The 71,664-nt window shown below is 47.8% G+C and overlaps 1 protein-coding gene across 1 annotated transcript; it reads left to right on the top strand.

Annotated features, from left to right (window-relative positions):
* The first annotated feature begins 12,120 nt into the window (after positions 1-12,120).
* On the top strand, positions 12,121-68,015 carry LOC135891781 (venom factor-like). Its single transcript, XM_065419443.1, has 40 exons — positions 12,121-12,191; positions 14,550-14,742; positions 16,909-17,065; positions 18,856-18,926; positions 20,171-20,265; positions 21,508-21,590; positions 21,753-21,843; positions 22,495-22,597; positions 23,385-23,505; positions 23,723-23,838; positions 24,748-24,894; positions 26,096-26,308; positions 28,008-28,202; positions 28,628-28,789; positions 29,880-30,009; positions 30,823-30,894; positions 32,812-33,012; positions 33,390-33,501; positions 33,798-33,883; positions 34,073-34,212; positions 37,230-37,442; positions 39,486-39,546; positions 42,894-42,980; positions 43,615-43,818; positions 46,420-46,495; positions 47,696-47,855; positions 50,288-50,383; positions 52,055-52,205; positions 53,383-53,546; positions 55,224-55,382; positions 56,425-56,575; positions 59,481-59,532; positions 61,445-61,532; positions 62,267-62,356; positions 62,683-62,788; positions 64,157-64,246; positions 64,533-64,619; positions 66,656-66,739; positions 66,832-66,967; positions 67,874-68,015. The coding sequence occupies exons 1-40, from the start codon at positions 12,121-12,123 to the stop codon at positions 68,013-68,015; spliced, it is 4,956 nt and encodes a 1,651-aa protein (XP_065275515.1).
* The last annotated feature ends 3,649 nt before the right edge of the window (positions 68,016-71,664 follow it).

Raw genomic sequence — 71,664 nt, 5'->3', positions numbered from 1 at the left:
ACATACCCCTAGTAGGGCAATTACAGTTACTACCTGTATCTTCATTAGTAGTAGTGTAAGGATTTTTAGGAAGCCTATCTGACCAAAAGATTTCGGGGAACCTTACACTATACCTCCCGCTGGGTTCCCCCTTAAGCCCATCTATCAGAGCCGGAACAAAAGAAACCACCTCACGGATATGAACTCACAACAACACTTTGTTTACTAAAGGAGAAGGAAGGGGGGGGGTGGATTAAGGACACTGGAGATTTGGAATACAAGCATACACATGCACACACACACACTCAATAAAGCAAAGATGTTTTTCTACCTCCTTCAGGTACTGCCAGTGGTGAGGCTGCAGAATCCGGACTGGTGAGATCAGCGATGGACACCAACGGTGACTCACGGGTGTCAAAGACAGGTAAGTAGCCCTATCTCAAACCCACCCTATCCCTCTTTGCATCATCTATGGGTGAGTATCAGATCTAACTAACCGGATCTAGTCCGAGAGCGCATGTCTGCTTCCCAAAAGAAAATAACGAATAAACCCCAAGATGACAGCTTCGTTCAGTGCGTGGCTACTGCAGGCCAGTAACCCATGTGGAAGGTGTACCACACCACTGAGAGAGAGCTTTTAGACACCTGAGCCACAAAGATTCCAGCGCTCAAGAGCCCCGGCCTCTTCCTTCGTTTGTTTATATAGAAACCGGTTACTTAGCAACAACTGATTCCCGCTCTTTTCACTTTCCCGCCTTTTGCCCAGAATAGGGGAACGAGAAACTGTCACAACATGGAGGTCACCTTGTTCTTATCCAGACCAAGATGGTCACCTAATAAACAATGCCCTAAAATCCAATGTGTGCCTTCCCCAAGAATTTGGCAGGGCTGTAATTAACAGTAGGCTGTGTTTTGACAGGCATTATTACAGTGTCCCCCACAGTGCTAGGTATATAAAGAAGCAAAACAGAAATTTGGAGTAGTGACATTACAAATGAGGCCTTAACGTGTAAATTCTTGTCATTAGTTACTACACAATACTGTCCAACCATGTTATAGGTTACCCTTCCTGCTGGCTGTCCCCATCTGGTAAGCTTTGCTGGACAGGAAACAGGAAGTCGGCTAGCTTCTCTGTTCCACTGGTTGCATTGCTCTGACGTAGATCCAGTTGTTTCTTATGGATGCTGTCTTCCAGAGAACCTACTGAATGGACAGTAACCAATTGATCAAATATTGCCGTGTCAAGTTTTAGTATTGATACCCAGACACTGAACCAGATTGTTCTGAGTAACAGCTGCTCAGTTACGATGCAGTGTCATTGACCTAAATTATGACTGGTAGTAACAGGGAATTTGTTTACCCAAATTATAGTTATTGTGTAACTTAATAATAATTTCTTTGCCAATTTGTTTTTTTTTTCTTGCCTTCATGTTGTTTGCTGCCAGTCTTTTGTTAATTTTTACCTGTGCGTTGGTGAAACGGTTTAGCAATGTTATGAACTTTGTAAATGTTGTACAGCAATAATGCAGTAATACAGCCATAAGGCAGTTGCTTTTACACAGTAGTCAAATTCATCCATATTTTGATGCTAAAGATTTAAAACCAAAGGCACATGAATTCACTTTGCTTAATAGTATACAATTTAAATGACAATTAGACCTGGTCCAGCTAATGGTTTTTAGCTGATTGTCTACTTAATTGTTCATATATGGTAGAATGAGGTGTAGTTGACCACTCTGTTATTTATAAAGCAATTCATTTTTCTTTTCTTTTTTGATGCTTGAGGGTTTCTTGACTGTATACTGATATCTTCTGGTGTCTTTGAGGTGTGATATCATCTGGTGTCTTCGGTCTGTGGGATGCAACCTTAAACAGCTTTAAGTTAGATAACATAATAAGTTTTTTGCTTGTTTGTTTACATTTCTCTTGTTTTCAGTAATCCAAATTTAATACACAGATTAATTTAGTTTGTAATGGGGACTACGTCTTTTATAACACAAACTATACTTTTGCAATTGTTATATAGACATTTATTTTCACTTGAGGTGCATTACTAATATTTTATACTAAATATAATGCTTAACTGCTAAAATAGATGCTCACAATCTTCTCTGAGAAAGTGTTGCTTTCCCCTGCTGAGCACTCTGTTTTAGCAAAAGAGTTAGTAAATGAAATTTTACCCAAGCTTTATATTGTTAATTTGCTTGTGATACCAATTCCGTTTTTGTTAACTGTTTAGAAGCATAAACTTTAACAACCACTATTTCCATTGAACATAACATAAAAGAGAATACAAAATAAACCAAAATGAATTTTAAATACAGGTATGCAAATACTTTGATGTATTAAACCTTCATGATACTTCAATCTGTTTGGGAGACAAAGGTGGAAACCTGTTGAAATTGTTTGGTTAGCGTTAACATTTTGCAACATAACCAGACATAGCATAAACTGTGGGGGGGAGGGTTTAATAATTTTTGCTATAACATTCTTATAACCGTATTTGAAAGTGCAAACAAGTTTATAAAAATCCAAACAAGAAATTGATGTTACATTAATATTACCTTTACCTTAATGTTGTGGTTTTCCCTTACATTTTTTCTTTGAATAAAAAAAAATATTTTTGTTTGCAATTGCATTATTTGTGTAGGCAAAAATATATGTACATATATTTATAATTGATGCCTTTTTGAACTTTGCAAAAAAATTGGTATTAATAATATGATGGTTATACCCCAATCACAATATTAAAATAGTGTGGTACCACTTAAATTAAATAAAAGTATAAAATTGACTTGTGTTGCAACAAAATAAAAACAAACAAATAAAAACTAGTCATGTGATACACACCACATACACGCAGGACAAACTTACAATTAAAAACAAATGGTGCCAGGATTTTATTTATAACTATACATCTGTAAAATGGGTATAATGATTGTGACAGGGTGGACTAGGCCCTGAGGCTCCCTGCTGGAGGCCTTGTGGCCCTGCCACACCCTCCCCCAGAAAATGGCTGTGTGGGAAGCAAGCAATCAGGGCCCAGCAGGCTAGTATAAGAAGAACTGCAGGGCCAGCCTAAGATCAGTTCCTTGGTAGAGCTGAAGGAGAGTGGATGGTGCTCCAGGCTGGCTGCTTGGACTCCACCAAGACAATGCACTGAGGTAAGGGTGAAGACTGTGCAGGAACCATGGGGAAGTGGCCCAGGGAACTGTAGCAACCACACAGTTTATTTAAAGGGACATGGTGGATGGCTGCTATCTATAGGATCCCTGGGCTGGGACCCAGAGTAGAGGGTGGATGTGGGGATGTATCATCCTTACGCCAACCTAATGGAAAGTTCCATGAGGAGGTAAGGGTCACGATGGGACACTTACCAGGCAACGGCTCATAGCCTTACAAGACAAAGGCGCCAGTGTGGCGGTCTGGGGATTGTATAAAATGAGGTAAATAAGGTAATAAATCATGGCCTTATGTAAGGAACGGTTGAACCAATCGGTGTGGGGCTGTACATGAGATAGACACATGATTCTCCTTCTTGTCCAATCCGTAGATGCGTGATTATATCCTAATTGTGTTATGTAATGTTAAGAAAGACTATAAAAGAAAGCTTGTAATAAACAGGATTCGATTCAGCTTACAACCACATTGGTCGTGTGCTTTATCCGCTCCGCATGGGACCCCACAGGTGGACAGGTCTAGGTTCCCCCCACCAGCCACTGGGAAAGAAGCCTGGACTTTGAGGCATCCCAGAAAGGGAACTGAACTGTAGTGGCCCAGTTGAAGAGCTGCGGCCTGAAAGGCCCTGAGAGGGTGAAGACATTGCCTCCAGGGAGGGAGCCCTGGGCCACTGCTCTATAAAGTGGCAGGGACAACTTGAGAGAGGCCCCTGTTGGACTTGTATCCTGGAAGGGGTTTGCTTTGTTTTTATTTCACATACAGACTGTGTGTGACTCGGCTGGAGGGCTGAGTCAGCAAAGGAGAGTGTGTCCAGGCACACGCACTCCGCCAGGGGGCGCTCATGAGAGATGAGAACACCCCCATTACAGTGATATTGACCTTTTATAAAGAGCTTTGAGATCTACTGATGACAAGTACTATCTAAGAGCTAATTATTATTTACTGGACATCTGTCCGTAACTAATCTCCATGGCGTTCTGCTCCTACAGCCACTTGGTTTCCAAGCGGTTCCTCCTGCAATGGTCTGTTTGTGGTGAAGTCGCCACAGAGCATGTGTCTATCTGGTGTTCGTTTCAGCCAGCAGCAGCCATCCTTAGGTGCAACCATAATAGACTCATGGTATCAACTTTAATCACGGAGTCACGACCAGCACCTCAATTATACAGTATTTTGGAGATGTAATATTTTTGGTGAGGATCTGGACTTGATTGGAGACTACATTGGTCTTAAATCCCTATCAACATGTTGAATCCAGTTTTCATAGATGAGGTTGTTGGGTTTTGGGTTTTTTGTTTTTTTTAAAGTCTGGATTATTTGTTCCATACCAGGTACATTTGATGCAGTTTTAAATTAAATTAATGGAGATATCCTATCTCCTAGAACTGGAAAGGACATCGAGTCCAGCCCCCTGCCTTCACTAGCAGGACCAAGTACTGATTTTGTCCCAGATCCCTAAGTGGCCCCCTCAAAAATTGAACTCACAACCCTGGGTTTAGTAGGCCAATGCTCAAACCACTGAGCTATCCCTCCCCCTACCTCTGCCCCTCATTGTACTCTGGGTCCAGCCTCCAGCATAATTTAGATCATCCTCAGAGCGACTCTTATTTACACACAGCAGCTCCCTGTAGAGTGCTAGTAGCCAGAGTACAGAGCCTGCTTCAGTCAAACCCCCATTTCGTCCGAGCATACATGCTATGACACAGACTGCAAGAGGGGAGGGCAAAGAGCCACCTATGCTAGCTTTATGCCATCCAGGGAATCCCCCTACACCGAGAGTCTTCTCCACTGAGCAGATCCACTGTCTTATGATACCTCAGTGCTGCTGGAGGAATTGTGCGTATGGCTGGGTAGTACAAGGCTCCTGACAGCCTTGATTTTTATGGACTCTTTCTCTTACTAAGTCTTGTCAATATCAATATATTACTTAAAATGATGTTCGTCCATCGTTATCGATGAAGACCTCAACAACTCATTCTTTCGATGACCGGGCTCGGTGCATCCGGAGATGACTGATCAGTCCGATTCGGGCGTGGAACGTCCTGTCACACGTCGGGCAGACATATAATGGCACTGTCGATGGTGTACGAGCAGCTCTGGACTTGCGCAGCTCACGCTTTATGCAAAAAGGCTTTGTAGTGATAATTAATCTTTTGTCCTGGTGACTGAAACCAGGAAGAACTCCCAGAGCCCCCATGATCTCCTTCTCATTCAGGTTCCCATCAAAGACAAGAAGAAAGATTCCAAGCAAAACCAGTATGTGTTCATGCAGGCCACGTGCCCCTCAGTTCACCCTGGACCGGAGAAGGTGGTTCTTATCTCCTTCTACAGTAGTTATATCTTTGTCTAGATGGATAAAGCCATCTGCACACCTGGTCTTCAGGTACTGTATTCCGCTTATTCCTTCTAATAGGAAGCGGGGGGAGCTATTGACTTCACATTAGCTCTATAGCAGGTCTGCAGATTCCGAATGCTGGAGTGTATTGTCTTGCTTGGCTTGTGGTAGAAGGCAGCATGGAGTTACAGCAGACACTTTGCCATCCATGAGATGGGTAGTTCTCCTTAATGCTTTGTTCTTGGCTTGTCAACACTGCTATTTGCCATCCTAAGAACTAGTTGTGCAACGCTCTACACACACACACACACACACACACACACACACACACACCAGCGTGCTCTCTCTCTCCAAGCAGTCTAATAACCAGTTGTTGTAGATTCACTTTGAGATGCTTTAAGAACTGGTTAGAATTTGGCTGTTTAAATTGGAATCATTCTGGTGCCATTGTGGAGGGAGATCAACACAAACCGGTTCCACAAGTCCTCTCACTTTTGTCCCTTAATGCACCTGTTAGGATGTAGAATGCACTGCTTCTGGAAGCTATGGCAGGAGCTCTGGGACAGGTCCCTTGAGGGTACTGCAACTGAAATGGTTTCGAACAAGAAGAAAGGATTAGGGTTAGGGTCTGCAACTGCTAGCAGCAAATATCTCCATTGGCCGGTGATGGGACACTAGACGGGGAGCGCTCTGAGTTACTGCAGCAAATCTTTTCCCAGGTGTCCAGCTGCTGGGTCTTGCCCACATTCTCAGGAGCCAACGGATCACCAGGTTTTGGGTCGGGAAGGAATTTCCCCCCCGGTCAGATTGGCAGAGACCCTGGAAGTTTTTTGCCTTCCTCTGTAGCATGGGGCAAAGGTCACTTGCAGGGTTAAATGAGTGCAAATGGTGGGTTCTCTGTAACTTGAAATCTTTAAATCGTGATTGGAGAACTTCAGTAACTTGGCCAGAGGTTCGGGGTCTATTCCAGGAATGGGTGGGCGAGGTTCTGTGGTCTGTGATGTGCAGGAGGACAGAGTAGCTGATGGCGATGGCCCTTTCTAACCTTAAAGTCTGAGTATGAGAACAATATCAGTGTGGATGCAGAGCAAACGTGGGAGAGTTCTTAAACTAAATCACCATGGCTATGGACAAGTTGAACCATTTATGCTTAGGTGGTTCTGTTCCACCAGTTCAGTTACAAGCTATTCAACCCTTTAGTGTATACCTTGCCTTCTTATCTTATGACTTTTGTGAAATAGGGACCGGTGGTCTTAGTCATGGGGGGGGGAAATACCAGATACTAAAGGGCTCCTTAATCTGGCAGAGAAAGGAATAACAAGAACCAGGCTACTTCGAATCACACAAGGTGCACATTTTTTAACGGTGAAGAAGATTGACGTTCGGAACAGACTACAAGGGAAGTGGTGGATTTTCCATTTATTGAGATTTTCAAATAAAGATTGGCTGCCTTTCTGGCAATATACTTTAGTCAAACACAAGCGATTGGGCTCAGTAACTGGGTGAAATTTTATGGCCTGTGAGGGCAGGCACTGGAGTGAACCCACTCGTGAAAATCCAACACCCCAACCCAGTTCCATGTGTCCCTGGGCTCAGAGGAGGCACAAGATGACTAACTGGAGGGACTACACTGTTCTGAGGTGGCGTCAGCCATGCTCAAGCCAGAGCAGGAAAAACAGGTCTTCTTCTGGTATTAGATCTAACCCAGAATAAAAACAAAACCCAACAGTGGTAAGTTTGGGGCAGGAAGGGCTTCACTCAAGGTTAAGCTGAGGGCAGGTTTAGAGCAGAGAGCATTCTGCAAACGATATCATTCACCCAGGAGATTTCTGGACACAACCCAAACCCAACACTCAGCCTTTATCAGAGTCTACAATCCACCCACCAAACTTGATCAGCAGTTTGTGTGGGAGGCTGGTGCAATGCAGGGTCAGGGGCAGTCAGGCCCGTCCTCCTAAAATACTGACCCTCTGCCAGGGAGGCCAACAGACATTGCGCGATTAACCCTTTTACCAAAGACTGTCCTGTCCCATGAAAGTCCGAGAGGGTTGTATGCAGGGGAGTGGGGGGACTGACATTAGTCTTACCATAGACCAACCAAGGTGCCAACCTTAACGATGGAATCATGACTGATGCTGCCAGTCTAATATTTTGCAATTTTCATATTTTGGAGACTGCCCAGACTTGGATCACTTCGAACTAGCTTGTCCAATGCCAGGCAAACAAACCGTTATGATCAGAAACCAGCTAATAACCGACTTTCCCATTAACTCTTTGCTGGCTTGCAGCTGGACCCCTTGGGGGGGGGGTTGCTTTTTGCACTGGCACTTAGAATAAGTTTTAAAAAAAGTTCTTAGAACATTTGTCTATATGATTCCACTCTTGGGGTTCATCTGCCCCATGCATCCGAGATCAGAGTCTTTTGGCTAGCAATGCCCGTGCACCCTCACGGTCCTCGTGCCCTGTGCTGAGGGCATCTAGGCAGAGCTGCCCAGCCTCCACTCAGCTCCTTCTTGCTACCCATGGTTGTGAGCCAGCGCTAGCTGGTGTCTGTTTCAGTCCCATTTAGTTTATTGTATATATTTCAGTTCCCCTGTTGGCGTTAGTGCATCGCTTTAGGTTTTTTGTCCATTGCCACATGCTTTTGATAGGTTTCAATTTTAACTTTGTATATCTTTTTTCCTGGTACTGGGGCTTAGACACGTCAAACCCTAAACCCCCAGGTTTAAGATTGCACTTCTTGCAAGGGTGCAGTACTCACAAACGAGACATATGTCCCCAATAAATACAGGAAGGAACTGAAGAGAAACAGTCAAACAAAAAAGTCCAATTCCATCCTCTGAAGGCAGACAATTAAAAATTGACACATTTTATAAGTATTTGTATAGAAGTGCAAGAAGTCTAGATACTAAGATAAGCATGGTATTAAATGAGGATATTGATATAACAGGCATTACAGAAACTGTAATGATGATCAACGGGGCACAGTAATACCAGGATACAAATTGCGTAGGAATGACAGAGTAGGTTGTACTGGTGGAGGAGTGGCACAATATGTGCTAGCAAGCATAAAGTCAAATATAGTAAAACTCTTAAATGAATCAAATAGTATCATAGAATCTCTGATAGAAATTCCTTGCTTGAACAGTAAGAGTATAGCAGGAGGGAATATACTATTGACCATGATGGTGACGGTGATTGTGAAATGCTCAGGTTGGTTAGAGAGCTACAAAAACAAAAAACCCAATAATAATGGGGGATTTCAACTATCCCCCATATTGCCTGAGAACATGTCACCTTGGAACAGGATGCAGAGATAAAATATAATTAATGACTGCTCCTTGGAGCAGCTAGTCCTGGAACCCAGAAGGGGAGAGACAAGTCTTGATTTAGACTGAAGTGGTGCACATAATCCGGTCTAAGAGGTGAATGTTGCTGAACCACTCGGTAATAGTGACCAGATGGGATAGCCTAATTTTGGCAATTAATTGATCCTTGATTATTAGCAGGTAAATATGCCCAATGGTCTGTGATGGGATGGGATCTGAGTTACTACAGAGAATTCTTTCCTGGGTGCTGACTGGTGCGTCTCGCCCACATGCTCAGGGTTTAACTGATCGCCATATTTGGGGTCGGGAAGGAATTTTCCTCCAGGGCAGATTGGCAAAGGCCCTGGAGGTTTTTCGCCTTCCTCTGCAGCGTGGGGCACGGGTCACTTGCTGGAGGATTCTCTGCATCTTGAGGTCTTTAAACCACGATTTGAGGACTTCAATAACTCAGACATAGGTTAGGGGTTTGTTACAGCAGTGGGTGGGTGAGATTCTGTGGCCTGCATTGTGCAGGAGGTCAGACTAGATGATCATAATGGTCCCTTCTGACCTTAAAGTCTATGAGTCTATAATGTAATTAAATTTAACATCCTTGTAGGGAGGAAAATTCCAAAGAAACCCACCACAGTAGCATTTAATTTCAAAAAGGGGAGCTACATAAAAATGAGGCGGCTAATTAAACAGAAATTAAAAGGAACAGTCACAAAAGTGAAACGCCTGCAAGCTGCATGTAAACTTTAATAAAAACATAATAGCGGCATCGGTCTTCACTCCAAAGGATGTGAGGGAGATTCCCATACCTGAGCCATTCTGTTTAGGTGACAAATCTGAGGAATGGTCTCAGATCGAGATGTCAATAAAGAAGGTTTTGGAACAAATTGATAAGTTAAGCAGTAATAAGTCACCAGGACCAGGTGGTATTCACCCACGCATTCTGAAGGAACTCAAATATAAATTGCAGGATTACTAACTGTGGTATGTCATGGGGGACATACGTATTGCTTGTATCATCCTCTGTTACCAGCTGACTGGTGAATGTTTAATATGATGCCGACTTTTAAAAAAGGCTCCAGAGATGTTCCTGACAAATATAGGCTGGTAAGCCTAACTTTGGTACCAGGCAAATTGATTGAAACGATAGTAAAGAACAGAATTATCAGACACGTAGATGAACACGATTTGTTGGAAGAGTCAACACGGCTTTTGTAAAGGCAAATCATGCCTCATCATATATTAGAATTCTTTGAGGGTGTCAACTAACATGTGGACAAGGGGGATCCAGTTGATATAGTATATTTGGACTTTCAGAAAGCCTTTGACAAGGCCCCTCACCAAAGTCTCTTAAGCAAAGTAAGGGGTCATGGGATGAGACGGAAGGTCTTCTCATGGATCGGTATCCGGTTATAAGATAAGAAACAAAGGGTAGGAATAAACTCAGTTTTCACAGTGGAGACAGGTAAAAATAGCCGGGTCCCCCACTAAGTTGCTTCTAAGCTGCGCGGCAGGCTACCAAGGGCCACACAGGCAGGGAGAGGCACCTCTCCCCCGACCCCAGCCCCAGAGCTGCCGCAGCGAGAGAGGGCTGGGGGGAGTCCTATCTCCTGCCGCAACATGCAGCCCAAACCCTCATCCCTGGCCCCACCCCAGAGCCCGCACCCCCAGACAGAGCCCTCATCCCCTTCCATACCACAACCCTGTGCCCTGTCCCACACTCCAAACCCTTTGGCCCCACCCCCACCACACATCGCCTCCATATTAGTGCACATAACAAAATTCATTCTGCACATGGATGTAAAAAATTAGCGGGAACATTGGTCCCCTAAGGATCTTGAAGCAACCTGTGCTGTTCAACATATTCATAAGTGATCTGAAAAAAAGGGGTAAACAGTGAGGTGACAAAGTTTGCAGACAATACAAATTTACTCAAGAAAGTTAAGTCCAAAGCAGACTATGAAGAGTTACTAAGGGAGCGCACAAAACTGTATGACTGGGCAAGAAAATGGCAGATGAAATTCAATGTTGATAAATGCAAAGTAATGCACATTGCAAAACATAATGCCAATTATACATAGAAAATGATGGGGTTTAAATTAGCTGTTACCATCCAAGAAAGAGACCTTGGAGTCATTGTGGATTGTGCTATTAAAAACATCTGCTCAATGTGCAGCAGCTGTCAAAAAAGCGAACAGAATGTTGGAACCATTAGGAACAGGATGGATAAGACAACAGAAAATATCATAATGCCTCTGTATAAATCTATGGTACGCCCATTCTTTGAATGCTGCTTGCAGTTCTGGTTACCTCATCTCAAAAAAGATATATTAGAATTGGAAAGAAGAGGAACAGAAATGATTAGGACTATGGAACAGCTTCCATATGAGACGAGATTAACAAGACTGGGACTGGTCATTTTAGAAAAGAGATGACTGTGGGGTGCGGGGAATATGATAGAGGCCTATAAAATCATGACTGGTGTGGAGAAAGTGACTAAGGAAGTGTTATTTACCCCTTCACATAACACAGGAACCAGGGGTCACCCAATGAAATTAAGAGGCAACAGGTTTAAAAGAAGGATAAGGAAGTATTTCTTCACACAATGCACAGTCAACCTGTGGAACTCATTACCAGGGGAGGTTGTGAAGGCCAAAAGTATAACTGGGCTCAAAAAAGAATGAGAGAAGTTCATGGAGGATATGTCCATCAATGGCTATTAGCGGCGCTTGGGGTGGGGGCAGCATGCAGAGCGGAGCCCCCTGGCTGCCCTTACACCTAGGAGCCAGAGCAGGGCCATGCCGCTGCTTCTGGGAGCTGCGTGGAGCAGCCCTGACCCTGCTCCCAGGCTGGAGCGCCGGAGTGGGGCAGGCCCTGCTTACCAGCGGGAGCTCGAGGGCTGACTTAAAACAGCTGGCGGGCTGCATCCGGCCTGCGGGCCGTAGTTTGCTCACCCCTGTTCTATGATGAAGCAGTGGCAGAGACAGCAATGGCACTCCGGAGTCCTGACTCCTAATCCTTGTACTTGGTTCCCTGTGGAGATCTGAACAAGATGTGTTTTGATCAATTTCCCCATCCGTAGATTTGAGCCTGGCCATTCTTGGCTGTCACTAGCCTGAATAAATAACAGAACAAATATCAAACTAGCAGTCCAAATATCCCTCCTAGGTCATTCTATTAAGATGCAAAGCTGTCTTGGCTCCTTCCCAAAACTTAATAACTGCTCAGTGATTTGCATAAGGGCTTGGTTTACATTGGACTCTGAATATAAATTACCCACTAGGAGCTACTGCTTCAACCCTCATCGCCATGGAGGGATGTGTTCTCTACCTACTGGCCGTGTTTGGGTTCTGTTTCCCAGCCGTTTCTCACAGCCAACTGTAAGTACCTCCCGTGATTCTGAGCAGGTGAGGATATTAGCCTGGGGTTCATTAGACTGTTCTGAGTGGAGCCTACCCTTAATTTTTCTTCCTTCACTGAAATTCAGTGACAAGTGGGAGCCAGCTTCAGAAATTCTTTTTCCCGTTTGCTCTGATCTTTGTCAACCTCATTCATTTTCAAATTATTTCAGGATTGTAAAATTTGGAAGTGCTTTAACCTGAAAAGCAGAACTCTAGTGCCAAATTTCTATAATCTGAGCATAAGGCAACCTTCCCATTGGGCAGAATTCTGCTCTCACTTACAGCGATGTAAATCAGGAATGACTGCATTGAAGTCAGCAGCGTTGCACTGGTTTGAAACAGCTTTGAGATGAAAATCAGTGATTGAGACTTGGTAACAATTTTGCCTGTGGATTTGTACGTTCCTGTGAATTCAGATCTCATTACTGAGATGTCTGCAGTAGGCATGGTTGGCTGCGTCTCTCCTGGTGAAGGGAGAACTTTGCTTGACCATGCTGTGTAAATCTTAGGGGTGGGCCAAGAGCTAGATTTCAAAAAACGATGTCCCATCCTGGAGTTTTAGTTTGAGATTATTTCCAGTGAATGTGATTATGGCTTGGCATCAACTTATGCAAGCTTATCCAAAGGAGACTTCAAATATGACCCTTTGCCCCTTACTAGTAGCCACATAATATAGTTCCCAAATTCTGGTATTATGAAGCTACAAAAAGGCACCTTTAAACGAGTTACAATTCCAACAGGCAAATAACACCCGAAGCAAAGCCACAAGCTAGGAAACATAGAGTTGTCCCATGGGAACCCTGTCATCCCACAGAAGAAAGAATTAGGTTGTCTAAGTGTCACATTTCTGACCGTGGTAGGCAACTGTTGACTTGCTAGAGGAATGGGGGGGGGGGGTGTCTCAGAGAGACAGTGAGAGAGAGAAGGTGATTTATATGGGCCAATTGCATTTCCTGGGCTTTGTGGTTTAGAGGTGGGCAGGGAGGGTATGACGCTTATTGGTGATGAAGAGGCAGGAGGCATGCTTGGGGAAGTGGGTGTCTCAGATGACGTTTAAAATGTAGTACATAAAAACATAAGAAGGGCCATACTGGGTCAGACCAAAGGTCCATCTAGCCAGTATCCTGTCTTCCAACAGTGGCCAGTGCCAGGTGCCCCAGAGGGAATAAACATCACAGGTAATCATCAAGTGATCCATCCCCTGTCGCTCATTCCCAGCTTCTGGCAAACAGAGGTTAGAGACACCATCCCTGCCCATCCTGGATAATAGTTATTGATGGAACTATCCTCCATGAACTTATCTAGTTCTTTTTTGAACACTGTTATAGTCTCGGCCTTCACAACATCCTCTGGCAAAGAGTTCCACAGGTTGACTGTGTGCTGTGTGAAAAAATACTTCCTTTTTGTTTGTTTTTAACCTGCTGCCTATTAATTTCATTTGGTGACCCCTAGTTCTTGTGTTATGAGAGAATAAATAACATTTCTTATTTACTTTCTCCACACCAGTCATGATTTTATAGACCTCTATCATATCTCCCCTTAGTCATCTCTTTTCCAAGCTGAAAAGGCCCAGTCTTATTAATCTCTCCTCATATGGAAGCCGTTCCATACCCCTAACCGTTTATGTTGCCCTTTTCTGAACCTTTTCCAATTCCTCTGCATCTTTTTTGAGATGGGGCGACTACATCTGCATGCAGTATTCAAAATGTGAGCATACCATGGATTTATATACAGGCAATATGATATTTTCTGTCTTATTATCTATCCCTTTCTTAATTATTCCCAACATTGTTTGCTTTTTTGACTGCCGCTGCACATTGAGTGGATGTTTTCAGAGAACTATCCACAATGACTCCAAAATCTCTCTCTTGAGTGGTAACAGCTAATTTAGACCCCATCATTGTATATATATAGTTGGGATTATGTTTTCCAATGTGCATTACAATATTGAATTTCATCTGCCATTTTGTTTGCCAGTCACCCAGTTTTGTGAGATCCTTCTGTAACTTTTTGCAGTCTGCTTGGGACTTAACTATCTTCAGTAGTTCTGTATCATCTGCAAATTTTGCCACCTCACTGTTTACCCCTTTTTTCCAGATCATTTATGAATATGTTAAATAGGATTGGTCCCAGTACAGACCCTTTGGTGACACCACTATTTACCTCTCTCCATTCTGAAAAATGACCATTTATTCCTACCCTTTGTTTCCTATATTTTAACCAGTTACCAATCCATGAGAGGACCTTCCCTTTTATCCCATGACAGCTTACTTTGCTTAAGAACTTTGGTGAGGGACCTTGTCAAAGATTTTCTGTAAATGAATAAACATTTCATAGATACACTCTGATCACCCCTAACGTTCTGCGGGTGGAGAGCGAAGAGAAAATCGTGGTAGAAGCCCATGGCCTCACCACTCCAACCGAGGTGACAATCACCGTACAAGACTTCCCTCTGAAGAGGCTCATTTTATACCAAGTCAGAACCAACCTGAACTCTGACAATGGGATGATGGGCACAGCCATAATAAAGGTGCGTAAAACCCCAGCCTCGTATCGCTCAGCAAAACAAATGGTTAAATCAAATCACAATATATGTTTCAATGGTGCCAACCCCAGGTATTCAAAAACCGTCAGTCAGGCATCAAAAAGTCACGAGATTGGCTTAAAAATCATGAGGGCTTTTTGCCTCTCTCCCCCTTCCCCCCCCCCCCCGATCATTTTGTTTGTCTTCTGGCTTCTGGGCCATTCGGGTGCACTTGGGTCATGTTTTCAAGCTTTTCTCTGCAACTATGAGAACTTCCTTGTTTAAAAACAGGAAAGCTGAGATTTGCACCTAATCACGTGAATCCAGGAGCTGGAGCTTTGAGGAAAAATATTGACTATCGTGAGACTCTCAATAAAATCATGAGCGTTGGGAACACGGATGTTTTTGGGTAATTTCCACCAAAGAGGGAAAAAATAAATCACTTAGCCAGTTGGTTAAAATCCCCCAGTAGTCATTGTTCCGGTAGTCCTTTCTTTGCCTTTTGCATTGTCTATATCAGGGGCAGGCAAACTTTTTGGCCTGAGGGCCGCATCGGGTTTCGGAAACTGTATGGAGGGCCGGTTAGGGGAGGGGGTCGTGGCCTGCCCCCCCCCCCGGACTCCTGTCCCCTAAATTCATTATCATGGAAAGAGATGAGGGATGAGAACATCAGTTCTTTCACGGCCTCTTTACACCAGGTAAAAGGACCAACGTGGTGGAAAGGTCCCTAAAAGCCCCATATCTGGCCAGGGAGGATACCTTCAGGCCCAGGCACTGAGGGAATAAAGCCGCCTTCTGAGGATCCCTTCATTAGCCGTGGCATAGGAAGCATGCTGGAGTGGAGAGGCATATCTGGGCTGCAGCCCACAGGGCAGACCTAGGAGGTTGCTGTAACTCAGTCAGGTCCCTGGGGCTGTCCAAATAAACTGGATGCCATTGAGCAGCCCAGGATAAGGAGGGTGCAAAGGTGGTTTAAAGCTAAAACCCATTTGTGCCTTTGATCCATGAAAGGGGAGATTTTCCATTTCACTGGCTCCCCCTATCTACTTAGCTGTCAGAATTTCTGTTGTCTGGGTGGGATTTTCCCACAGCACCCAGGGAGAGGTTTTTAAAAAAAAAAAAATAGTAAAACATGATCATAAATCATAAAAATTGGTAGGGGGCGAGGATCCAAGGCAGGGGTAGGAGCTGAAATTACTTTTAACTCATTCTTTTAATATCCACTAGATTACACTTCCTTATTCTAGTGTCCAGAGGCCCTAAGCAAAGCCAAAGATCCAATCTGTTAGGTATTGTACAAAGTCTACGAATCAGTCCCTGTCCTGTAGATCTTACAATTCATATAGACCAGAAGTGGGCAAACTATGGCCCGCGGGCCACATCTGGCCTGTGGGACCCTCCAGCCTGGTCCTTGAGCTCCTGACCTGGGAGGCTAGCCCCCGGGCCCTCCCCTGCTGTTCCCCCTCCCCTGCAGTCTCAGGGGGCAGGGAGCAGGGGGGGTTGGATAGAGGGCAGGGGAGTTCGGGGTGGTGGTCAGGGGTGTGTGGATAGGGGTCGGGGCGGTCAGAGGGCGGGGAACAGGGGGGTTGAATGGGGGCAGGGGTCCTGGGGGGGCAGTCAAGAATGAGAAGAGGGGTTGGATGGCGTGGCGGGGGGCAGTCAGGGGACAGGGAGAAGGGGTGGTTGGATGGGGCAGGGGTTCCGGGGGGGGAGTCAGGAAGGAGGGGGGTTGGATGGGGTGGCGGGGGGCAGTCAGGGGCGGGGGTTCTGGGGGTGGTCAGGGGACAGGGAGCATGGGGGGGTGGATGGGGCTGGGGTCCCGGGGGGGTTGGATGGGGCAGGAGTCCCGGGGGGGGCGGATAGGAGGTTGGGGCCGGGCTACTTAACCGGCCCTCCATATAATTTCCATATAACCCTCCCCTAACCGGCCCTCCATATAATTTCCAAAACCTGATGCGGCCCTCAGGCCAAAAAGTTTGCTTGCCCCTGAGATAGACTGATCAAGGGGAAATTTATGACCTAGTGTTTCTCATGGAGCTTTGTAACTTTTGTAAGAATTGCTAACATGATTTATGATTGAGTTTCACTGTTCCAGCATGGATACCTTATACATTGTGACTACTGACCTGCTGAACCAATAACTCCACACTGAATAATCTTTCGTTCACTCAGGTTCCTACCAAAGACATAAAGAAAGATGGCAAACAGTATGTGGCTATCCAAGCCAGAAGCCCAAAATTCAACTTGGAGAAAGTGGTTCTGGTCACCTTCCACAGTGGCTACATCTTCATCCAGACAGATAAAACCATCTACACACCTGGATCTACAGGTACTGCCTTCTTCTGACCCCTTTTGGGCATTGCGTGCACTGACTTCATTTTAGATCTACAACAGGGCTGCAGGTTGCATATTGTGGAGATTATTGTGTCTCTCATCTTCTGGTTTTAATTCTTCTGTATTTCATTAGTGGCTTCTTAAGTCCCCATCCCCAGGAGTATGTTACCATTCATTGGTACTTGACCATTTGCAGTACACTCCATGCAAAGGCACTGTCATATCTTCACACCTGATCATCTGCTGCCTTGCACCTTGGGTCATCAGTCACACCTGTGCAAATAAGACCTAAATCGCTCCCCAAACAGAACTCTCCACTCATGCCAGAGGTAGCATTTTACTCCACTCTGCCCTGGGGTAAATGATAACGCAAGTAGAGCTGCGTGAAATTTTTCAGACAAATAGTTTATGCTCCAAACAAATCAATTTTGGGTTGACCAAAACTGTTCACAAATTCAGGTTGATTTTGGAGAATAGTTTTGACTGAAAAAAAGATGATTTTTTTAAAGTCAAAATGATTCATTTTGATGTTTTTGAAATACAACATTTTGACGTTTTGTTTGGAAATGATGTTCCATTTAGAAATTCAGCTAAATTTGCTTTTAAGTAAAAACCACCAGAAAACTCAACAAAATAAAACATTTTGTTTGACCTGAAACAAAATGTTTACCAGTCATAATACACTTCATGCAAGGGCATTGTCCTATCATAATAGATAATCATTTTTTGTTTTGGCAAGAAAAATCAAACAAACTTCCATTTCGTGTTGACCCGGAACAAAAATTTGGGGGGATTTTTCAGTTTGGCCACTGAACCAAAAAAAAAAAAAAATCATTCACTCAACTCTGGACACAAGGTACAAAACATTAGTGAATGATGCCTCAAGACTTTTCCATTGAGTCTTCAGAGCTTTCGATATTGATGGGGGAAGAGAAGAAGCATGGTCAAGTGGTTAGGGAACTAGTCTAAGTCTTGGAAGATTGGTGGTCAAGTTCCTGTTCTTCCACAAACTGTGTGTGACCTTGGACAAGTTGCCTAGCCTCTCTGTACCTCAGTCCCCCTATTTGTACAATGGGGATAAAAGCACTGCCCTGCTTTGCAGATGTGTTGTGAAGATAAACACATTAAAGATTGTGAGGCACCCAAATATTACAGAAAGGGGGGCCATATAAGCACCATAGACAGATTGGACCTGGATGGGAATGGGATATGGATCCCATCACTTCAAAATTATTTTTCAGTTCCATTTTAGGTTGGTAGTGACACAGCCATTACATTTCACAGCTGTTCTGTGGCCTATGGGAAATAGAATCTTCTGATCTCAGCCTAACTCCTCATGGCGCAGACGCATGTAGTCACAAAGCCCTCATCAGAATGAACAGAACAGGGCAATTTCGAGTGATCCATCTTCCGTTGTCAATTCCCAGCTCCTGGCAGTGAGGGTCTAGGGACACTTGGAGCAGATCCACCAATGGCTATTAGCCAAGATGGTCAATCTTCCATGAAATTAACTCATTCTTTGTTGAACCCAGTTATACTTTTGGCCTTCACACAACATACCATGGCAATGAGTTCCACAAGTTGACTCTGTATTGTGTGGCAAAGTTTTTCCTTTTGTTTGTTTTAAACACGCTGCCTATTAATTTCATCCTACCTTTTGTTTCCTATATTTTAACCCGTATACTCAGGACATCTCAGATTGCACTCTTCTTAAAGTGAAATAAACCAACTGAAGGGCCTGGCAGAGCAATAAACCATTAATTTGCCTTCTGAATTTTTTTTCAGTCTATTGTCGAATCTTCTCTGTGGGTCATCAACTGGAACCAGTGTCGAAACCAGTTATTGTTGAATTTCATGTAAGACATTTCCTGTCCCTTCGTCACAATGGCTAGGTGTAAGAATTGAGTTTTGTAAACATAACTGTTTTAACTAGCATCGCTGAATGTAAACACTCCAGCAGCAACATGAGACAGACAAGGTGGGTGGGATAATATCTTTTATTAGACCAACTTCTGTTGGTGGAAAGAGACGAGCTTTGAGCTCCACAGAGCTCTTCTTCAGGTCTGTGTGTCTGAAAAGTTTCTCTTCCATCAACAGAATAAAAGATATAACTTCACCCACCTTGTGTCTCATATCCTGGGACCAACACGGCTACAACAACACTGCAAACCTATAAAAACATGGTAAGGATAGGAGATGAGTTAATAGCTGATTGAAGCCTCACTTTGTAAACCTAATGCGTGGAAAATTTCCTTCTGTCATTGACTAGGAAAGTTCTATGGTTCCGGAGGGGCAGCTGTGCTGTTTGGGAGGTTTCATGGTTCAGTTGGAGATGTTGTGTGTAGCATTGGAGCAAGGTTTTGGGAGCACTTTGGGAGGGTGGAAAGGTTATCGATAAGGGAGCTGTACAGCCAGCATGGGTCTGAAGTGGAAGCTACGAATAGATTTGGTCTTTGGTGAAACAGTTTTCCACAAGAAAATGCCATTTTGACAAAGAGCAAAATTTTTCACAACGTTGATATGATTTTGAGGAAATTTCTGCAAAAACAATATTTTCAAAGTGGAAAAAGTTGTTTTGAGAAAGCATCCATGTTTTGTTTCAAATGTGTTTTTGTTTCAAAATATATTTATAATTATATTATAATAATTATTTATATATTATGTTTCTCTTATTTTTACATTATTTCATGACATGTCCATGAAGTGCATATTACGCCCTTCCCCAAACCTCCAGACATCTGTGGCTGGTGGGTGCTGAGCAATCTTGCAATGATTGAGTCTTGATAGGTTGCAAGCTTTCTGTAGATACCATACATGTTATCCCTCATGGATAAACACCCTGCAAGACGTGTGTTTGGTGTAGTAAGTTTGTCAGGTCTGAGGTAAGAGTTATTTGCAAAGAACAGGGGGTCCTTTTCCAAGGGGTCTCTGCATCACATCAACCAAAGTAGTCGAAGCAACTGACTGTTACATGCTGATTTATAAACCTCAGAATCTTTTATTAGGAAACCCACAAATTAAAACCACATGATCGTATTGGGCAGAACAATTCACAATGTTTTCTGACATCTCTAAACTCTGACCTGATTTTACTTGCCAGACACCTGAGGGCATTATTGTGAAGAGGGAATCTGTATCGTCACCCAGCAAAGTTGGGATCTTCCCTATGAATCATCACTTACCTGAAATTATCAGGTAAGTTGCCCTAAATGTCACCATATGCATATGTAATAAATAGGGCCCTACCAAAGTCATAGCTGTGAAAAACGTGCCACGGCCTGTGAAATAAGCCCTCCCCCATGAAATCTAGCTATTGGAGGGGAAGGAGAGGGGCAGGGCAGGGGGCTCCCCGGGCTCCAGCTACTAGTCCCCAGGGCTGGGGAGGAACAGGACTTACTCTTCTCCTGCCCAGCCACTCTCAGGGGGGGGAATCAGACCCACCTCCGGGTACCTCCTGAAGCTGCAGGAAGCTATGAAGGCAGCATGGAAGTGAGGATGGCAATCCCACAATGCCCCCTACAACAGCTTTGCGACCCCTACCCCCCACACAGCTGCCTTTTGGGTCGGGAACCCCATCCTTACAGCACTGTGAAATTTCAGATGTAAACATCTGAAAACGTGAAATTGACTAATTTTCAAATCCTATGGCTGAGAAATTGACCAGAATGGACCATGAATTTGGTAGGGCCCTAGTAATAAAGACCTACAGAGATCAGGCAGTGAAACAGAAGATTTATCTGTATGATTCATTAGCTGTTTCACCTATGGGCCTTTCCTGGAGATAACCTCCTAAGCAGTGTTTAAAGCAGATGTGGACACATGGTTGCTATTTTCCTATTGAGAGCGATCTATCCCCAATAACACAGTGATTGTGACATAGGAATTGCCAGAGTGGATCAGACTCAAGATCCATCTAGTCCAATATTCTGTGGCCAAAAGTGGTACCACCAGATGGTGCAGAGGACAGCGTAAGAGCCTCTGAAGTAGGCAGATGTGGGATAATATCCCTATGACAGTGTCATCCTGATATTTAGAGACTGGCGTAAGCCTGAAGCCTGAGGTTTAAGAACCCTTCCAGAATTGTTGTTAGCATTAACCGTTCTTATTCTTAGGAGCCATATAAATGTCCAAACCCTTTTTGATTGGAGAACCCATCCGAATTTGTCCTCCTATCCAACATGTTTCACCCCTGCCCCAAGGAGGGCAGATTTTGTTGGGCTTCCTATACCCCTCAAAATATGCAACCCTATGTTAGATTGCCAGAAGCTAAGATGGCGAACTGTCATTTTTATTGACCTGAAGTCATCTTGGGATCAATGCATCGCTTAAATTTAGCATTACAGGCCAATAAAATTTCCTGGAGAAAGAAGAGGGCCAGTCAGACATAGCAAAATAAGTGCTAGGAGCATTCATTCGTCTTTTTATTTTCCCCTGTAGTTTGGGAACTTGGACTATTGTGGCTAGGTATGAAGATTCCCCACAGCAGAGCTTCAGTGCGCAGTTTGACATTAAAGAGTATGGTAAGGATCCCCACTATTGTCCTTCATCCATCCCAGACCGCTGTCCTCTCTCTAATCTCCTGACCCCATCGTAGAGGAGACTTTTTATTCAATTTGGCTTTATAGACCAGCTGTACCATCCTATAAACTCAACGTTCTCTCCTTCCCCTCTCGTTTGTCCAGTGTTACCGAGTTTTGAAGTCACGTTGGAGCCATCTGAGAAGTTTTTTTACATAGATGGCAACGAGGACCTCCGAATTCATATCAACGCGAGGTGGGTGTCTCTGTGAGCTGGTAGAGTGGAAGGAGAGGCTGTGCATCATGGGAGTCCCTGGCCATGGTGCATCATGGGAGATGCTGTCTGGCTGGGTGGCCTGGGCCCATAGAGGAGAATGGGCACATGAGACAACAGAACTACAACTCCCATGAGGCATTATGGCAGCATTTCCAAATTTAAATATTTTGGGTTTTCAGGCATTCCATTTTTCAATTAAAAATAGATTTCTTTTTCCCCCTATGAAAAGCAGACAGTTCTTACAGAAAATTTTGTTTGGTAAATAACCCAGTTTGCCATCGAAAAACAGTTTAGAGGGGAAACGTTCAGCAAGCTATTCTCCCAAAGTAAAGTTTCTTCTGGTGAGGAACTGAAACCTGGCTTGACCCATAAGCAAACTCTGTGGCTTCAGCTCAGTTCCTTCATCTACTATTTCTGCCACTACCTCCAGCTACCACATCAGAAAGAAGTTAATTGAAAACAAATGAGTTATTTTAGTTTGATCTGTGACTGGGCCACCTTTAACCAAGGGCACATGGTATCTTTCAAGAGACCACGATGGAAATGTCATTGGTATAACCCACAAGCCAGCACCACAGGTTCTCAGGAGGTTTCCGTGGGGCTTTTCTTACCCATCCCCTCCTCTTTCAGGTTCCTCTATGGGAAAGACTTACACGGCACCGCCTTTGTCCTCTTTGGGGTGAAGATAGGCGATGAGAAGAAAAGCATCCCCCAGTCACTCAAGAGAATTGAGGTAACGCCCGTTCTTGGAGGGGAAATGATGGGGAAGTGATGTGCCCTCACTAAAGAAGTAGTTAAGAGCCTCCCCAAGTGTACATCACCTTAATCAGGTGTTTACCTTCAATGCCAGCAAGGGCTGTAATCAAGGTCAGTGTGGGGTGGGGACATGAGATGGAGCAGAGCCAACTTGTGTGTCCCTACTAGATTCGCCCTATAATCCCGCACAAAGTCCCAACGTGCTCTTACGTATAAAGTGGTAGGTGGCTGCTTAAAAGCTGCCCACTTTCTCTCCCACCAGCTGGCAGTAGGTGCTACTCGCCCGTATAGGGCTGTGGGCTCAGGGAATAGTCCATTGGCTCAAGCTTCTCTGCTGCCATGACCCTCGCTGCCATGCCTGCTTCATGCAGCTCCCTCTGCAGCCACCACAGAAGAGGACAGCATAGGGACTGCACCATTGCTCCCTATGGCGGGGTGGCCAAAGTGTTGCTGGTGAACCATATGTAGCGCTGCGATGTGTCACCCCACCACCCAAATACAGAGGGGCAGCAGCAGAGACTACAGAGCTCAGAGTTGTACGCTGGGACCTGTGGACACCAGGAGCTGCCCCCCCCCGACACTAATAACAAAGTGGGCTACAATCTTGCCTTTCCGGGTGCAATCCTCTGGCTCTGGGTAGAAGACCAACCTGGGGCATTCGGAGAAAGTTGCCCTCTGCTCAAAACCCATGGAAGTTTGGGAGCTGACGGCTGCACACGTACGTGTGTGCATGGGACATTAAGAAACCCTTTCTCTCTTTCTAGATAACTGACGGGAATGGGGAAGCAGAGCTAACCAGAGCAATGCTGCAGAGCCGTTTCGTCGACCTGAGGGAGCTCATCGGCCACTCAATCTATGTTACTGTGACGGTTTTGACGCAGTCTGGTGAGCAATTCAGGGCATAGCTTTTGATCTATAAAGCCCTTTATGGTTTAGGTCCCTTGTACCTTGGAAACACCAGGCCAGATCCTACTGTTAATTACAATGGCATAAATATAGAGTGACCCCGGTAGATTTATTTCTGACTGACAGTGGGGAAGCTGAGATCAGAATCTGTCCTGAAACAGCTTTTCTTAACCCCTCCTGTGGCTTCGCTCTGCAGGCAGCGACATGGTGGAAGCGGAGAGAACCGGAATTAACATTGTGACCTCTCCCTATCAGATCCACTTCACAAAAACAGCCAAGTACTTCAAGCCGGGGATGCCCTTTGAACTCATGGTAATATCTCTTCTGCCTGGATCTGGGCCTTTTTTGGGGTATTAACGGGAGACAAAGGGCCGGGTTCTTATCTCAAGCCTGAGTATCTCCACTGACATCAATTCATGCTGATGTAACTGAGATCAGAATCTGGCTGACAGTCTATCTAGGAAGCGGTGCGGTGGCACTGGATACAAAATATGGCATGAGGTCACTCATACACCTTAGGACAGTGCATGCTACTTCCTGGGCCTTGTACCAGTAACAGGCGCTTTCGGGGTTCTAGACTCCTCCACTCTCATAATGAGGCTGTATGCTGGGCCCAGTGCTCCAGGGCTGTTTGGCTCAGGTTACATGTCTACCCTGCAATCAGAGGTGTGACTGCAGCCCAGGTAGACATACCTGAGCCAGCTTTGCTCTAGCTCTAGCTCCAATAACGATAGCAGTGAAGCCCCGGCAGGCTGTACAACCCTGCCAGGGACCCTGGATGGGAACTCAAGCAACTAGCCTGTGTTATTCCAGAGAGCTAAACCAAAGCTAGCTTGGGTATGTCTACACATGCTGTGGTCACCCCTTTGATTGCAGTGTAGATATACCCTCAGTATGCAGCTAGATGTATATTTGCTCCTGCATTGCAGCCGGAGGTTCAAATGCAGTAAGAAGAAAGGTTTGGGAGAGGCCAGGGTTGAGGGGTGGGGAGAGGTGGGGAATGGGTGAATGGTGGAGGAAGGGGAGAATTGGGAAGCAACAGCCCTGGGGAGTAGAGGGGCGCTAGTGCAGAACTGCAGAAGGCAGTGAAATTGGAGCGTGGGGCAGCTGTGGGATCATTCTCTCCTGTCTGTGTCTCCGTTGCTTAATGCACTCACAGAATCTCTAACCTAGTCCAACACGACGCTAGGCAGTAATCCCTTTGTCTCCCCTTGATCTCAGGTCTACGTTACAAACCCCGATGGCTCGCCAGCGGCCCGCGTTCCCGTTAAGGTGGATGGCTCCCAAGATTCTAGGCTGACTCAGGGAGACGGGACGGCAAAGCTGATTATCAACACGCCTGGGGGGAAATCACAGTTAGACATCACTGTGAGTAACCTTCTGGTATCACGGGAGGCTGGGCACGAGGTGTGCACCCATTGGGCAGCCCCCTCTGGGCGACACCCTGGGCTTTGTACTGAGCCCTAAATCAGTCGTGGGAAACTCATGGATAATAGAGGGTCCTGTGGCACTTTGCGTCTGATGAAGTGGGCATTCACCCGCGAAAGCTTATGCTCCAATACTTCTGTTAGTCTTAAAGGTGCCACAGGACCCTCTGTTGCTTTTTACAGATTCAGACTAACACGGCTACCCTTCTGATACTTGACATCATGGATAATAGCGATGCAGCTTCAATATGACCATTATTTCCATCTCAGGCTGGCATAGCACCTGAACTTCATTCTCCCTACGCTGGGTGAGATCAGGTCATTTCCAGCGGCCTGTGATTTGGATTTCACAAGGGGCAGAGTCTTGTGGGAAATGCACAGATATCTAGCAAAGAGCTAAAGGAATTGACTGTATGGTTAATGAAAATGCAACAACATGGAGGGCTGGCTGGTTGGGGGCTTGGAAAAGGGTGCTAGAGAAGCCAATGATTGACTGGGCCGTAGAGACTAAACTTCCTTCTTAATACCAGAAGGGGCCGGGCTGAGATACAGTGATTGGGGGAGGAGGGGGTCATGTGGGGAAGCTTCCCCTGCCAGAGTCCATGCTGTGGTTGTCCTGTGGCTAGAGAGGCTTCAATCTCCTGGGCCTTTCAAAGCACTAAACTATATAAAGAAACTGAATGGACGCTTCTGAAACACTAAGAATACCTGAAGGGAGGCAATGCAGCTTTGTGCCTTGAGCTCAGGAGGCCTGGGTTCAAATCCTGGCTTTGCCACTGGTTTGCCGTGCGATCTTCAGCATGTCACTTCCCCTCTCTGTGCCTCAGTTTCCACTGTGTAAACTAGGGACCTCCTTTGTAGAGCTCTCTGAGAGCCAGGCATGAAAAGCACTAGGTGCTGCTATTAGAATAAGGACTGGAGGTCGTTAATTTTTCTTGGCTTAATGAACTAGTTTTTATTTATTTAAAGATTTAGGGTCCAGACTCTGCTTTTCATGAAAATGACGTAAATCTGAAGCAACTCTGAACTTACACCAGTGTAACTGAGAACAGAATCTGGCCCAGACGGATGTGTTAAAGACTCTGTTTTCAGGCTCAAATTTAGTTTAACTGACACTGTTTTTTCCCCCCTAAACCTTCCAGGTAAAAACTGACCGTAGGGACCTCCCAGAGAACCGCCAGGCCCGTAAGTCCATGGTGGCTGAAGCCTATCAGACCCAAGGAGGATCTAAAAATTATCTCCATCTGGCAGTCACCTCTACTGAAATCAAACCTGGAGACAACTTACTTGTGAACTTCCACCTGCAAACTAGTAGCCAAAGTATTGTGAACACGAACATGTACTTCACCTACCTGGTAAGTGTTGTGCTCCAAGGTGGTAGGTTCTCCTTTTACATCCAGGCACTGAAGACTCCAAAGTGACACAGAAGCAGGGCTTACATTCTTATAGAGTATTTCCCGGAGTCCCCCAGCATGCTATAAAAACTCAAGGGAGGTTGAAAATATTTACCGGAGAGCTCCGGCTGAATTTAAGCCCTGCATAGAAGCTTTATTACTCATGTCTACATGGCCTGGAGTAGCCACCCAGCACTGACTAAACCCCCAATGTCATCTTCTCAAGGTTGAACATAAACCGAGGATGGATTATCTGGGAACAGGAGTCTGCTTTAGTTGCTCCAAAGTCCCGATTGGGAAATTGGAGGAGACGCCCCAAACATTATTGCATTGCAAAGTCTGAATTTGGGGGTAAGGCAGATGCACATAGAAAGATGCACCCACAGCAGGAGCAGATTTACCATGAAACAAACCGTGCGGTGGCATGGGGCCCTCAACGACAGGGGGGCCCCCAAAATGCAGGACAACACTCTGACAACCTGCCCCTGAGTCCCAGCCGGCGGCGCAGCAGGGTTCAGGCAGGCCGGCTGCCTGCATGCCGGGGCCGGTGACCCCACACTGCTCCAGGAAGCAGCCAGCTGCTGGCACGTCTCTGCGTGCCCCTGGCGGGGGTGGAGGCAGCTCCACACACTCCCTCTGCCCTGGGCAGTGCACGGAGACCCGCTGCCCCCTTCCCCCTAAGGGGTGCGCAGAGACGTGCCAGCAGCAGAGCTGAAGTGGCTTCCTGCCCGCTCTGCCTCCCTCCCTCCATGCCGCTTCACTCCTGGAAGCGGCTGGCATGTCCCTGCGGCCCCTGGTGTGGGGGGAGGGAGGGTGTCTCCGCGCTGATTCCACAGCTCCCATTGGCTGGGAACTGCAGCCAATGGGAGCTGCAGGGGCGGCGCCTGGGGGCAGCGGCACACAGAGCTATCTTGGATAACCCCCCCCTCCCCCGCTTAGGAGCCGCTGCTGGAGGGGTGTGTGTGCCGGTCGCTTTGGGAGCCGTGCTGCCCCCCTACCTGCCCCCCTGTCCCAGCCCAGAGCCTGCACCCCGCACCCAAACTTCCTCCCAGAGCCTGCACCCCTCCTCCTGCACCCCTGGCCCTGCCCAGAGCCCACACCCCTTCCTGCACCCCAACCCCTTGCCACAATCAAGGTACCTCACTTTATTTTCATTTACTTTCCATTACTTTATAACATAGGAGGAGGATGAAGAAAAAAGAATGAAAAACAGGGGAGATAAGAGAATGTTCTTTTTCTTGGCTGGGTCCTGAAGGGGGGGCCCCCCGAAAATTAAGCCGCTCACAGGGCCCCACTAACTCTAAATCCATCACTGACCCACAGTCCTTTGCTCTAACCGCTAGATCGCACTCCCATGCAGAACCAGAAGTAGAATCCAGGGGTCCAGACTCCCAGGCCTTTGCTCCAAGCAGTCCCTCGTCTAACCCATTCCAGTCATGAGGGATGGTCCTAAATGGGATGATGCTTGGATTTGGGAGTCTGAAGAGTATCTGAATACCAGACCCTCCATACCTCAGAGCCAGATCCTGCAGTCCTCAACCAGTTCCATCAACTCTAGATCTTAATGCATATCTGAAACATTCCAAGTCTCTTGGTCTTGTCCAGGTGCATGATGAGGTTCATTGTCCTTCACAACCCATGTCTCATCTTTCCCTGTTAGATCCTGAATAAAGGGAAGATCATCCATGCTGGAAGACAGGCCAAGCAGGCTGCACAAACCCTGGTGACCATGTCCATGCTCATCACTCCAGACCTCATCCCTTCATTCCGCATTGTGGCTTACTACCACATAGGAAATTCAGAGATTGTAGCAGACTCAGTCTGGGTGGATGTCCAGGACACCTGCATGGGAACGGTGGGTTGATTTTCTCTCTGGTCCTCTGGGTCTAGGCCTGTTAATACAAATTGATACTTGTCATAAAGCCATCACTATTATCCACAATTTTCTTCTCACTTCAAGGTTCAGACTTCTTTTTTCCTCCTCCTTTAGCACAACGGAGACCAGGGCACCATTCAATCATGACTGGAGACTCGAAACACACAAAAAGTCATTTTTAGGGATAATGGGACAGATGCAGCGTCTCCTGGGTCAATAGCACAATTAAGAGATTCCTTAGAGATGCAATAGAAAGATAGATAGAAATTAAGGTTTATAAATAGATTCCTTTGGAATCTAGAATCAGCTTCAGATTTACTCTATTTTTTTTTTTCCTAAGAAAGGAAGTAAATGGCTTCCCTCTGCCATAAAATAACCCCCTTGCTTCACCCTTTTCCAAATAGCTGGTGGTGAAAGGGGCCACCGAGGCGGACAATAGAATCCACAAGCCAGGGTCCTCAATGAAAATCAAAGTGGAAGGAGATGCTGGAGCGCGTGTCGGGCTGGTGGCTGTGGACAAGGGAGTCTACGTTCTGAACAAGAAACACAAGATTTCGCAAACAAAGGTGGGCCATGAAAACATCGGGACATTGGCTGTGACTGGTGGTGTTTTACGGGGTGGAAGGTACTGAGCGGAGATTTTGTTTGGTAATAGCAAGAATTTTTTGCTTGCGAGCATACTCCTTGGGGTGGGCTCTTCCTCAGACTCAGTCAAAGCAGGGGTGGGCCAGTTCAGTCCTTGAACGGGAGACTTTAAAGGAAACCCAGGGAGCTGCAAGAAGTAGTTTTGGTGATTCAGAAGGAGGCCTTCCTCCATAGGCATGGGAACTAGGCGTGTGAGGGGTGCTGCAGCACCCCCAGATTTTACATGGGGCGGGGCTCCAGGCCTGGGGACCCAGCTGCCAGCTCTGCGCCCAGCCCCCTGCTCCTGGCCCTGTGCCAAGTGTCCTGGCTGCCAGACCTGCACCCAGGACTCCACATCTATCCCCAGCTGTGGCCCCAGCCTTGGCCCCCTTATCTCGTCCCGTCCCCCTGCTCCCGGAGCCATGGTCCTGCTCCCGGCCCCAGCTCTAAGGGGCGGCAGGGGGCATGGACGGGGAGGAAGGGGCACAGCTCCCCCACTCTAAAAAGTGTTCCAGCACCACTGCCTTACTCCCTCTGAGTCAGTTCTCACTCCAACACAATGCTAGAGGTGGCTATGATCTTACATGGTACGTCTACACAGCATTTTGGAGCAAGCGGGAGCAAGCTTCCCAGCCCTAGTCGACACGTGGATTAATGGGGCTCCTGCTAGCACTCTAAATATATAGACGGCGCCGAGGAAGGGGGGTGGGCTTCAGAGCCTGAGCTCCAGCCTAAACCACCACTTCACGGCACTGTCCATGCGGCTATTTTCCGAGGGCTAGCACACGCCCTGTTAGCTCAAGCCTGTCGACCTGCACCAGACACAAAACACTGTGTAGATAGAGCATTTTTAATCCATAGCATTCAAAGCGCAAAATCTAGTCTTCTGCCGGTAAAGTGCTTTGAGACCCTTCTGGCTGGGAGTCCAAAGGGACCAAGGGGAATTAGACCTCTGTGGAAGTCCAGGCCTATATTGGTACAAAATACCATGATTCATAACGATTTCCTATCATCTGTGCCCACTCGTCACAGATCTGGGACACCGTGGAGAAGAGCGACAGTGGGTGCACACCTGGCAGTGGCAAGGACAATAAGGGTGTGTTTGCAGATGCTGGACTGAGCCTGGAGGCCAGCATTAAGATTTCAACACCCCCGAGATCAGGTATCACTGCATGGATCTGAAACTCCTTGCTTACCTCCCCATTCAGCAACTAGCTTCACAGACTGGCTGACCTCTGGGTGGCTCGAGGTATTGGTAACAGGGTTTCAGAACCGTCCACCTCCAAGTCTTTGTTCGCCTGCCCCAGGACAGTAGCAATTGAAAGCCGGCCTCTTGGTGGTCTGTGCTGTGATGGTTTCAATCTGCCTCCCAGTGGACAAGCGTCCAGAGAAGGCGGCTTGGCCTAGAACGGGGTAGTCAATAGGCGGACCACAGGCCAAATCCGGACTGCCAGATGCTTTTGAATGGACCCCGAAATCTTTTTATTTAGTCTGAGTCTGAACCCTGACTACACCTTGACCCAGAAATTTGGACCTTGACAAAAAATAATTGACGATCCTTGGCCTAGAGTTTAGAGGGGGACAGGGAATCAGGACTCCTGGGTTCTGTTCCCAGCTCTTGGAGATAGTGGGGTAGGTTAGGTGGGTTGCAGTAGGATGCAGGATTCAGGAAGCCTAGCTTCCATTTCTGACTCTGCCATTTGCTTGATTTTTTGGGGACGTCATTTCACCTCTGTTTGTCTCAGCTTTGCCATCTACCTATTGGGGATAATGATATTTGCCTCTGTAAAGTGTTTTGAGGTTCTCGGATGAAAGGGGCATAGACGTGCAGTGTGTGATTGTTACATCACAAAAGCCATCCCCACCCACAATGGCCAGATGAGTCTCAGCAGGGAGGCTAAGGACTGGTTGGGTCACAGAGACTCAGCTCCCCTCTGTCCAGGGCTTCATTTCTGTTTCTCTGCTCTTTCTGCAGATCCAGAGTGTCCCCAGCCAGCAAAGCGCCAGCGTCGCTCTGTTCAGCTCATCGAGTTTAAGGCAAACAAAAGTAGGTACCAGTGAGACTGGGGGAAAGGATTTGTCATCCCTGGTCAAACCATCTGTCCAGCAAGGTGGATATCCTGCTTCCCAAGAGTGACCAACATCCGACGCTTTAGAGGAAGGCAAAATTCCCTCCCATGCCAATGCACCTGACCCCCTAGTGCAGCATTTCTCAAACTGGGGTCTGCGAGGGTACTCCAGGGGGTCCGCGAGCCCCACTGATCAACTCCTCCCCTTCCCTCTCAACTCCTCCCCCTCCCTCTCAGTGCCTCCTGCATGCCGGGGAACAGCTGTTCAGCAGCGTGCAGGAGGCGCTGGGAGGGAGGGGAAGGAGTGAGGACGGGGTGTGCTCAGGGGAGGGGGTGGAAAGAACAGGGGGAAAGGAAGGGCAGGGGTGGGAAGAGGTGGGGTGGGGCCTTGAGGGAAGGGGTGGAGTGGGGACGGGGCCTGGGGCTGAGCAGGGGGTTTGGGGGTCCATGAAAAATTTTAAATCAAAATGGGGGTCCTCAGGTTGCTAAAGTTTGAGAAGCGCTGCCTCTGTACCGGAGACATGAGGATGATGCCTGGGTGACTCAGTGGAGCATGGTGCTCGCCGTAATCGAGACTAGGGAAAGTGGAGTTGGATTAAGGGGGGAGATGAGCAGCTCAGTTTTAGCTGTGTTCAGCTGCAGCTGTCTGGGTGATGCACTGGAACAGCAGGTGTAGGGGGATCTAGGCTGGTCTAATGCCCACTCCAAGGAGCTGGAAGAAGGTTTACGTGAAACTTTCCCATGCGTACTCCAGCACCCTTCTTTTGATGCTTTTCGTCCTGCACGTCTCTCTTCTGTCCCTTCCTGGTGCAGATTACACGGGCTTCGACTCTGGGCCAGATGCTCATTTGCATGAACCATTCAGTCAATGTCATGGAGGGTGGTGAAGCACTGCAATGGGTTCCCTAGGGAGGTGGTGGAATCTCCTTCCTTAGAGGTTTTTAAGGCCCGGCTTGACAAAGCCCTGGCTGGGATGATTTAGTTGGGAATTGGTCCTGCTTTGAGCAGGGGGTTGGACTAGATACCTCCTGAGGTCCCTTCCAATCCTGATATTCTATGATTCTATGTCCATAGTGGACAACTCCCCTGGGGATGGGAATTCCCCATTAAATCAGCAAAGGCACATTTTCTGCCAGCCCCCCTGCTCCATCTCCAGTGTAGGCAGCTGCTCGGGGGTGGGAAGGACAACAAGGCAGGGAGAGACTGAAAGGGGGTATTCTGCTTTGCCAATCCTCTTCTGGGGTAAGGCCCGTAGGAACAATGGACGTAATGCTAGAAGCATAGGTTAGAACAGCGCAAAGGCTGCTGTATGCATCACTGGGAAAGATCCACCTACAGGATAAGGGCAGGGCCGGCTCCAGGCACCAGCTCAGCAAGCAGGTGCTTGGGGCGGCCAAGGGGAAGGGGCAGCATGTCGGGCTCTTCTGCGGCGGGTCCCTCGGTCCCTCTCGGAGGGAAGGACCTGCCGCCAAATTGCCGCCGAAGAAGAAAGCGGCGCGGTGGAGCTGCCACCGAAGTGCCCCCAATCGTGGTGGCGGCTTTTTTTTTTTTTCGCCGCTTCCGGCGGCAAAAACCCTGGAGCCGGCCCTGGATAAGGGCACTGTAACTGAATCGCCGTTCAGATGCAGAGGAAAATCTGGACCCCAGTTTCAGGGGACCTAACTCAGGTGTGATGCGCAAGGGGGGTATGTGAGACGCACTGGTAGGTGAGTATGAGCGTAAGGGTGTCTATATTGGGGTAACATACACTCTGTGCAGGCTGGGAGAAGGGGCAAGTTTCACCAGTTTGACTCTCCTCTGCCTTTCGCCCATCTCTACTAGAGAGTAAAGAGGACTGAGACATTGCGCAACACAACAGGCTCAGTAGGAGAGACCTTGTGGTTTGTACATTTCAGCGGCAGAGTACCAGGACCAGGCAGTGAAGAAATGCTGCGAAGATGGGATGTACGAGAACCCCATGGGGCACAGCTGCGAGAAGCGGGCTGGGTACATCCTGGATACAGCCGAGTGCAAGAAGGCCTTCCTCGACTGCTGCAACTATATCAAAACTATACGGGACGAGCGGCAGCGGGAGCTTCACCTGGAACTGTCACGAAGCAAGTACCGGGGTTTTAATATCACTCAGAGGAGGGACGGTGGAAGAATATTGGGCCACACGAGCCGGTGCTGCTCACGTTCCCTGGGTGAGATCCGTGTCCCAGAGCACGGGCAGCTGGAAGAGGCTCGCCATATGCAGAAGCAGCCAAAGAAGAAGAGCACGTCGCTCTGGGATGTTGTGGGGGAGAGAGGCAACCAAATGTGGGTGGCTGGCACCTTCCCCCATCTAGCCACCCATCTGTGCTCCAACCCCAGAACATGGTGGCATCAAAACATAACAGTTTATGCCACGACATCACTGCCATCTCATTGAGTATCAATGCAGGGCATTGAGGATTTCACAGCTCGGCTAACTACCTCTGATTTAACATCCCAGGTCACATTGATGAAGGGTTCTTACAAGATGAAGATATTACCTCGAGGAGCCACTTTCCAGAGAGTTGGTTATGGCAAGTGGAACAGCTGCCCCAGCTGCCAAACAAAGATGGGTAAGAGCGTGTGGCTCTGTGGTTCTCACGGGACCAGATCCACAACGGGTGTAAATCAGTAAATCTCTACTGACCTGGCCCATTGTTCCGTGCTATATTTTTGCCCCAAAACCAAAGGTATGGCATAAGTGGGTCCAACCACTGCTGAAGTCAGTGTCTATAACTGGTTAGGATCTCAATGTCCGATCTCATTTAAGGATGGGTGGATTTAGGATTTAGACCCTTGGATTGAGAATGCCCATGAGACCAAGTTTCTTCCTTCTGTAAATTAAAACTCGGCCTCTCTCTCCTTGTAGAATTTCTTCCAAGACCATGAATTTTTACCTGAAGGATTCCATCACTACCTGGGAGGTGCTGGCCGTGAGTCTCTCCGAGACCAAAGGTGAGGAACACAGCCAGCTTGCTGAAGTCAGCCAATAGAAAATCAAATGGGGGGGGAAAAGGGGCTCCAGGCAGCAACGGACCTTAAAAACCTCACCGTGAGATGGAACAATCCAGGCGATAACAAACAGGTTTCGATATTAAAGTGTAAACCCCATTGATCCTGACCCGGGGTCCTTTCCCACTGCAGGGATCTGTGTGGCTGACCCCTATGAGATAACAGTGATGAAGGACTTTTTCATCGACCTCCGGCTGCCCTACTCGGTAGTGAGGAATGAGCAGGTGGAGATCCGGGCTATTCTCTACAACTATCACGATGACAAACTCAAGGTAAACTCACATTTAACACCTAGATATTGCATTGCTAGTTACACTTCAGACAGGCCATTAGATCCAGGAGTGGCCAGCGCGAGATCTCCATGCCACACAGAAAACTACAGACCCAAGCTGCATGGGCAGTGGGTATAATAGGCCTGGGGAGGCTAAGCCCAAAACACGATGCGGCCCACCCACGCTCCGCCCTGAGACCCTGCTCCTACGTTCCGCTCTTCCCCCTGGCCTCGCCTACACTGCTCCTCTTCCCCCGAGGCCGCCCTGCCTGCCTCTCGTGCTGCCTTTTAATGGCTACTAGCCAGGATGGGTAAGGAATGGTGTCCCTAGCCTCTGTTTGTCAGAGGGTGGAGATGGACGGCAGGAGAGAGATCACTTGATCATTACCTGTTAGGTTCACTCCCTCTGGGGCACCTGGCATGGGCCACTGTCAGTAGACAGGATACTGGGCTGGATGGACCTTTGGTCTGACCCAGTACGGCCATTCTTATGTTCTTATGTTCCCACACTTCCCCCATGACCTCCCCGCCCACCTCTCACGCCTCTCCGCACCCCCCTAAGGCTCCCCCGCCTGCCTCTCGTGCCTCTTCACCCCCTCCCACACCCGCCACTTGCACCTCTTCTAGAGAGGCGAGGGTGGCAGGTGGCGGGTGGTGGAGGAAGCAGAGAGAGGCGTGAGCAGTGGGGGGGCCCTCGGGGGAGGGGGCTGAGCAGGAGTGGGGCCTGGGGTGGAGTGGCAGTGGAGCATAGGTGGGGCCTCGGGGGGGAGCAGGGGGCGGGACCACGGTCCAGGTGCTGGTGGGCCCCCCCATACACACACACTTCTAGAGAGCTTCCAACACTCAGGCCCCCCCCCACACCCTTCCCCATCATGGGAGTCACGCATCATCTATGCCAAGCTGATTCTGTCCTGAAACAGACACATCAAAGTGATCAGGTCAAACAGAACCCATTCACAGTGTGGATTTACAGAAGGTCGTTCCCAAAATGAGGGCTGCTTGTTGGTTACCATCTGACTAAAATGAGTTCACGGTTTCACTTCCGAATGGGACATATGTTTGTAATGTGGACTTGAATGTCCTCTAGTGGTAGTTCTGAATATACAGCCATGTTGGGTCAGAGCAGTGGTACAGCTAGCCCAGTACCCTGTCTTCCGACAGTGGCCGGTGCCAGGTGATTCAGAGGGAATGAACAGAACAGGGCAATTATCGAGTGATCCCTCCCCTGTCATCCAGTCCCGACTTCTGGCTGTCAGAGTTTTAGGGACACCCAGAGCATTGGTTTGCACCTGACCATGTTGGCTAATTCCATTGATGAACCTGTCCTCCATAAACTTAGCTGATTCTTTTTTTAACCCAATTATACTTTTGGATTTTGCAATATCCCCTGGCAATGAGTTCCACAGGTTGACTGTGCAGTGCGTGAAGAAATACTTCCTTACATTTGTTTTAAATTTGCTGCCTATTAATTTTATTGGATGACCCCTGGTTCCTGTGTTATGTGAAGGAGTAAATGACACTTCCTTATTCACTTTCCTGACACCATTCATAATTTTATAAATCTCTATTATACCCTTCCCACAGTCATCTCTTTTCTAAGATTAACATTCCTAGTCTTTTTAATCTCTCCTCGTATGGAAGCTGTTCCATCCCCTTAATCATTTTTGTTGCCCTTCTCTGTAGTTTTTCCAATTCTTGTACACCTCTACCCCGTATAACGCTGTCCTCGGGAGCCAAAAAATCTTACCACGTTATAGGTGAAACCGCGTTATATTGAACTTGCTTTGATCCGCCGGAGTGCACAGCCCCACCCCCCCGGAGCGCTGCTTTACCGCGTTATATCCGAATTCGTGTTATATTGGGTCGCCTTTTATTGGGGTAGAGGTGTATATGTTTTTTCAAATGGGGTGACCAGAACTGCAAGCAGTATTCAAGGTGTGGACATACCATGGATTTATATAGTGGCATTATGATATTTTCTGTCTCATTATCTATCTAATTCCTAATTGTTCCAAACATTCTGTTAGCTTTTTTGACTGCTGCTGCACATTGATCAGATATTTTCAGAGAACTATCCACAATGACTCCAAGATCTCTATTTTGACTGGAAAAACCAATTTAGACCCATCATTTTATGCGTATAATTAGCATTATGTTTTCCAATATGCATTGCTTTGCACTTATCAACATTAAATTTCATCTGCCATTTTCTTGCCCAGTCGTACAGTTTTGCAAGATCCCTTAGTAACTCTTCCCATCTGCTTTGGACTTAGCTATCTTGAGTAAATTTATATTGTCTGCAAACTTTGTCACCTCATTGTTTATCCCCTTTTGCAGATCATTTATGACGATGTTGAAGAGAACAGGTCCCAATACAGATCCTTGGGGAACCCCGCTATTTACTTCTCGGCTGTGAAAACTGATCATTTATTGCTACCCTTTGTTTCCTATCTTTTAACCAGTTACTGATCCAGGAGAGGACCTTTCCTCTTATCCCACGACTGCTTACTTTGCTCAAGAGCCTTTGGTTTGTGACCTTGTCAAAGCTTTTCTGAAAGTCCAAGTACACTATATCCTCTGGATCACCCGTGTCCACATGCGTGCTAACCTCCTCACCCCAGTTTCCTCATCGCAAAGCCATGGTCCCAGTTGACGTTCATTGGCCTTCTTCCTGTCTATCTCAGCCGTCAGTCTAAAGACTCAATAGGCAGAGATAAATAGGCAGAGCTTGCCCTGCTACTGCTTGTGCTGTCCCCTTACGTTTCTAGAAGCTGCCAGTCTGGATCCTTCGGCTTCATTACACATCAACCAGTGCTTTTTAGCCTTGTTATAGGACTTGTTTTTGGAGAAACGCTGCAAAATGCAGAGCATCTTGAGCTTGCTGGAGGCATTCAGCACCGGGCGGGACCGGACTCTCAGACCCCAGCCAGCAAACCAGCCGTTTGTAACAGAGAGAACAGCTCCCCTCTGGTTACCGTATTTCCCTGGTTAAAAGCTGCCCCTGTGCTCTCTTCCCAGGTCCGAATGGAGCTGTTACACAATCCAGCTTTCTGCAGCGCGTCCTCTTCCAAAGCAAAATACCGGCAGATCCTGGAAATTGCGCCCATGTCTTCCTGGGCGGTGCCACTTGTGATCGTCCCGCTGGAGCTAGGGTTGCACGACGTTGAGGTGAAAGCAGCTGTGTGGGACTCGTACGTGTCCGACGGTGTGAAGAAGAAGCTGAAGGTCGTGGTACGTACTGGGTCACAGGCCCATCCCGTCTGGTCACAGGACAAGCAGCCGGTGGCCTGGCTAGGTTGTCTTTGGAATCTGGCCTTTACCTTACCTCAGAAGTTAGCACCTATGTCCTCGGCCCACTTCCTTCCCTCCACTGCGGTGACCACAGCAGCCTTGTTAATGGCCTCGTTGCTGCACGTAACTCTGCAAGGTGTCCCATGACAGACCCGAGCTCAGGTGCTAAGCCCCCTAGTGTCTTGCTCCTTGGACCAGGACCCTCAGCGGGCTCCATTTCTGCAGTAAAATTGTGGGAGGACGTTTTAAAGATATTCTCACACACTTCATGGAAAATGTTGCTGGTGTATCTCAAAGAATCATCTCACGAGCCCTCACTGCACACGAAGGATGGTCCAGTGGTTAAAGTATTGACGTAGGAGACTTGGGTTTGATTCCCTGCTGTGCCACAGACGCCCTGTGTGACCTTGGGCAAGTCACTTAGTCTCTCTGCACTTCAATTATCCATCTGTAAAATGGGGATGTTAGCGCTGCCCTATGTCCCGGGGGGGTTGTGGGGATAGATCCATGCAAGATCATGAAGCACTCAGATACTACAGTGATGAGGGCCAAGATAAACCCTCCTAAACTTCTTTAGGCTGGCCCTGTGAACAGTGGTCTGATATTGGAGGACATGAGTCAGTTATATTTGAGAGCGAGGTGGGTCCAGAAGTGCCAGAACTGACTCTTCCAGCTTGCCCATGGGAAATCGGTGCCATTTGGCCTCTTAACGGGAGACTTCACTTGGGGATCAGGAGTCCTTCACTGAGAACTGCAACAACATATAGCCATGAGAACATGGATTCTTTACCCTGCTTGGTTCTAGGGGACTAATTCATTCCTGGTAGCGCTCCACTGACGTCAGTAGATGTACACCAGGGTGGCATTTGGGGCTGTGAATGGGGCTTCCCCCTTTTCTGTCAAAGATGCAGCCAGGCCAGAAGGAAACATTCCTTCTCCAGTTTCTTTCTCCAGACCTGAGGGAGAGCTCTGTGAAGCTCGAAAGGCTTGTCCCTTCCACCAACAGAAGTTGGTCAATAAAAGATATTACCTGACCCCCTGCCCTTGTCTCTCTCTCTTATCTTGGGATGGGGGGGGGGGGGCCCCAAGGGGCCATGGCCCTCCCACTTTTGCCATGGGACCAGCCCCCAGCCCTTCCTCTTCCCCCCCCCCCCACCAAGGTCCTGCCCCCTGGCCAGGCCGGAAGCTGGAGCCCAGCCCAGGTAAGAGCGGCCCAGGGAGCCTGGGTTGCTGTGGGGAGCCGCAGATCCTCCACCTGCCTGGGGGAGGGGCCGAGAGCAGCCCCTGGCCCATGTCCCCACCCGCTGGGGTCGGGATAAGAGCTGCACGGGCAGCTGTGGGGAGCCGCAGACCCTCCACCTGCCCTAGGTAGGGACGCGGGCTGGGGGCTGCTCTTGGGCCCTCTGACCCCGGGCAGGTGGTGCACCCAGGGCTCCCCGGCTGGGCTCCAGCTGCCAGCTTGGCTGGGGGGGGTGGGACTTTGGGGGAAGAGGAGGGCCAGGGCCACAGAGGGCATGGGGCCTCATGGGCCCCCCACTTTTGGGAAGAATCCATTGCCCACAGGAGCCAACTTTTCAAAGAGCCGGGGGGTGCTCGACCCCAGGCCCCGCCCCCACTCCATCCCTTCTCCCAAGGCTTCACCCCCTCCCTGCCTCTTCCTGCCCCCTCCCCCGAGCGTGCCGTGTCCTCGCTCATCCTCCCAGCCTCCTGCATGCCACGAAACAGCTGTTTGCGGTGAGCAAGAGGCGTGGGAAGGAGGGGGAGGCGCTGATCCGCGGGGCCAACCGGTGGGCGACAAACACTGGGAGGGACTGCCGGTGGGTGCTCAGCCCCCACCATTTTTGTCCTGTGGGTGCTCCAGCCCCAGAGGACCCACGGAGTCGGTGCCTATGCCGTCACCCCTGTCCTGGGACCAACCCGTCTACAACACTGCAAATAACTTTTGTTACACTTTGATCATGTGTTCTTGTTCTTCCCTCCTAGCCTGAAGGGATGAGAATAACACAGACTGTTATATCCACTGTGCTGGATCCAGCAGCAGCAGGTGAGTAACCACAATGATTTGTCTTTATATAGCGCCTTTCCTTCTGCAAGAGCCCAGTGAACACACAATGTATAGACAAGTGAGGGTCTCTCATTTTTGGAGCCCTCGTATCTTTCACACGCTTTGCCCAATTTGCCTCAAACTCGCCAGAAAAATTCTGCACCTACCATACGATCGTGCCTGGGGATTTTCAAATGGATTGCTTCGGTTTTTGGTGACATGTGAGGCTGCCAATGTCAAGCTGTCAATGGATGACTTGCATCAGTTCCATGGAATGCCCCACACTTGTTTAAAATTTGTGTGAAATATTGACGTTTCTTTGGTCCCTGTGTCTGCCTTACACAATCATGTAACACCACAGCATTATATCCGTCTGCGGTACTTACACATACCGTAGTAACTGAGTGTGACAGGTTAGACCCCCCACGTCCAGGGTGCCACCTGATGCGCAGGGGTCCCACTGCGTCTGCCCATTCCACCAGCCTGGGCTTCCTCACCCTGTCCTTGCTGTGCCAGGCCCTCAAGTCTTCTCTGGCCCAGACACAGGTAAGACCACACCCAGCGGCAGACACAGACTGAAATCAGCTCTGTGTGGGAAGATTCAGCTCGGGGAGTTACCCAGCACTCACGTGCACACCTCATTTGGGGTGTGAACCCAAATTAATATTGTCTTGCGCTGTATAGAGAGATAGGTACAATGCAAGCTCATAAAAATCGCCCCCTTCCTCAATGTGGAGGGAGATATGCACAGCTTTTTGCCCACCCCTTCCCCCCAGATATGAATTGCACAAATTGGGTTTTGGAATGAACTAAAAACAATTTTATTAACTATAAAAGGTAAATTTTAAGTGATTATAAGGGATAGCAAACAGAACAAAGCAGATTACTGAGTAAATAAAACAAAACATGCGAACTAAGCTTAATATACTAAAGAAACAGGTTACACATTGTAATTTCTCACCCTAAATGTTGTTTTGGGCAGGTTGCCGAGTTTCTGCAGATCAGATTCCAGTTATGTCTCTTTACAGGGTAAACCCCTGTTCTCAGCCTGGACTCAGCCCTTGCTTAGTTCCTTTTCCTTCAGATGTTTTTAGCAGTCTTTCTTCCTTGTACGGGAGGCAATGGAGAAAAGATCTGATTGTCTTACTTCCCAGCCTTAAATAGAATATACATAAGGCAGGAATCTTTTGTTTCCCAGTCTGACCCCCCAACCACCACCTCTTAATGGAAAAACACTGAAAGCCCAAGATGGGGATCTAGTACCAGGTGAGTTTATCACTTGACCCTGTAGTCTCAAAGCAGCAACCCCAGGAGCTTCTCAGGAAGGCGCTGAGATTAGTATCTTCCAAGTCTTATTGTTCTTCCTAATGGCCCATTGAGGCTGATTGCCTATTGTCTGGTGGGCGTTCCCCCAAATACACACAGTTGTAATTGTTACATAGTCAATATTCCTAACCTCAGATACGGAAATGATACATGCATACAAATTGGATAAACACATTCAGTAGATCATAACCTTTCCAATGATACCTCACATGACCCATCTTACATAAAACATATCTTTGTTGTGCCATATTCAAATCATAACAATATTTCTATGAAGAATGTGGGGTGCAGTGTCACACTGCACAGCTCATGATCTTTAACGTACTTATCCTCACAACACACTTATGAGATAGGGAAATGTTTGTATCCCCATTTTACAGCTGGGGAAACGGAGGCACCAAGCTATTAACTACTAACCCAAAGGCATACAGGGAGTCTGCACCAGAGTAAGGAATGAGTCCAGGTTCTCAGTCCAAGGATAATGTCTTAACCGGTGGACTAATGTTCTTCTCAAAGGAGTCAGACAGAAATCAAAACAGATTTTGGTCACACAATGTTGAGTACATTTATAAGCAGCGTGACAAAGCTCTGTCCTTGTCTCCATGGGTCCTGCGTTTCCTGATGGATTTTGCTAGACTCAGGGGCTCACTGTGACCTTCCCCTTAACCCTTCTCTCTCTAGAGACAAGGGTCACAGTCTACTGAGCCATTTTCATCATAAGCCAGCGAGGGAGGGGAGGAGAAGCTATCCTCCCTCTCACAATCTCTGTTGTCTCCCAGTTTCAGTGATTAATCAGGGGGCAAAAGGGGGGGAGCCTGGGCCCGCCCTCTACTCCGGGCTCCAGCCCAGGGACCCTAATAGTATCAGCTATGGTAGCTGACCTTTTAGGAAGAGGACACATACAATTCTCTGGGCTACTTCCCCACAGCAGCCCCCACTTCCTCAAGCTCCACTTCACCCTTACCTCAGGGCCTCCTTCCTTGTGCCTGATATGGTGTGTACAGCTCTCCAACAGCACGGCTTCCTCCTACAGCTCCTGACATGCGCGCCCACCTGACTAACTGGGAGGCTTTTTAACTAGTTTCAGCCAGCTCCTGATTGGCTTCAGATGTCCCAATCAACCTAGCAATCTCCACTGCCTTCTGGAAAGATCTTAATTGGCCCCAGGTGTCTTAATTGACCTGGAGCAGCTGCCATTTACTTATCCTGGTACCAGGGATTTGTTTAACCTGGGGCTAATATATCTGGCACCCACTACTTTTCTATAGCCCTCTGACCTTGCCCCGTCACAGCAGTTAATAAAGGGTTTAAAATATTACTATATGTTATAAGCGGGGTGCAGACATGAGCAGTATATGTTGCAGATATCAATAGAAGGTGTTGTAGATGCTTATAAGCAACCTATTGATCTGCTGAACTCTAACAATCTATAACAATTGATTAGCCATCTATTAAAACATGTATTAAGAAGTTGTCAATCCTTTTATAAACTCTGTATAATCATACTTTTGAATATAAAGTGTGACACAGATTTTGCTATTGGCTGATGCAACAGGGTAGAAGAGGAGAACATTTTAGAAAATGTTTGATTCCAAAACTAGACATGATTCTCCATCACTGGAGGCAACGGAGGAAAAACGGAGGCCCGGCCCTGGACTGGTGCCTCTGGGCACTACTGCAGTACAAATAATCATAATTAATAATAAGGTGAAAAGTAGTGGAGAATCAGGCCACTAATATTAATGTCTTTACCATCACTTTAAATCAGCCGAATTCATGCCTGTGATCACACAGCTGGTTTGGCTTATTCGGAAGTCAGCAGTATGAATCCTGGGACAATCAGTTTGGACTGCAATGTCACCACCCTCCTCTCATCTTGGTACCTTCCTCCATCTCCCTCCACAAGACATCATTTCAGGTTCTGTATGAAGGCAGGGATCCTGTAACCCTGGAGAAATAGCAGCTATAAAGCCCACAGGACGCTCATATTTTCACTGTGGGTTCTTTTCTCCTTTTCACAGGTGGGGAACAGGTAACGAAGGTGAAAGCTCCAGATATAAATGATATCGTTCCAAATACTGAACCAGAAACCAAAGTCTCCATCAGTGGTAAGTAAGAGCCTGTGATTGTGAAGAGCTTAGAAATCATACTGAGTGAAACTCAGTTCGTAAGACTGTTAGGCCAGAGGTCAACAAATGGACCAAATGTTACACAGTCTTACAAGTTTTTTCCTAATGTGCGAGCGAGTTTTTAGTCGAGGAAGAAATATGGTGGTCGTGTTCTTTTTGTGAATTTTCTTTGGGGGAGCTATGGAAAGCAGCAGGAGCATTTGCTTTCATCTCTGTTACTAGAGTTGTTCCCTGGGAACTGAGAATTAGTGTTTGGGGCCAAGATCCCGGAGAGAGGGGACTGACCTGCATGCAGTTTGCAACTCCCTCTGCTCCAGGACTGGCGTAGTAAATGAAGTGCAGTGTAAATGAAACAAGTTGCACTGAAAATATACCCAGACTCAACGTCATTGACTTCTCTTCCAACCTGCAAGGTCCTAGCAGGGGTTTGGATCAACTGATCCAGTCTTAGGACCCAGTTCTACAGGGCAGTGGGTGCCCCAGACTTCAGGGTGCATTGAGGCACATTTCAGAGTGTTAAGTCTACAGAACCCATTGAGGGGTCACTTTCTCCCCATTCCCACAAGCCACCACTCCCATGCTTGAATTCACACCAGGTTCTTCTCTTGGCCAGGAAACCCCGTGGCTCAGATTGTAGAAAACTCTATCGATGGGGCCAAGCTGGGGCATCTTATCGTGGTGCCTTCTGGCTGTGGGGAACAGAACATGTTCCATTTGACCCCAACGGTCGTTTCCACCTACTTCTTGGACAGCACCGACCAGTGGGAGAAGATGGGGGTGGATCGCCGGACTGAAGCCATCAACCTGATCAGGAGCGGTAAGAGGCTTTCCTGGGTGACAGCAGGTCTTTCTCCAGACTCCTGTTCATTACTGCATATGGCTATTGGGTGGGGGCCAGGATGGCTAAGGTGAGTGGTGTCAACCTATAGAATACTCCTGGGGGAATTCTGTGCCAAAAATTAAAAATTCTGCCACAATATTTTAAAATTCTGCAAAATTCAACATATTTTATTTGTCAAAATAACACAATATAATCACACCGCTTTCAATTATTTTGGTAGTTTATTGCAAAATACCTGTCAGCAAGTTTGTCTGTAACAATACAGACAACAAAAAAGATTCAGGAAATGTTTTTTGACAAATAGATTCCTTACTAGGCATATTCCTACAGAACTCTGAGTAATAATTCATTTAAACTACAATACAGAAATTTATTTCCCACACCCCTCAGAAGCAGTGCAAAGGCTTGAGGGAGCCGGGGGTGAAGTCGGAGCTGAGGGAGAGGGTAGTAATGGCTGGGAAGGAGCCTTCGTGTGAACTTGGAGGGTTGTTGGGTGTGGGAGGGAGAAGTATGGAACATGTGGGGTTTTTTGGGTAGGGGGGGGATTGTTAGGAAGCCTCCCCCATGCAGACCCTGGCTGACCCCTAGCCTTTCTCATTCAGTCAGGCACATCTGCCCCGTCCCCAAGTGTCCTTGTACCCCCAGTTCCCATGTGTCCCTGCACTTCCACTCAGCCACCCCCTCCCCCTGTCCCCATATGGCCCTGCACCCCCACTCAGCCACCCCCTCCTACCTCCCCCATGTGTCACTGCAACCCCCTCCCCGGTCCCCATGTGACCCTGCACCCCCACTCAGCCACCCCTCCTCCCCTGTGCCCCATGTCCCTGAACCCCCACTCAACCGCCCCTTTTCTTCCTGTCCCCATGTATCCCTGCACCTCCACTCCCATTCAGCCCCCACCCCAGTCTGTCCCCCCACTAGCGGTCTTTGACACACACACCCAGCAGCCCCATGTACCCATGCTGTCCATCCCCCCATATCCCGTGCCTCCTGACCTGGTCCCATGGGCAGAGCGCTGAGGAACGCAGCCTCTTCTCTTCCCCTATCTGCAGCTGGGGCTGCTCCCACCCAGAAGCAACTACCCTCTGTTCTGGCGCCACTGCAGCCCCTGGTGGGTGAAAGGTGTAACTGCAGAACCTCTCTGGCTGAATGTATTTTCTGCAGACAAAAAAAATTCTGCATGGGACATGAATTCTGCCCATGCGCAGTGGCACAGAATTCCCCCAGGATTATAATAGAACCATTTTCCCATATGCTTCCAGCTCAGATCCGTTTCACCTCAACAATTAAATTGTTATTTTCTGGACTGGTAAGTCTTAGCCTACTTCCTAGTGGGAAAGATGTACATAGTTGATGGTTAAAATCTGTTCCATCTTGATAACAGCAAAAAAATTACTTTGGGACTGCTGTTTGGGGGTCTTTGTGAGCTCAATTGATGGATCTCAAGTCAGTTCCTAGCGGGACACATCAGTGTTACCAAAATCCAATCTGGGGGCCCCAGCAGGAGTGCCAGAACCTGGTTAGAAGTGTAGGGGGCACTGGCACCAGAACTGTGTCCCTGCCCCCTGCTCCTCCTCTTCCCCTTGGGGCCCCGCCAGGCAATGGTAAGAGCTGCCTATGGAGCCCGAGCTGCTGTGGGAAGCCCCGGACCTTCCACCTGCCCTGAGGAGAGGGCCTGGGTGCCTGAGAACAGCTCCCAGCCCATGTCCCCACCACCTGGGGCACACCACTGCCGGTGGGACCCAGGGGCAAGGGCTCCAGTCCAGCCTCCTGCCCCCTCCAGGGGCGGGGCCTCAGGTGGAAGGGGTGAGCGGGGGGTTGGCCTCCCCGAGCTGGTGATTCACAAACCGCCTGTGGCACCACTCCTCCTGTCGCCCCTGGCCCTAAGCTTGCAGTTTGAGGGGGCAGCGCCTCCCCTGTTCTCCCAAACTACGCCCATGCCATCACTGCTCCACTCCTGACCGAGGCTACTCCGCCCATGTTAAAAACTGGATGGGCATGACCTTGCACTTTTAAAAGTGGGGGGGCTGGCCTCCCTAGCCCCCCCCCCCCCGTTCGGGCACCCCGTGGGACCACGAGGTGTGGTGGGCCCAAATGGTCTTTGTGCCCAGGGCCCCAACAAATCTTAATCTGCTTCTGCCAAAATCCTCACCACATCTGACCCAGGACATCTTGCAGCTGTCTCTATAGAGTGGCCAAGGTATGAATGTGTCAACTACCTGTGCTGCCTCTTCGGTTTCCTCCTATCTGATATCTGTGCCATGCTCGGCTCACGGCTCTGTGTGCGCTAGGAGCAGAATTTAGATGTGATGAGCGCATTAGCCTGAGCCAGCATGAAAGTGACTTGGATCCTGGTCTCTGGAGTGCTCAGTTTAGTTGCTTCAATGGACTGGATTCCCAGTCAAACTGACTGCTGCTAACAAACACAGAATGGAGGCAAGCAGGTAGCTGAGGATAGAGATGGTGCTTTGCAAAGAGGAAGGAGAGAAGGAGAAAGGGGAGAGGGATAACAGATGGGAGGGATAAGGCAGGAGAAGTGCACAACACATTTCAAAGACCTTTCTTTCTCCTTTTCAGGTTACACACAGCAACTGGCATATAAGAAACCCAACTACTCCTATGCAGCCTTTTTAAGTTCACCCTCAAGCACATGGTAAAGACAGCTTTTCTATAACGCTCTGCTGAGTTGTGTTGAGCTTCTCCTTTGTATACCATTCCTCTGGAAGACATGAGCCAGACCAATCTATTCCCCTGGCTACACTGAATGGACAAAGTTAATGTGTAGAACTGGATCTTTAGAAAAATACACCAGGGGAGTAAAAACGGAGGGGACTTGACAGCATCAGAGATTGGTAATGGAACACAGATCCTTGCATGGTTGCTGACACCAGAGTGGCCTAGATCAGTAGAGGTCTAACACGTGTTCGTTAGAACATGGTGGCTTGTGTGAAATGAATTTGGTGGGTTTCAGGCCAGTTCCCAGTGGGAAGGTGTCCACGGCACACAAAAATTCTATAATCACAGCTCTACTGGTCATGATCCCAACACATTTCATGCTAAGCAAAGTAAGACTCAGGGGCGCCAACTTCTCCTGGCGCCGGTGGGTGCTCGACACCCCCTCTCCCCCGGCCCCGTCCCGACTCCACCCCTGCCCCGCCCCCATTCCAACCCATTCCCCAAAGTCTCCGCCCCTCCCTGCCCCATTGGACTCCTTCCCCAAATCCCCGGCCCCGCCTTTTCCCTGCCGAGCGCGCTGCGTTCCCGCTCCTCCCCCCTCCCTCCCACAACTTGTTACACCTCGAAACAGCTGTTTCGCAGCGGCAAGCACTGGGAGGAGAAGCGGGGATGTGGCGCGCTCAGGGGAGGAGGCGGAGCGGAGGCGGAGGTGAGCTGGAGCAGGGCGTGGAGCTTGGCTACCGATGAGTGAAAAGCACCCACCAATTTTTCTAGCCCCGGAGCACCCACAGAGTCGGCGCCTATGGTAAGACTTGGTTAGTACTTGGATGGTGGAATGCCAGTGAAAACCCAGTTACTGCAGGAAGTTTGCGCCATACACTCAAGGATTTCTAAGCATTCGTGTATTTCTAAGCTCACCCCTCCCTCTCTCTCTCTCTCTCTCTCTCTCTCCCCTGCTTATTTGTGGGCGCGATAATCAAGTTACTGCAACTGATTTACTAGGTTGATCCACACAAAACCTGTCCCGACACCAATTATTGGTGAAGTTTTCATACACGTTTAACTCATCCATCAGCACAGATGGTAACACTTTGGCTCAAACATCTGTGTCAAGGAGAATTTCAGGAAGGCAGGAGTGACCTTCTGACCTGATTGATTCTGCGTGTTAACCCCTCAGGCTGACGGCGTACGTAGCGAAGGTCTTTGCCCTGGCTAGCAAGCTAGTGCCCATAGAATCTCAAGTTATCTGCGGGGCTGTGAAATGGCTGATCCTAGAAAAGCAGAAACCTGATGGTGTCTTTCAGGAAAATGCTCCTGTGATGGCTAAAAGTATGATGGTAAGTTTAACCTTAGTTCCCATAATACCTCAGACTTTCCCCATTCTATTCAGCCTAGCAGTTTGACACTTCCTAAATCAGCAGTTTGACTCACTAAGCCAGGTCCCAAAGTCTTTACTCTTTCTCACTGGGTCCTTACCCAGGCAAAACCTCTGTTGAAGTCAATGGAAATTTTATCTGAAGCAGAAGTGAGTAAAATATTTGGTTTGGCCCAGTGTCTGTGTAATTGCGTCCCCCTGAGTAAGCATGGGTTATATTTATAGCTACCTCTGGCATTTCTGAGCCTGCTTAAACAGGGACATAACATACTTCTGGGGGGATTCTGTGCCAAAAAATTAAAAATTCTGCGCACAAAATTCTGCATATTTTATTTGTCAAAATAACACAATATAATCACACTGGTTTCAATTATTTTGGTAGTTTATTGCAAAATACCTGTCAGCAAGTTTGTCTATAACAATATAGACCCCCAAAAAAGATTCTGGCAATGTTTTTTGACACATAGATTCCTTACTAGGCATATTAATACAGAACTTTGAGTAATTTGTTTAAATGACAATATAGAACTATATTTCTTGCACCTGTCAGAAGCAGTGCAAAGGCTTGGGGAAGTCAGGGGTAATGGAGGAGCTAAAGGAGAGGGAAGGAGCCTAGAGTGAACCAGGCTGGAGGGCTGTTGGCTATGGTTGGGAGAAACATGGAACAGGTTTTTTGGGGGGCGGGGCAGGATTGCTAAGGAGTTGGGGAGCCTCCCCCATGTAGACCCTAGCCCACGTCCTTTCCCATTCAGTCAGGCACATCTGCCCCTGTCCCCACGCCTCCCATCCCCATGGGTTTCTGCAGCCTCCTCGCCCATCCCCATGAAGGATGTGGAAAAATTGGAAAGAGTCCAGCAGAGGGCAACAAAAATGACTAGGGGGCTGGAACACATGACTTATGAGGAGAGGCTGAGGGAACTGGGATTGTTTAGTCTGCAGAAGAGAAGAATGAGGGGGGATTTGATAGCTGCTTTCAACTACCTGAAAGGGGGTTCCAAAGAGGATGGATCTAGACTGTTCTCAGTGGTACCAGATGACAGAACAAGGAGTAATGGTCTTAAGTTGTAATGGGGGAGGTTTAGGTTGGATATTAGGAAAAACTTTTTCACTAGGAGGGTGGTGAAGCATTGGAATGGGTTACCTAGGGAGGTGGTGGAATCTCCTTCCTTAGAGGTTTTTAAGGCCCGGCTTGACAAAGCCCTGGCTGGGATGATTTAGTTGGGAATTGGTCCTGCTTTGAGCAGGGGGTTGGACTAGATACCTCCTGAGATCCCTTCCAACCCTGATATTCTACGATTCTATATGTCCCTGCAGCTCCCCTTCCCCATCCCCAGGCTCAACAATGTCAGCCCACTAGCTCCTGCCCCAGTCTGTCCCCCAGTAGCTATTCTGAACCCCAGCCTGTGGACCCCCCCAGCAGCCCTGTGTGCCCCACTCTGTCCTAACCTGGTGTAACGATGCTGGTTCTGGCGGGACCCAACTGAGAGTGCCAATTTAGGCCAAATTGCTTAAACAGGGCAGTTACAGCCCAAGGCTGGGGTTTTTCCGCCTCTAAGGCAAACCAAACCAGCCAGACTAAGAGGACCTTGTCTTAGACACCTCATTTGACCCCCTTTATACAAGATTTGGTGCAACTACAGGACTTTGGTTGCAACCATGTTCTATATGTTCCCAGATTATGTCAATAACGTCACACCTGGCTCCATAGGCAGGTGCTATGATAAACTACTACTCCTGGGGGAATTGTGCACCACTGGGCATACACAGAATTTTTTTCCCCACAGAAAATACATTCTGCCCCAGAAGCGCTGCAGTTCTGCCTTGTGCCCACCAGAGGCTGCTGTGGCACCCGAACAACCAACTGCATTCATGCTGCGGGCTGTTCTGGTGCCATAGTGGCCTCTAGTGAGCGAAAGGTGGAACTGCAGCGCTTCTTGGGCAGAAATGTATTTTCTGCCGGGAAAAAAATTCTGCAGGACACATTAATTCTGCGCATCTGCATTGGCACAGAATTCCCCCAGGAGTAATAACATTTGACACTGCCATGGAGAGAGCTACCAACTTCATGGGGCTGTAAGCTGGGCCATGGAGGATATAGGAAGCAGATAAATAAACAGAGAGGATGTGTACGGAGATGTATGGATAATGTTTATGTGGGGATAGATAGATAGATAGATCATTCCTTTTTGGGGCTGGTGCACTGTGACATTGCATTTGATGCAGGGCCATGGCGGTGTGACGTCAGAACATTGCAATACTATTACTGTAATTGTAAGTGATGAGGGTATTAAAAATGCAGAGCTAAATCTCATCAATAGATTCGGTAGAGTAGAGAGGTAGGTAGATAATGTCATGAATTCTGTTCCTGAGGTTTGTTCTTTGTTTCCCCCTTAGGGAGGGTACCAGGGTGCTGAGCCTGAGGCATCTCTAACGGCTTTCGTTCTTGTTGCATTGCTGGAGTCTAAAGGCATTTGTGACGATCATGTCCCTGTGAGTATGTCTGTCATGTATCTTCATCTATTCACATTATTTGCCTTTCCAGATGTGGTGCATGAACACGTGGTGGAAAGAATTTGGCCTAAAGGAATGAATAGAGGCGCCAGATTTGAGTTCACATGTCAAACTGGGCTGTGGGGCCAGACTCCACATCCTCCAGAGATCTCAGCACAATCCTCCAGGAGCTTAGATTTATATTGTAATAACGGCAGATCCCTGCTCCAAAGATTTTTACAATCTAAATAAACAGGACAGAGCAAGGATGTATTATTATCCCTCTTTTACTGATGGGGGGGAAGAGGCATGGAGAGACAACTGATGTGCCCAAGGCCATGCAGGAAATGGGTAGCAGAACCAGGAACTGAACCCAGGTTCAGGGGTGGCGAGTTGTATGGGCCTGTGGTGCCCGGGCTCCAGGAATATTCAGAGCCCAGGGGCCTGGCTCCACCAATGTTTGGGGCTGGGTCTCTCCCCCAGAGCATCCCCCAGCCCTGCCTGCTGGCCCCGGGCTATTTAAAAGGGCCGCAGCCACCACCCGCAGCGCAGTGGGACTAAGGCAGCTTTCTGCCCGCCCGCTTCGTGTCGCTCCTGGAAGTGGCTGGCATGTCTCTGTGGCCCCTGGGGGAGGAGGGTGTCTCCCCTTCCTGAGCACTGAGCTGCTGCCAGAGGGGTGTGCGGGTCACTTTCGGGAGCCGACGCCGCCCGAGGTAAGCGCCGACCCCCTGACTCCCTCCTGCATCCCCCCCAGCCCCCTCCCAGAGCCCACACCCAAACTCCCTCCCAGAGCCCACACCCCCTCCTGCACCCCAACCCCTGCCCCGGCCCAGAGCCCAAACCCCGCACCCAAACTCCCTCTCAGAGCCCGAACCCCCTCCTGCACCCAAACTCCCTCCCAGAGCCTTAGGCAGGTGGGTAGGGGGCGGGACTTGGACCCGTCCGGGGAACCACCAAAAATTATCCAAACCTGCCACTAGTGCTCAGGTTGCCAGCCCAGTGCCGTCCCCGCAAGACCATCCTCCTCTTTGATTTATTTTTTCCTTGTTATTGCCAGTAAGAGAGAGGAATTTCCAAATACGCCCATCCAGCTAGGCCAGGCTGGTCTCCATTTCCAGTATTTGAGAGAAGCAGTAAAACCGGCAAACGTATTCAGAGGGACTGGCTAGCTCGATGGATTGTCAATGGGACATGGAGTCTTTCACTTCTAGAGACCTTGTTCCCCCCAAATTCAGACCTGCAGTGATGGAAAAATGTTATTGAGGTTTTTAGTTCTCCTATGGAAAGTGAATTGTGGAAGGAGAGTGTGTCTGTACAGTTCTTGACAGACAGGCGTCTAGATCACAAAACCCACCCTCCCGGTTAGCCCCCATGTTAGCAGTTTCACCAGGGGAACCAAGCGCCAAGTGGTCCATGGAGGATGCACTCCCCTCTCTAACCTCTAGGGGAGCCCCTCTAGGTCAAAGGTAAGGCACAGTGGTGGAAGGGTGTGTGCGGAGAGAATGAAATTCACCCATGAAACAATTCAATGATTTGTGTTTTTTTTTTAAACTATGTAATGTAAAAATATATAAATTAATAGAATTTCAGCCTGATCTGTGGGTTTGGTTTCGTGATGTGTTTTTGTGTTTGTTTGTTTTTTGTTTGGTTGGGGTTTTTTTGACCTCCCAGAGTCTGAAGAATGGCATTAACAAAGCTGGGGAATACTTAGCCAGAAGGTATCCATCTCTGAGAAGACCTTACACGGTGGCTCTCACATCCTATGCCTTAGCCCTGATGGGGGAACTGGACAGCGAGAAAGTGCTTATGAGCGCTTCAACAGGTAGATTATTGGCAGGTACTCAGTACCAGAAAGATGTGGCCAAGTTGGGAGGGAGCTCACGGGGGGTGGGGGAGGAGGGAAGTGATCAAAGGGCTAGCGAGATCTACAACAGCTGAGAGCTTGGTGTGGTTTTGTTTAACAGTGAGTATTGTCTAGTTGGCCTGATATTATTCTAATCTGTTCTACAGTGACATCCAACCCAGATCAGGGCCCCCTTTTGCTAGGCACATGGCAAGAGGCAGTGCTTAAAGTCTAGTTCAAAGGCGCCTATTCAAATTCATTAGGCCCAATGGGAGTGGGCTGCTTACTTCTTTCAGGCTGCTTTGAAAAATCACAGTTTACATAGACAAGGCAGACTGGTGGGGAAACTAAGACCCAGAGTGTCTACGCTGCCCTAAAAGACAGCCTGGCTCAGCTGATTTGGGCTCGCAGGGCCTGGGGAATGGGGCTATAAACCTGCAGCATGGTCACTCAAGCTTGGGCTCTGAGACCGTGCTGGGACTTCCCAGAGTGGGGGCTGCAGCCCAAGCTCAAATGTATACTGCAGGTACAGACAACAGGACCCCCCTCAGTCAGGTCCATCTTGGGGGGGGGGGGGAGGGGCAGGGAGGCCAGAGCCCCATCTGGGCTCCCCTCCTTTTTCCCAGCCAGCTCCAAACTGAAACTCTCCAGCCCCACCTCTCTGGCCTTTGTCTCTTTCCCGGGCCAGGAGGTCACCTGATCTCTTTGTTCTCCAACACTTCAGTTGGCATCTTTGCAGAGGAGGGGCCCAGGCCATTAGTTGCCAGGAGACAGAGTGCCGGCCATTCTCCCCCCCCACCTACATACCTAAGAAATGCGTAGGGGAAATTGAGGCACAAACACAGTATTCAGAGAAAACATTAAGAACATTCCCACTTCGTCACAACTTGTCCAAAATAGCTTGTTGCAGAGCTGGGAACTGAGCCCTGATCCGAGTCCTAAGCCAGCATCTGAACCGCAAGACCAGTCATCCTTTCTGTAGCACTTAGATATTTTCTGTGGGAATATCTATGTAGCTATGGATTTGCATCACACTGACCATTCTTCACATGGGTATGGTTCAAGAGGTGGTATTTTCCATTTGGAGCTGCTCAGAATGTGCTGTTCTGTGTCCTGGTGAAGATTATTCTAGTTCTCGTTCTTTTACGGCATTTAGAGGGAAATCGCTGGGAAGACACGAACGCCCACACCTACAGCATTGAGGCCACCTCGTACGCTTTGCTGGCCTTGCTGCGCGCGAAGAAGTACGAATTGGTCAGACCCATAGTCAGATGGCTGTCAGAGCAGACATTCTATGAAGGGGGGTATGGATCTACCCAAGTGAGTATAATCTTTGGCAGACATAACAATATGTTTTGTAGGATGGTCTCCCAATAGAAGGAATGGAAACCCCATCACTTGATCCACTGAGATGGAGACTCCACCATAGGGAACAACCGTGTGTTGGTCCAGGAGGTGGACATGATAACCTAATATAAATTCATAGTTTCCAAGGTCAGAAGGGACTGTTGTGAGCATCCGTTCTCACCTCATGTATAACACAGACCATAGACCTTCCCCAGTCTAATTCCTTTTTTAACTATATCAGAGCTTTTAGAAAAACATCCAGTCTCGATTTTAAAAATTGCCCGTGGTGGAGAATCCACCATGACTCTTCCCAAATTGTTCCAACGGTTAATGATCCTCACTGTTACACAGACTTCATATGTCACTTTTTATGTGTATAAATTGCCACTAATTTTATGCCCCATACAGTTGAGACATGGCTCCTGTTAATCCTAGAATTATAAAAATATAGAGCAGAATGGGCCCTCACTAGGTCATCTAGTCCAGTGGCTGTCAACCTTTCCAGACTACTGTACCCCTTCCAGGAGTCTGATTTGTCGTGTGTACCCCCAAGTTACACCTCACTTAAAAACTACTTGCTTACAAAACCAGAAATAAAAATACAAATGTCATGTACACTATCACTGAAAAATTGCTGAGTTTCTCATTGTTACCATACAATTATAAAAAAATCAATTGGATTATAAACCTTGTACTTACATTTCAGTGTATAGTATATAGAGCACTGTAAACAGGTCATTGTATGAAATTTGAGTTTGTCCTGACTTCGCTAGTGCTTTTTATGTCGCCTGTTGTAAAACTAGGCAAATATCAAGATGAGTTGATGTAACCCCTGAAAGACTCCGTGTACCCACAGGGTAACGTATACCCCTGGTTGAGAACCACTGATCTAGTCCAGTCCCCTGCACTGAGGTAGGACAAAGTATTACCTAAATCATCCCTTTCAGGGTTTGTCTAACCTGTTCTTAAGAAACACCAATGACGGAGATTCCACAACCTCCCTAGGTAATTTGTTCCAGTACTTAACTATCGTTACAGTTAAAAAGTTTTTCCTAATGTGTAACCTAAATATAAGGCCTATAGTGGCCTATAGCGGATGGATAACCATTTCCCCATGAGCCTCTGCTACTGGGCTGGCTCATATCTGTGTTAATGACTATATGTTAATCTCTGCACAAAAATATACCTCCTGCTATCCTGCGTAACATCTAACGCTGAGAGTTAACTGTTGTATTTTCACTTCCTGTTCATTAAACAGTCAGGGTTGGATTCTGATCTCATTCACAGGCCACTGGGGTAATTCAGGAGCAAAAAGGATGCAGGTTTGTGGCAATAGGACAATCGGGGGCGGCGCTAGCTTTTTTGCCGCCCCAAACACGGCAGGCAGGCTGCCTTTGGCGGCATGCCTGCGGGAGGTCCGCCGGTCCCGCAGCTTTGGCGTACCCGCCGCCGAATTGCCGCCAAATCCGTGGGACCAGCGGACCTCCCGCAGGCATGCCGCTGAAGGCTGCCTGACTGCCGCCCTCGCAGGGACCAGCAGGGCGCCCCCCGCGGCTTGCCGCCCCAGGCACTCGCTTGGAGCGCTGGTGCCTGGAGCCGCCGCTGAGGACAATAAGGTGTAACCCTCTTGTCTTTTTCCTGGTCTTCCAGGCTATCATCATGGTGTTCCAGGCTCTTGCGCAGTACCAGATAGACATCCCCCTACACGAGGAGTTGAATTTGGATGTTTCTGTTCTTCTGCCTGGCCGGACTAAAGCCCTCACTTACAGGATTGAGTATGAGACTGCTATGGTGCTCAGAACGGCGGAGGTACTGTTTTTTCCTGCTGCCACAGATCCTACTGTGTGCCCCTTCCTGACCATGCGCTAGGACGGCTGTGAGGGAAATCCAAGCGTCTGTGCTCTGGATGCCCAGGGTGCTTCATGCTCCTACAGTCTGAAAGGAGTCTAGCCACTGCCCAATCTCGGAGTCCTTAGGCACCACAGACGCTGACTTTTTTCTTTTTCCCAGTGAGTGCTCAGCCCCGCCCTCGCTCCATTTACATTTGCTCCAGTGAGAGTCATTATTTCTGAAAAGTGGAACAGCTCGAACTGGAAAGCTTGAGAAAGCCCTTTATGAGAATATCCCATAGCCCAGTGGATAGGACACCCTTGTGCAATATGGGAGACCCCAGTGCAAAACCCTTCTCCACAGGCCGAGGGGAATTGAACAAGGGTCTCTGATATCCCAGGTGAGTCCCTGACCACTGATCTAAGGGTCACAAGCAGAGCACTACCTCTTCCTGCTGCTCTTTTGTGAATCTACCTCTTAACAAAGGCTTCTTTCCACCCAAAATGGATTATTATTTTTTTTTGATTTGCCAAAATTTTTTGTAATTTTCAGATTTGGTTTGGGTTGAACCTAATTTTTTTTTGCCAATTTTTTGGACCTGCCAGCAAACCGAAAGATCAGTTATTCGCCCAGCTCCGTAGTTATTTGCCCAGCTCTAGGCATTACCATCAGATGGTTGTTTACTGTCCTGCATGAGATGAGTTGGGAGGTCTCCGTTCACTGATGGTGAATCCCCATCACTCTTGTTGACAGGCTCAGCAGAGAAACTAACGGCTGAAGGGGTGAATGAGAGCGAACTCCCTTCCGTAATAAGACTTAGCATTTATATACTGCTTTATAAGAACAAATGAAAGCACATTAAGGGGCAGTAGGCATGTATGAAGCTCGCCCTACACCTGTTTGGCATATAGAGAACATCAGAAATCTTGCAGGCTATCAGTCTGGCATGTTTCATCGGCACTGGCCTATTTAAAATTAAGAAATGTAAGAGTCACCCAATCTGACTGAGGATTCTTTACAGACTAGGCTGAATAAAGACTTTGTTGTGAGCGCGAGAGGCACCGGACAAGGAACCTTGACCGTGGTAACTGTTTACAATGCAAAGATACCGGAGGATACATCTCAATGTAAGAACTTCGACTTGAAGGTGTCTGTCAGGGAAGCCCAGAATGGTAAGTTCCCTTCTGACTGGTTAAATTAAGTTTGCTGTCGCTACCCAAACACCTACACAAGTATTTAACTTTACACACATGAGAAGTCCCATTGAAGTCAAAGAAGCATAAAATCAAAGATGTGCATAAATGTTTTCAGAATTGTGGCCTAAATTAAGACCAGGAGAACAGGATGCACAGAGTGGAAGGACCAGAATAGAAATATTAGTAGTAGAGCAGGACCTAGAGGCTTCAACCGAGATCAAGGACATATTGTGCCAGGCGCTGTACATACAAATGGTAAGAGACAGTCCCTGCCCCAAAGAGCTTCCAATCTAACCAGCCAAAGGGAGGAGTCTTATTCCCATTTTACACAGGGGAAACAGAGCATTTCAGTTACTTTCCCCTGGAGTTTGGGTCAAAGCCAGGAACTGTGTGTTAACCACCGGACCAGTGCAGAGTTGAGTGGGGTGTAAAGTAATAGTGAGGTCAGGGCAGGTAGATTAGCAAATGCAGCAATGTTTCCTAGTGGACAGAGCATTGGCCTGGTACTCAGGACATCTGGGTTCTGTTCCCTTTTTGCCACTGGCCTGCTGGGTGACCTTGGACAACTTGCTTCACCTTTCTGTATCTCAGTCTCCCCAGCTGTAAAATGGGGATAATGACACTGTAAAATGAAAAATACTATAGAGCTAGGTATTATTATTATTATTAAGTCTTTTTTCTTTTGCTAATATTACTGTTATCACTAGGCACTACATGTTCCGACACAGGGTCAGTCCAGCTGTAGGACAGCATGCTGTCATCATGACACCTGTGATCAGCAGGCTTAGAACCTCTCATGATCCCGCAATACAATATGGATGAAAAGTCAGGCACGGGACTCGCTCCCTCTAAAGGAGAGATGAGTCTGAACCAAGTTTAGAATCGGGTCCACACTTCTCCCAAGGGTTGGGTGCTCAGATCTAGGGCTCAGTTCAGCTTGCTATAGATATGGATAAGTGGATAAGGAAAAGTTATTTACTTATTCCCATAATACAAGAACTAGGGGTCACCAAAAGAAATTAATAGGCAGCAGGTTTAAAACAAATAAAAGGAAGTTCTTCTTCACGCAGCGCACAGTCAACTTGTGGAACTCCTTACCTGAGGAGGTTGTGAAGGCTAGGACTATAACAATGTTTAAAAGGGGACTGGATAAATTCATGGTGGCTAAGTCCATAAATGGCTATTAGCCAGGATGGGTAAGAATGGTGTCCCTAGCCTCTGTTCGTCAGAGGATGGAGATGGATGACAGGAGAGAGATCACTTGATCATTGCCTATTAGGTTCACTCCCTTTGGGGCACCTGGCATTGGCCACTGTCGGTAGACAGATACTGGGCTAGATGGACCTTTGGTCTGACCCAGTACGGCCTTTCTTATGTTCTTATGTTCTTATATAAGGGTCTAAAGTTTGGGAGCATTCATGTCGCCTCGTAGGTAGAGTCATCACACTTGTCAGTGGGCTCGGACTTACAGCCAGGGCCTTCGAGAGGTGGGGGAAGCCGGTACAAATTACCGGGGCCCGGCGGTCCGGAAGGGGGCCCAGCTTCCCCGTCTCCCCCCGTCGGCCCTGTTTAGCCGGTCCGCCCTTGCTGGGGGGCCTGAAAAGAAATTTTCACCGGGGCCCGAACCCACTCTTGGCGGCCCTGCTTACAGCCATCAGCACTGAAAATGTGACCTGTTGCTTCTTTAGCTAATAACTTGGCTGACTAAACTGGCTGCTGTTCTTGATATGAGCCACTAGATGGAGACATGAGCACACACACTTAGGCTATGTCAGTGGTTCGCAAACTTTTGTACTGGTGACCCCTTTCACATAGCAAGCCTCTGAGTGCGACCCCCCCTTATAAATTAAAAACACTTTTTATCTATTTAACACCATTAGAAATGCTGGATGCATCAGGGTTTGGGATGGAGGCTGACAGCTCGCGACTCCCCATGTAATAAAATGGTGACACCCCCCCACCCCCCCTGAGGGGTCCCGACCCCAGTTTGAGAACCCCTGGGCCATGTGCACACTAAAGGCTAGGGGTGCTCACTTACCCACGCAAGCGCGCATCTAGCTAGTATGAGTATAAATAGTGATGTCGCTGCCGTGCCATGAGTAAGGCAACAGAGGCATGGCTTAGCCCCGCTGAGTACTGATTGCAGCAACACTACTGTTTATACCCTTGATGAGAGCTAGCATGAGCCGGGGAATCACACCCCTAGCGCGTAGTGTAGATGTAGCCTGTGACAGAGCCAGGATCTTGTCTTGGCCTGTTGGAGAGATCAAGCCCAGCCAGGAGTTTTGGATCAAGTTCTGAACTTTCCAAAGTTCAAGGGAGTTCAGATCCGAGATTCTGATTGAGGCCTCTCTCTCCTGATAACACAAAACCACATTTCTGTGGGAGAGGCTTTTTTACTATTGCCAAACTCAAGCATTCAAAACCCATTAGTCATGTCCCCAAAAAACAATGACATCCGCTTAAAATCATGAGTTTTTAAAAAATAATATATTTGGGGTTCGTTTTCTTAGCCTTCTGGTTTCTGAGTCTTTCAGTTGCTCCCACTTCACGAAAGCTTTTCTCCACAAGCTCAAGGTCTAGAAAAGGACTTTTATGCTAAGTGAAAGCTGAGATTCTCATGTGATCTTTTGGTTCCAGGAGCTGGGGCATAAAGAAACGCATCAAAAATCGTAAGACTTACCACAAGAGTTGGCAGTGCTGCTTTTTAGCTTGTGTGTCAGGTATCCTTCAGGGTGGCTGGTTCCTTTGGGGGGGGTTTCACCCCAGTTCTAGGATCTATTCGATTAAAGTGCTGAGTTTCCAAGTTTTGGGGCTTTCTACAAAACAAAAATGAAACTTACACCAAAAAATATTTTTTCCTCTTTTGAAACATTTCTAGCTAAGAGGCCGGAAGGAGCCCTGCGTTCAGTCTTCATCAGAATCTGCACCAGGTGACAACACTGACCTTTAATGATAATGTTGAAGTTGAAACTAGACAAATTCAAATTTACAAATAAGGTGTGAATTTTTAACAGCCAGGGTAACTAACCATCGGAACAATTTACCAAGGAATGTGGCAGATTCTCCATCACAGGCCATTTTAAAATCAAAATGGGGAGGTTTTCTGGAAGATATGTGCTAGCTCAAACAGGAATTATTTGGGGGCAGTTCTATGGCCTGTGTTATACAGGAGGTTGGAGCAGATGATCACAATGGTTCCTTCTGGCCTTAGAACCTATGAATATTGCTACACAGGACACACTTCCATAGAATAAGGATCAGTATTACTGAATAACTATTACGAGCCCCAGCTCTTATCTAGCCCTTGTCATTAGGAGATATCAAAGTGCTTTATAAAGGAAAACCGTATCATGACCCCGATTTTACAGGTGGGGAAACTGAGGCACAGAGCAGTGCTGTGACTTGCCTAACGTCACCCAGGAGGCTTGGGGCAGAGCTGGGAATAGAAGATAGGTCTTCTGAGTTCCAGTCCAGTGCTCTATGCACTAGACCACACTGCAGCACAGCTGGATTTGTTGCTGGTCTACATGGAAGGATCCTGGCCCAGCATGCACTGGTCTTGTATAAATCCTGTGATGGCATCCTCAAGGAAAGTCTCTAGTTGGCATGCTTTAAATAAATACCTGGTCAGGAATAGGGGCTAGGCCCTGCTGTGATAACAGCCAGATAAGTACCTTTTGTAAGTTTCCACAAAGCTACCTCACTGCCCCTCTAATCTTGTCTTTAAACGCTCCTTTGCTTTGATGCCCACACAAAAAAATTGACAACATTTAGGCAGCGGGTGAGCTGAGGCCAGTGCCTATCACGCTGGCCAATATTGTCTCATTGTTTCTTTGGGCTCTCCCATCAGTCTGTATCCACCAGTTATATCTGGCCTTATCCTTAGACTGTAAGATCTTTGGGGCAGGGAACGTCTTTTGGGTCTGTGTTTTTACAGCACCCAGCACAATGACTGGGGTCCTAGGCACTACAATAATTAATAATACCTAGAGAGAGAGAGAGGCAGATAAATAGACTTTATAGCTAATTCCCAGCATTGTCGTGGAACCGTTCTGGCTAGAAACTTCCAAGCAACTACTTCACCCTCTTAGTCCAGGCTATTTCAACAAATGAGAACTTTCGTTGAATTTCTGTCCAAATGGCCAGTACCACAAGCAAAGCAGCACATTTTTTTTCCAGTGCCTGTTGATTTTCAGCCACGACATGTTTGAAAAGGATGCATTTTCCACTCAGATAAGGAAGGAAGGCCCATATTTGAGTGTAAAAATGCTACATGTTGCATTGTTTTCTTTCCCATGCAAATCGACTTGGGTTTTTTTTAATTTTGAAAATTTGAAACAAATTGCAAAGAATATTTGGTTTTGAGGTTTTTAATTTTTTACTGTCCCTCATTACAACTAGAGCATCTAAGCAAGGATCTACAAAAGTATTTAAATGGCCTAATAATGCAGATAGGTGCCTAGTGGGGAGTTAAGTGAGATAAGTGACTAACTCTCATTGACGTTCAGTGGGAGTTAGGTACCTAATCTGCTTTGGTAAAACTCTTTAGGTGCTGAAATACCTTAGTAAATCTAGCCCTAAATGCCTCAGACAGATGTGCTTTACCGCTTAATACCATACAGTGTTGGTGGGAGCTTCAGAAATGTATGGATACTGTGGGGAGAGATAGAGGGGTGCATGTGGGAACAGAGAGATAGATGGGTGTATATGGGGATGGATGCTCATGGGCTATAGATTTTCCTAGAGAACAGCAGAAAAAATATTAAGAGCTGGCAAGTCAATATCAAAATGGGTTTCTCAGTGTTAAATTTTGATGCAAGGGCATTTTCTTTTCCTCGCTAGGTACCTCCGTGAAGTTGATGCCACAATGTCAATCCTCGATGTCTCCATGCTCACGGGCTTCTCGCCAGATGTGGATGATCTGACCAGAGTACGTTGGCATCATCCGAACTATTCAGTAGAACATGAAGGCCCAGGCTAAGCAGAGCTTAAAGCTCCAGCTGGGGGAGGTTCTTCCCACTGTCTGAGATGTGGAAGCTACACGAGGAGGTTAGAGGCTGGATGGCTCAAGGAATCAGGCCATGGAGCCTTTCAGTTGCAGGAGAGCAGGTCTCCTCTGGTCAGCAATGGAAACTCATTACCATCAGGCAATATTGTGTTGCCTATGTGAAATAGGCCCCCATGCATACAGAAATCATGATCGTCAGTGAGGACTGTACCTGGGACCTTTAGCCCTACCCTCTTGCACTTGACCTAAGGCAGGGGTTCTCAAACTGGAGGTTGGAACCCCTCAGGGGGTCGCGAGGTTATTACATGGGGGGTCAAGAGCTGTCAACCTCCACCCCAAACCCCGCTTTGCCTCCAGCATTTATAATGGTGTTAAATATATAAAAACGTGTTTTTAATTTCTAAGAGGGGTTGTACTCAGACTTGCTATGTGAAAGTGGTCACCAGTAAAAAAGTTTGAGAGCCACTGACCTAAAGCAGTAACTCTTTCAGCTCGAAATAGGGTCAGGCATTATACAGGCCTGCCACTAGAGGGACATATGATCACATCCATATTGTATGGCTTAGTAGTGGGGATTGACTCATTTTGGTGCAGCTTCAGGATTTTGCGTCCCTGCCTTACCGTGATGCCTCTTGCTTTTCCTTCGTTGTGTTTAGCTTTCCAGAGGGGTTGACAGATACATTTCCAAGTATGAAATTGACCGATCCCCTTCGGACAGAAGCACCCTCATCATCTACCTGGACAAGGTAAGACTTTACAAGGGCGTTCTCTGATCTTGTGTTAAATTCAGGAACTACTGCTGCAGGCTCCCGCTTTAGCCAATTTGCACACCCAGGTGTCCCCAGAGATGCCCAGGTATAACTGGTGGCAGAATCGCCCGCAGGATAAATTGTGCACAGGTCCCATGGTCTTTAATGGGAGATGCACCAGCTAACACCAACGGCTGAATCTGATCCCCCGTGTAGCACTCTTCTTCCTTCAACCTTTCTCTCTTTCAGGCCTTTTTGTCTCCTCTACCATTTCTTCCTTTCCAAAGACCTAAGCATTCCTTTTCTGTTCTTTCCTCACCCAGGTTTCACATATGGAGGAGGAATGCCTGCAGTTTAAAGCGCACCAGTTTTTCGAAGTTGGTCTCATTCAGCCGGGCTCTGTCAAAGTCTATGAGTATTACTCTTTAGGTAACAGTGGGCTGAACCTTTTCTCATCACTGGGGTCACGCCCAATATGTCCCTTTCTCCCAGACACTCAGAAGAGTTTTCTCTGTTACCATAGCAGCAAACATGCTTATGGGAATACAGAAATTGATCAGGTGCATGAATAAGGAAAGCACCAGTAGTGACAGTAGCTAGAATGAAAGTGACAAGAGTTCTCATTCTTCATGCATCAAAGCATGAGCTGATTACCAGTCGGGAGCAGGAAAGAACAGACAAGCCATGTGGCACAGTAAGGTGCATTTCATGCCTTCCTATGTAGTATCTGGCCTTGGTCTCTGTCTAAGAGAGGATACAAGAATCTAATAAAGGTGAGTCAGGAAATTCATATCCAGATCCAAACTTCCACAAAGCTTGGGCTGCCCAGAAGTTGAGGGCAATAAATCATTGGAACGTGCGACCACGGGAAATCTCTTGATGTCGTCATGGAATCAAAAAGACAAGGTGGGAGAGGTAATGTATTTTATTGGACCAACTTCTGCTGGTGAGAGAGACAAGCTTTCGAGACACACACAGCTCTTCTTCAGGTCTGGGAAAGGTACTCCGAGCGTCACAGCTAAAGGCAAGGTGGAACAGATTGGTCGGCATAAGTAGTTTAACATTTAGTCTGGCCTTAAAAGCTCTCAATCTATGAAAAGAAGATACAAGATTTGATTCAGGATCATCTCTAGATAAAATGGCCAGTTGGTCTTGTCTAGGGCCCAGTACCATCTAGGTCTCCCCAAGAGACTCAAGACATTAAAATCTCTCACTGCTCGAGTTGATTCCAGATCTTAGTCGTGACTCTCACTTCACTCAGTGAGACTTTGGGTTGAGTAAGGACTTCAGGGTTGTCCCCTAGGAGCTCCAATTTGTTAATGGGTGTTAATCTGCATGAAGGGTAATGCTTCCCATCAGGAGCGGCAGAAGCTTCCTGAAAGTGGGCTGACTGCTGGTGCCCGAACTGTGGCCCTGCCCCCTGAAGCCCTGACCCCGCGCTGCATCTTCTCCCCGAGCCCCCCGCCCTCAGTCCGCCCCTTCTCCCCGAGCCCTGCTTCCCTCAAAGACCCTGCCCCTCCCTCCTTTCTGCCCCTCCTCCCTGTTGCTCACCCTTACGGCCGGTAAAAAGTGATGGGGCCACGGCCCCCCTGACCTCCCCAGTTCCGGCGCCCCTGCTTCCCATCTCTGGATGTCTTTCTAAACAACAGAGCCTGGCTCAATCACAAGATATGGGCTTGATGCGGGTATGGCGGGTGAAATTCTACAGTCTGTGTGATGCAAGGGGTCAGGCGAGATCCCAATGGTGCCTTGAGTCCTTAAAATCTACTAACCTGTGATTCTCTGCTCATTCTGTAGCTGACCAATGCACTACGTTCTACCGCCTGCCTAAAGAGAGCGGCTTTCTCAATAAGATCTGTCATGGGGACGTGTGTCGGTGTGCGGAGGGTAAGGATGGTCCTGTTTCTGCTTACACCAGGGCAGGCTAGGATACAGGTTCTTGGAGCATTTAATGACACACCCTAGCTCTCCTATAGTGCTTTTAATGTTTAGATATTTCAGAATTTGGGAAGGGGAAGTTCATAAACAATTTGGCGAATTTGACACAAATTCGCACAATGTTTCAGTATCGCTGATTCTGCCTTTTGTGCTGAATGAATTGTGGTTGAAAAATTTCACCCAGCTCTACTTGAATGTCTTCCCTGGTGACTCCCTCCTTCCTCCTCCCCCCCAGAAAACTGCTTCCTGCAGCACAAGATGACGGGTCCCATCAACCTGAACAGACGAATTGAGTTGGCATGTGAACCTGGAGTCGATTATGGTAAAACTGCTCTTTGGATCTGCAGAGTCTTACATTTTGAGAGTAGAGACATGGTCCAGACTTACAGCTGGATCTGAGCTTGAACTAAGGGTAGGTTTTGGATTTATCAGTACAAAAGACTCGTGAGATTTTTGGGTCCCCAAAATGGCAGAAATCTCACAAAATCAGCTGTTTTCACGAGATCTCACCTGCTTTACCAACAAGATCTGGAAAATCAACCTCTTCTGATTTGGAACCCAACCCAGAGCCAAAACCAGAGGTTCTAAGAATTCAAATCCAACCTCGTGCACAGAAATATTCAGATTGAGATCGGATGCTCTAGCTTTGGCCCAGGGCCTGCAATTCTCCATTTTGACCCAAATAGAAGGCTTACAGTATCAATCTGGAGTCTCCATTGGCCACCCTGGCCACTCACTCTGTGAACCCCAATTTAGGTGCAGCTCTTGAAGTTATAAATGCAGAGTAATGCACATTGGAAAACATAATCCCAACTATACATATACAATGATGGGGTCTAAATTAGCTATTACCACTCAAGAAAGAGATCTTGGAGTCATTGTGGTCTAGTTCTCTGGAAACATCCACTCAATGTGCAGTGGCAGTCAAAAAAGCAAACAGAATGTTGGGAATCATTAAGAAAGGGATAGATAATAAGACAGAAAATATCATGTTGCCTCTATATAAATCCATGGTGCGCCCACATCTTGAATAGTGCGTGCAGATGTGGTCGCCCCATCTCAAAAAAGATATATTGGAATTGGAAAAAGTTCAGAAAAGGGCAACACAAATGATTAGGGCTCTGGAATGGCTTCCAGATGAGGAGAGATTAATAAGACTGGGACTTTTCAGCTTGGAAAAGAGACGACTAAGGGGGGATATGATAGAGGTCATAGGTGCCAACTATTCCTGGTGCCAGTGGGTGCTTGACACCTCCCCGCCCTGACTCCACCCCAGCCCTGCCCCTGCCCCTGCCCCATCCCCATTCCAACCCCTTCCCCAAAGTCCCCACCCCAACTCTGCCCCCTCCCTGCCCCTATTGGACTCCTTCCCCAAATCCCCGCCCCAGCCCCACCTCTTCCCCGAGCACGCCACGTTCCCCCTCCACCCCTCTCCCTCCCAGCGTTTGCTGCTGCAAAACAGCTATTTCGCGGAGGGAAGTGCTGGGAGCTAGGGGGAAAAGCGGGGACACGGCGGGCTCAGGGGAGGAGGCGGAGGTGGAGGTGAGCTGGGGCGGGGCAGGGAGCTGCCGGTAGGTGCAGAGCACCCACCAATTTTTCCCCAAGGGTGCCCCAGCCCCGGAGCACCCACGGAGTTGACACCTATGATAGAGGTCTATAAAATCATGACTGATGTGGAGAAAATAAATAAGGAAATGTTTATTTACTCCTTCTCATAACACAAGAACTAGGGGTCACCAAATGAAATTAATAGGCAGCAGGTTTAAAACAAACAAAAGGAAGTATTTTTTCACACAACGCACAGTCAGCCTGTGGAACTCCTTGCCAGAGGATGTTGTGAAGGCCAAGACTATAACAGGGTTCAAAAAAGAACTAGATAAGTTCATGGAGGATAGATCCATCAATGGCTATTAGGCAGGATGGGCAGGGATGGTGTCCCTAGCCTCTGTTTGCCAGAAGTTGGGATTGGGCCACAGGACATGGATCACTGAATGATTATCTGTTCTGTTCATTCCCTCTGGGGCACCTGGCAATGGCCACTGTCGAAAGACAGGATACTGGGCTAGATGGACCTTTGGTCTGACTCAGTATGGCAGTGCTTATGACAAGCTGCCAAAATGTCCCTTGACGAAACTGTCTGTCTACCATGTATGTCACTATTATCAGCACTAGATCAAAAAAAAATGATGTGAAACTCCTAATCCAAGCCCTGGAGGAATCTTAGAACAAATGGAATGGATCAAGGTCTACTACCCTGTTTGCTTAATTCTCTCTGCCTCTCCGTGAGTTGACTACACACCAGTTTCCCTACAGAAAACTGCTACAGTCTTTAACCAGTGTCCCTTTCTCCCCCCTCAGTGTATAAAGCCAGGCTTGTTGGAATTGAAGAATCAAACAGTCATGACAACTACAAGATGAACATTTTGCGAGTCATTAAAACAGGTAAGAGCTCCCCCTTCCGAACACTAATAAACAAGCTCCACTGGCTCCCCTACCTGGAACATCTAAATGACCATCTTTCTTCTCTTCCCCAGGGACTGATGAAAATCCACTAGGACAAACCCGCCCGTTCATCAGCCACGTGAAGTGCAGGGAGTCTCTGAGATTGGAACCTAACAAGGACTACTTGATCTGGGGACTCAGCAGTGACTTGTGGGACTTGAAAACTGAGTAAGTAACCTACCCTCCAAGCGTCTTCAGGTCTGCGCTGTCGGGCTGGAGATTGCAGGTGCCGTTTCGCCCAGCTCTGAAGGCAATACCATGACCCTGCCCCCACCACAATACCCAGATTTCATAATGAAGACCAGATTTCACGGTCCGTGACTCATTTTTCATGGCCATGAATGTGTAGGGCCCTACCTATTAGCCATGTTGGGTCAGATTCTTGGGGGGACTTGTTAGGATCTGACATGATGGGACAATAGTCAGGGACACCCCCTGATGATAGAAAGTGACCAGAGGAGAGGGCCTCTTTAGGATGTGTGACCTGAAACAGTTGCCCTTTTGTCTAGTTTATCCAATATCTTCAACTGAGCTTCCTTATTGAGTTGTTCTCCAGGGTAGCCCAGGGTCCTCCAAGCCCATAACCAGGGAGTTCCAAAATGGGGCCTTCCTCTTTAACAAGGAGGGTGCTGCCTCTTCTGAGACTACCGTCCTAATATATGTGTGGCTGAATGCAGAGCATTGCATGCTGGGAACTGTAGTCTCTGGCTAGACTCCACCTCCATATTAAAGATAAACATGGATGCAGTCAGTTCAATTCTTACGCAAGTCAGATGTGGTCCTCAGACTCCGGCCAATGCTACATCAGGCTCCTGGATGAGTTGACGACGGCATGGGTTGAATCTGGGACCTCTGGAACTTAAAGCAGGAGCCTCTACTGCCTGAGCTAAAAGACGCATCTCCGTCAGCCAAGGCTGTAACAGACACCTCAACCTCTGGATGTGGCCCAGCCTGCCCCAGCGCGGGTGTGAGCTACGCCAACAGGGCAAAGCCTGGTGAGCCTCGAGGAGCCACGCAGGTAGATTACTCAGTAAATCCTGAGATCAAAGGCACAAACCTTCTTCTCCATTCCAGGATCACTTACATCATTAGCAAGGACACCTGGATCGAGAAGTGGCCAAATGAGGGAGACTGCCAGGAGGAGGAATTCCAGAGCCTGTGCGAGGAATTCGAAGAGTTCGCCCAAGCCATGACCATGGTCGGCTGCCCGACTTAAATGCGGAACCAGCACTCGCGGCGAGAGTCCAGATGGGAGGGTCTGAGCTCAGCTGCAGCGTCACGCAAGGCTGAGACACCTTCATTCCGACATTCCTATGGTGTAATATCCCCTACCCTGCTTGTGCTTCCTCTCCTGCCCCCTTACCAATCATTTCCATAGATATAAAATGCCTGACTTCTTACACGGATCTCTTGTGGTGGATTTTTACAAATATCACATCATCTAATGCTACGATACACCTCATGTGGCTAATTATGAGGGCCATGGGTGCACTCGATTAAGTTAATGTATAAAAACCTTCATGGGGAGGAAATGCCAGGTACTAAAAGGTTCGTTAATGGTCTTATATTTATTTATTTATTTGTTTGTTTTATTTGTATCACCCTAGCTTGGCCCTACCCAACCTTGGGGTTGGGAAAAAAAGCTGGTGATGATTACTGTAGCGCCTAAGGGGCCTCATCAGAGACCAGGACCCCACTGTGCCAGGCGCTGTACAATCACAGAGCAAAAAGACTGTCCCCGCCCCCCCCCCCCCGAGGGCCTTACACTCAAAGAATAAGACAAGAGAGAACAGATGGATATAGACCGATAGGGGAGTACAAGGAAACAGGTATTGGTCAGCGTGATGGGTGGTGGTCTCTCCACACTAGCAGCCGAACTGTTGTCGAGTTTTTTTGAGGAGGGATTTGAAGGGGGGAGAATGAGGCAGATTTGCAGATATTTGTGGCACCATGGGCCGATCGGAGGCGAGCGGTGACGGCTCTGTAATGAATGAGAGGGGATAGGTCAGGTGGCAAAACCTACCAGCAAAAGGTATAACAAGAACCAAAGGCTGGAAGTTAAAGCCAGATCAATTCAAATTAGAAATAAGGAACCAGTTTTTAATAGCGAGGACGATTAACCACAAGAACAAACTCCCAAGGGAAGCGGTGAATTGTCCACCTCTTGATGTCTTCAAATCAAGACTGGATACACTTTAGTCCAGCACAGGTTCTTGGGCTCAATACAGGGGTAAGTGGGTGAAATTCTCCGGCCGGTGTTATACAGGAGGTGAGGCTAGATGATCTAATGGTCTCTGTTGGCCTAAAACTCTGTGAATCAGGTTCAAGGGAAGAGTAAAAGTCCAGAGTAAAGTAGTGAGGAATTCGATGTGTGCAGTTTGTCATGTACACCTTGTACACGGTAGGTTGCAGGACTGTGACTAGTAGGTCAGGCTTCTGTGCCAGATATGGACTGACAGAAGAGCTTTTCTCAGAGAGAGACTCCAGATGTGTTTGCTTATACCGTCCTTTAATGCACTGCCAGGAACAGCTGTTAGGAGCTTAAGTAATGTATGTTGCGCATGGCGCCACACAGTGGCTGAACAGTATAATCCAGTTTAACATTCAATTACTTCTTCCCCTTGGTTTTACATTCCTACCATTTACAGGATCACGCACGGGTGGCACATAATGGAGGCTGTGGGAGGCTAAGCCTCCCGAAACGTCGTGCTGCTGGAGGCAGGGGACAGTGGCGGATTTGGGGCCCCCGGAAAAATCTCCCCCTGCCATGGCATCAGGGCTGGCAGGCACAGAGCTTTTCCGGTCTCCGGGCCACAGTGGGGGTATGGGAAAGGAGTGAGTGGGGGACGGGGCCTCGGTGGGGAACAGGTAGAGTTGGGGTGGAATGGGGGTGGGGCCACAGAGGAAGGGGTGGAATGGGTGGGGCCATGGACGGAAGGGGCGGAACGGGGGAGGGGCTCTAGGCTCGGAGCTCCAGCCAGAGCCGAGAGCTCCACTGCGGTCCCAGACGAGGCCATGGGGTGAGGGGCTGGTCTCTTAGTGCCCCTCCCCACCTCCCGGCTGGGGCCATGGGGGGGCAGAGAGCAGCAAGCAGGGGCCTGGCCTCGATCGGAAGAGGTAGGGCAGTGGGCTAGCCGTCCCAAGGGGAAGTTTCACCCGCCGCCCATGCGATCACGCTATCTTTAAAGTTCAGTCTGGCTCACTCTCTTGAGTGTCTCTGAATCATACTGGTCTTCTGATTACATGACCCAAACATGTCACAACTTGGCCATCTGGCTGTCCCACTGTCTCTGGTTGGTTTTGAATCTGTGAGATGTCATCATCTTGGACTGCATCCACCCTCTGTAGAGTTGGCTCTGTTGATTTTTCTTTAGATGTCAAAGGTTTCTGTTGAACTTCTCCACTATTGGTCTCGACCACATGTGATCTGGGCGATGACGTCTTTTTCTTCATGGTAGCTGGAGTTCTCCATCCTTTTTCTCCAGCCAGTTTGACACAAAAACACACTCACCAAGTTGTAGACCCGGCAGGTCTCTAACTTAGTGACATATGTTATAAAAGTGTTTGTAAGCTCTTGTTGCCTTTTTATCTGATTTGGCTACTCTTCATGTCAGGCCACTTTGGAGACCGATTATTTCCCAGAGCCAGAACTGTAGTTCTGAGTTGTCGTCCCATCAGGAGTTGTACTGGACTATATCTGGTAGCTGCTGTTGGTGTTGATCCATAGCTCAGAAGAGCAAGGAATGGATTTTTCCTGCTGTAGGATTTTCTTGGCTGTCTGTACAGCTCTCTCAGCCTCTCCATTTGCTTGTGAATAATGTGGGCTGCTGGTAATATGATCAAAATCATATTTCGTTTGGAATTATTTAAATTCTGCTGTGGTGAATTGTGGTCCATTGTCCATCACTAGTGGTCCTGGAATGAACAAAAGTGCACTTCAGTTTCTCAATAACACTGCCATATGTTATGTCTTTCAAGTACATTCCTTTGAGATGCCTGGAAAAATAGCCAACTAAGACCAGGTACTGATGTCCTCTGAATTTGCATAAATCTGCAGCTAGTCTCTTCGAGGGTCTGTGCGGTGGAGATGTTTGGACACGAGATGGTTCAGCAGCGTCTCTTGAGATTATTTGTACAGGAGCTCCTTTCAAAAATCACCAAATTCTCTGTTGTGTTCTTGCACCTTTCTCACTCGGCCCATCATAGCTATTATGCTGCAGCTGAGAAGGTTGTTGGTCTTGGATCTTTTGACCACATGCACTCTGAATGCCAACGTTTTGTCTTTGTACGTTGTTTTTGTGGTGCACTGTTCCATGCCATTCTAAATACACCTTCATGGCTGTGATAGGTGATTTCAGCTCTGGGAGTGGTTGAAGATGATTGTAAGGCCCTTCTGAGATGACAGTCACATCTGCTCCTGAGTCCATTTTAAAATCAGTAGTTTTCCATGAATATTCAGTTTCACTGTCCAGGCTTGCCCTGTTTCATCACACATGATAGATCCCAGAAACAATGGCTCTTGATTGTCTGCAATCGTAGTCAGCTCCCTGACTGCCCTAGTACAGCAAACATCTGCAAAAATGTCCATATTTTGTGCATTTATTACATGTCACTGTTAGCTGGACACATATCTTGAGCTATGAAATTTTTCACATCTTGTGCATTTAGTCTGAAATGCTTTGTAGTTAGCCTCAGAGCCTCAGGGCTTTTTATGGTGTTGTGTGTTTACAGCATCTAAGCTAGTTTCAGGTGTTTCCGTTTGCTCCTGCCTTTTATTCTGCTGTTTGACTAGTTCAGACTGCTTTGCTATCTGTATAGCTGAGGGTAGATTTGTCTGTCTTTAATGGTAGATGCTATGAAAGGTT

Source organism: Emys orbicularis, chromosome 19, assembly GCF_028017835.1.
Source record: "Emys orbicularis isolate rEmyOrb1 chromosome 19, rEmyOrb1.hap1, whole genome shotgun sequence".
Classification (NCBI taxonomy): Eukaryota; Metazoa; Chordata; order Testudines; family Emydidae; genus Emys; species Emys orbicularis.
The sequence above is the reverse complement of the archived record's forward strand: the minus strand, read 5'-3'. Positions and strand labels throughout refer to the sequence as shown.

Excerpts from the sequence above, each read along its gene's own strand:
- LOC135891781 (XM_065419443.1), top strand. The coding sequence starts at position 12,121 with ATGGAGGGATGTGTTCTCTACCTACTGGCCGTGTTTGGGTTCTGTTTC. Across the intron at positions 59,533-61,444 it reads TTCATCAGAATCTGCACCAG|GTACCTCCGTGAAGTTGATG; the intron begins GTGACAACACTG and ends TTTCCTCGCTAG. Across the intron at positions 64,620-66,655 it reads TGAACCTGGAGTCGATTATG|TGTATAAAGCCAGGCTTGTT; the intron begins GTAAAACTGCTC and ends CTCCCCCCTCAG.